The sequence below is a fragment of the Lolium perenne genome, chromosome 2 (genome assembly GCF_019359855.2).
Source record: "Lolium perenne isolate Kyuss_39 chromosome 2, Kyuss_2.0, whole genome shotgun sequence".
Classification (NCBI taxonomy): Eukaryota; Viridiplantae; Streptophyta; class Magnoliopsida; order Poales; family Poaceae; genus Lolium; species Lolium perenne.
Window position 1 is genome coordinate 1,442,329 of NC_067245.2, and position 72,089 is coordinate 1,514,417.

Genomic DNA, 72,089 nt, shown 5'->3' on the forward strand with positions numbered 1-72,089 from the left:
CTAGGACTCCCACCCAAAGGTGGGATTTCCACCTCCCATGTGGGGGGTGGCCGGCCCCCTATGGTGGAGTCCACTTGGGACTCCACCCCATCTAGGGCTGGCCGGCCATGGAGGTGGAGTCCCATGTGGACTCCACCTTCCTTGGTGGTTTCTTCCGGACTTTTCTAGAACCTTCTAGAACCTTCCATAGAACCTTCTGCGACATTTTTATTCACATAAAATGACATCCTATATATGAATCTTATTCTCCGGACCATTCCGGAACTCCTCGTGATGTCCGGGATCTCATCCGGGACTCCGAACAAATATTCGAACTCCATTCCATATTCAAGTTCTACCATTTCAACATCCAACTTTAAGTGTGTCACCCTACGGTTCGAGAACTATGCGGACATGGTTGAGTACTCACTCCGACCAATAACCAATAGCGGGATCTGGAGATCCATAATGGCTCCCACATATTCAACGATGACTTTAGTGATCGAATGAACCATTCACATACATTACCAATTCCCTTTGTCTCGCGATATTTTACTTGTCCGAGGTTTGATCTTCGGTATCACTCTATACCTTGTTCAACCTCGTCTCCTGACAAGTACTCATTACTCGTACCGTGGTATGTGGTCTCTTATGAACTCATTCATATGCTTGCAAGACATTAGACGACATTCCACCGAGAGGGCCCAGAGTATATCTATCCGTCATCGGGATGGACAAATCCCACTGTTGATCCATGTGCCTCAACTCATACTTTCCGGATACTTAATCCCACCTTTATAGCCACCCATTTACGCAGTGGTGTTTGGTGTAATCAAAGTACCTTTCCGGTACAAGTGATTTACATGATCTCATGGTCATAAGGACTAGGTAACTATGTATCGAAAGCTTATAGCAAATAACTTAATGACGAGATCTTATGCTACGCTTAATTGGGTGTGTCCATTACATCATTCATACAATGACATAACCTTGTTATTAATAACATCCAATGTTCATGATTATGAAACTAATCATCCATTAATCAACAAGCTAGTTAAGAGGCATACTAGGGACTTCTTTGTTTGTCTATATATCACACATGTACTAATGTTTCGGTTAATACAATTATAGCATGATATATAAACATTTATTATAAACATAAAGATATAAATAATAACCATTTTATTATTGCCTCTAGGGCATATCTCCTTCAGTCGTGCCTAACACCGTCGTCCAACTTTTTGGCCGGGCCTCGCTTCTTCGACTTTACAGAAGAAGTGCTCGATCCGGAGGTCTAAAAAAGAAATAATTCATAGTCAGTACAATTTAATTAGTTAATGCATCTAGTCGATCAACAGCAGCTTAATTAATTTATATACCTGGGTGATAACTACGGTTCCGGAGCCATTATGATGATCTTCTTCCTCACCGGCGCCATTAGGATCTTCTTCCTCAATATTCTCCGCTCCCTCACCGGAGTCATTCAAAAAAGTTGCGGTGACACATTCACCACCATCATCTGGAATAACATCGTCGTCGCGATCATCCAGAGTACCGTGGGCTATGAGGTCAGCCATGAAATTTTCTTGAGTTTCATCTCTCTGTCCCACCATGCTTTCTACAGCGACCTGCAAGCTATATATAGGAACCATCATATGATCAAATTAAGGATAATGCAGAAAACTGAAAATGGAGTTACATATGTAGTTCTTAACTAAGGTCGATAATATAGTGCTGAAAGCAGATAGTGCAGTTACATGCATACATAGATCGGGTTCATGTTTATTTAACCCTAATGCATCAATCAATACTACAACCTCTCAACCGCGCCGACTGGGTCCTAGAACGCGCCGACCGGGTCCTGAGCCGCGCCGGGTGAACCCCCAAAGCCACGGAACAGTCACGGGAGCATAGCTAACATGAGATCCCTGCATAACGCTCCATCCGGTCCTATACATGTTGTCTAACGCATACATGTAACGGCGAACGTGCTTGTCCTCCGCCGCAATGCGCTAAGCTACCTCCTCCGGCGGGGCCGGCTCCCTCTGAAACGACCGTGGCCCATAAGACCTCCACCAGAGAATATCCGGGTTGACGACAAGACCCGGATTCCGCACCAAGGTGCGCGACCTGGAAGCTAAGACCTCCTAGTGCCACCCCGGCGGAGCCCAGTCCCGGACCTCCCCCAGCTTCTGCATCTCCTCTAGAAGAGTCAGACCAAGGCGCGGCGGCTGTCGCGGCATCGTACCTACGAAAACAAATCATATATATATGTACCAATGTTAACATAAATTAAAAAATAACTTCACTACTTTTAAAAAATCGAGCTCATGTAAACAGTGCGTGCATGCATTGTATCCCTTGTTTGCCTGTCCTGAAATGTTACCAAGAGCAGGCCAGTCATTGATGGTTACGAAAAGCAGCGCTCTTAGGTCAAATTCCTCCTGCTTGTGCTCGTCCCACACACGTACACCTGCTAGGGACCACAGCTGTAGAAGTTCTTTGACTAATGGCTTCAGGTACACATCAATGACGTTCCCGGGTTGCTTCGGGCCTTGTATGAGCACTGGCATCATAATGAACTTCCGCTTCATGCACAACCAAGAAGGAAGGTTATATATACAAAGAGTCACAGGCCAGGTGCTATGGCTGCAGCTCTGCTCTCCAAAAGGATTCATACCATCTGTACTTAGACCAAATCTTAAGTTCCTTGCATCCTGTGCAAAGTTTGGGAACTCTCTATCGATTTTTCTCCATTGGGAGCCATCAGCAGGGTGCCTCAACATCACGTCTTTCTTACGGTCTTCTTTGTGCCATCGCAACAACCTAGCATGCTCTTTATTTCTGAACAAGCGTTTCAGCCGTGGTATTATAGAAGCATACCACATAACCTTGGCAGGAACCCTCTTCCTGGGGCGCTCGCCCTCAACATCACCAGGGTCATCTCGTCTGATCTTATACCGCAATGCAGTGCACACCGGACATGCATCCAAATTCTCGTACTCACCGCGGTAGAGGATGCAGTCATAAATGCATGCATGTATCTTTTGCACATCTAATACTAGAGGGCAGACAATCTTCTTCGCTTCGTACGTACTGGCGGGCAATTCGTTACCCCTTGGAAGCTTCCTCTTAATTATTGTCAGCAACTTTCCAAATCCTGAGTCAGTGACACCGTTCTCTGCCTTCCATTGCAACAATTCCAGTGTGCTGCCTAGCTTTTTATGGCCATCTTCGCAAGTTGGGTATAACAATTTGTTGTGATCTTCTATCATCTTGTCGAAGGCCAACCTTTCCTTTTCAGTTTCACATTCTCTCCTTGCATCAGCAATGGCCCGACCAAGATCATCATCAGCAGGCTCATCTGGTGCCTCTTGATCTTCTACTTCATTGTCTTCATTGCCTTCTGCAGTATCATCGTATTCAGGGAAATTGGGATAACCGTCATCATCCTCTTCCTCTTCTTCATTGTCTTCCATCATAACCCCTCTTTCTCCGTGCTTGGTCCAACAATAGTAACTGGGCATGAAACCGGATCGCAGAAGGTGGCTGTGAATGAGACTCGAGTGAGCGTAATTTACGGTATTCTTGCAGTCAACACATGGACAATACATGAAGCCACCATGTTTGCTTGCCTCCGCCACGGCCATAAAATTATCCAGGCCCGAAGTGAACTCGTCAAACCGTCGGTCAATGTACATCCATTACCGATTCATATGCATGATATAATTAAACTGATCAAAACCATTACAGAACATCACGATGTATATATACACATGCATTTTATCAATTGCCGATGAAAATGATAAAGTTGTTAACCTCGATGAAGAAGAAAAAAGCAAGTTAAGTGTGGCTTGATTTGTGTAAACTCAAGTGGCAAATCCTCTTAAGCATTTCATCGAACACCTCTTGTGCATGTGAAGAAAAGAGGAGAGCAATACACCCCTCTTGTGAAGAAAGTGAAAAAATGGTCAAGTGTGGCTCACACTTGGACAGGGACAAGGTTATATAGGCAGATTGGGGACTTTATCCCGGTTTGTAATACAAACCGGGTCCAGAGGGGGGGCCTTTGGACCCGGTTTGTAATACAAACCGGGACTAAAGGTTTCCCACGCCTGACACGGCCTGCCGCGCCCTATTACAAACCGGGTCCAAAGGCCACTACAGGACAGGCTCCAGCTAGTGGGGTCGCCCTGGGTAAAACGAACCGGGACCAATGCCCCCCATTGGTCCCGGTTTGGTTCTGCACTGGGACATTTGCTTGGGACCAAAGGCCTCTTCTCCACTAGTGTACTTGAAACCTGGTATGATTCTCAACACTCGTTGGCGTTGACAAGTGGCCATGTCAGAATGGCAGTGTTTCGGTTCGCTAGCCAGGTCTTCTTGATACTCTCCCCACCTAGGACAATCATGCCGAGGTTGAAAGCCGTTTTCCTAAATATCCAACTTGTGGGTAAGCTGGTTGACAAGGAGGGTGATGTTACAAACACGGTGCGAGATGTTGCTCGACAGCATCAGGCAAACGGAGAAGAAGGTTGAGGAGAGTGAGGAGGCACCTAGCTCAGATCGCCGAGCCCAAATGGACTGCCTGTTGAGCCAACCATAGAGGCTTAAACGGACACAACGAATTTAAAGGCAACGGTACCTACTAGTGTTATATCTACCATCCATTCTCTGCTTTGAGATTAGTACTGCTTTTGACATTTATATAATATATAAAAACTAATAATAGAAACGCAAGTGAAACTTTTGTGGAAATAAAGTGATACATGGATGTGAAACTTTTGCTGACATCACTAGGGTTTGTTTCACAAAAATATTCGTGTTTCAATTATGTTTCAAATATGATTCAGATTTGTTTCATAATTGGCTGTTGTCACTCTAATGTCACACATGTATGTGTAGTTGGCTTTTAAAAGAGATTTTCAGGCCTAAACCCTATTATCGTTGTGTGAAGCATGCCCGCTGGATGATGGCCTACAAATAGACGCCATATTCTCGTAACGATGGACCAACCCCTCATAATTCTCTCCCCTTTCCCTTCCTCGCTACTCGTTTATCTCTATGGTTCAAAATTGTATATGTGAATGAGAGGTATGAAGTGGACTAGAGAGAACGACGAATTGTATCGGTAACATGATTATATTAACGGATGGTCGAGCATGGAACTAAGTAGGATGGGTGTGTTTGCATCATGCGAGCTTGGTTAGGGCATCTTCAGTGGGCCGATGCAAAACAGACGCCAAAATTGACCGCGCGCGATCGTTTGTGGCCCGCAGACACCAAATCGATTGTACATGGACGTGGTGACCGTTTGCGTCAGGGGTATGCCCAGCAGGCCGACGCATTTTTTCCACTGGCGGCATCAAGCTCAGTAATGGTGGTTTAACGTCCTGTTGAGGCCCTGCCGTCGGCGATTACCGGTTCCCACACGAGGGCGGTGGTTCCCGCGCCCGGCCAATAGATTAGCGCGTTTCACAATTGTTTCACGCGCGCCGGAAGCTGCTTGCATGCGTTCAGCGTTTCCCGCCCCGTCGTGGCTATATATGGTCGAGAACGGTGGGCGAGAAGGGCACACCTCAACCTAGCCATAGAAATCATCCATGGCCAGGCACGACCGCACCTGAGCTCGCCATTTCCGGATGGCCCATGCGCCTACCTGGATGATGCGGACCTCGCCTTCCTCCACGCGACGGATGCGTCAGTGGAGGAGCAGACGACCGCCATGCCGAGCAGCTAGAGGCGGAGGTGGGAGAGGTTGCGGAGGCCAGGGTAACGGCGGAGGTGGCGAAGGCCAGGGCGGAGCCTAACATGGCCGACCTCCAGGCGGAGCTCGCGAAGGCCAGGGCGGAACTCGTGGTGGAGCGGGAAGTGATGGCAGCGGCCCCGCCCGCCGACACTGTCATCCACGCTGTCAACGATGACATCAGCTTACTCTCCGAGGACGAGGAGGCCGAGGATGCGAGCACTGAGTAGCGGGCGCTGCTCGCGTCGTCCGAGGGCCTCCCTTGGGACACCGGTCAACGTCAGGCTCTGGCGGCAAAGACGCAAGCTCGCGGCGATGCGCTCAACATGAGGCGGGTGTACGTGCGCTCCGACCTAGCGGTGATCGCATGGAGGGGACGGAACCACACACGGATCGACCGGGAGAAGCGTGGCCTGGAGGAGGCCATCGTGGCGAGGGATGAAGCGGTGGAGGCAGCGACGAAGGATAGGGCCCACTACCAAGCCGACCTGGAGGCGGTCGCTGTGGAGGAGATGGCGCACATGGAGGCGGCGGAGGAGCTAGCGCGCGTGGCAGCAGATGAGGAGCTAGCTCGCTTGGCGGCGCATGAGGCGATGACATTGGTGCAGAGAGTACACTGGGACTCTTCTCTTGCTAAGGCCACCGAGCACCATCGGCGGGAGGAGAGCCTCCAACGAGAGCCTCCTCCGATGGTGCCGCGCAAAGGCTATTGATACGTCTCCGACGTATCGATAATTTCTTATGTTCCATGCCACATTATTGATGATATCTACATGTTATATGCACATTTTATGTCATATTTATGCTTTTTCCAGAACTAACCTATTGACGAGATGCCGAAGGGCCAGTTCCTGTTTCTGCTGTTTTTGGTTTCAGAAATCCTAGTAACGAAATATTCTCGGAATTGGACGAAATCAACGCCCAGGTTCCTATTTTGCCCGGAAGCATCCAGAACACCCGAGAACCGCCAGAGAGGGGGCACAGGCCCACCAAACCCTAGGCCGGCGCGGCTAAGGGGGGGCCCACGCCCCCCTATAGTGTCGTCGCCCCGTTGACCTTCTGACGCCGCCTCTTCGCCTATAAGAAGCCCCTCGACCTAAAACCTCGATACAGAAAAGCCACGGTACGAGAAACCTTCCAGAGCCGCCGCCATCGCGAAGCCAAGATCTGGGGGACAGGAGTCTCTATTCCGGCACGCCGCCGGGACGGGGAAGTGCCCCCAGAAAGCTTCTCCATCGACACCACCGCCATCTCCATCAACGCTGCTGTCTCCCATGAGGAGGGAGTAGTTCTCCATCGAGGCTCGGGGCTGTACCGGTAGCTATGTGGTTCATCTCTCTCCTATGTACTTCAATACAATAATCTCATGAGCTGCCTTACATGATTGAGATTCATATGATGATGCTTGTAATCTAGATGTCGTTATGCTAGTCAAGTGAATTTTACTTATGTGATCTCCGGAGACTCCTTGTCCCACGTGTGTAAAGGTGACAGTGTGTGCACCGTGTGGGTCTCTTAGGCTATATTTCACAGAATACTTATTCACTGTTATGAATGGCATAGTGAAGTGCTTATTTATATCTCTTTATGATTGCAATGTGTTTTGTATCACAATTTATCTATGTGCTACTCTAGTGATGTTATTAAAGTAGTTTTATTCCTCCTGCACGGTGTAATGGTGACAGTGTGTGCATCCGTGTTAGTACTTGGCTTATGCTATGATTATGATCTCTTGTAGATTATGAAGTTAACTATTGCTATGATGGTATTGATGTGATCTATGCCTCCTTTCATAGCGTGAAGGTGACAGTGTGCATGCTATGTTAGTACTTGGTTTAGTTGTGTTGATCTATCTTACACTCTAAGGTTATTTAAATATGAACATTGAATATTGTGGAGCTTGTTAACTCCGGCATTGAGGGTTCGTGTAATCCTACGCAATTAGTGGTGTTCATCATCCAACAAGAGAGTGTAGAGTATGCATTTATCTATTCTGTTATGTGATCAAAGTTGAGAGTGTCCACTAGTGAAAGTATGATCCCTAGGCCTTGTTCCTAAATACTGCTATCGCTGCTTGTTTACTGTTTTACTGCGTTACTACTGCTGCGTTACTACTGCTTGTTTACTGTCCTGGGCAAAGCACTTTTCTGGTGCCGTTGCTACTGCTCATATATATTCATACCACCTGTATTTCACTATCTCTTAACCGAACTAGTGCACCTATTAGGTGTGTTGGGGACACAAGAGACTTCTTGCTTTGTGGTTGCAGGGTTGCATGAGAGGGATATCTTTGACCTCTTCCTCCCTGAGTTCGATAAACCTTGGGTGATCCACTTAAGGGAAACTTGCTGCTGTTCTACAAACCTCTGCTCTTGGAGGCCCAACACTGTCTACAGGAAAAGGAGGGGGCGTAGACATCAAGCTATTTTCTGGCGCCGTTGCCGGGGAGGAAAGGTAAAAGGTACTCACACTCCGGATCTCGGCTACTAAGCTATTTTCGCCATTGTAAGTACTCGAAGCTATTTCCTTTAGATCCTGCAATTGCATCATTTTGTTTCTTGTTTACACTAGTTAGGCATAATGGACAACAATGAGCTTCTTATTCTATTTCCTGATTTAAGACATGGATGGTTTGATGCGAAAATTAAAAAACCTATGGAACATATTAGTATGAACGCTTTGAACATCATTGTTGCTAATGATATGGAAAATTCTAAGCTTGGGGAAGCTGGCTTTGATGAGCATGATATTTTTAGTCCCCCAAGCATTGAGGAGAAAATTTACTTTGATGATACTTTGCCTCCTATATTTGATGATGAGAATAATAATGATAGCTACTCTGTTGAATTTGCTCCCACTACAACTAATAAAATTGACTATGCCTATGTGGAGAGTAATAATTTTATGCATGAGACTCATGATAAGAATGCTTTATGTGATAGTTATATTGTTGAGTTTGCTCATGATAGGACTGAAAGTTATTATGAGAGAGGAAAATATGGTTGTAGAAATTTTCATGTTACTAAAACACCTCTCTATGTGCTGAAATTTTTGAAGCTGCACTTGTTTTATCTTTCTATGCTTGTTGCATTATGCTTCTTGAACTTGTTTATTTACAAGATTCCTTTTCATAGGAAGCATGTTAGACTTAAAGGTGTTTTGAATTTGCCTCTTGATGCTCTCTTTTGCTTCAAATACTATTTCTTGCGAGTGCATCATTAAAACTGCTGAGCCCATCTTAATGGCTATAAAGAAAGAACTTCTTGGGAGATAACCCATGTGTTATTTTGCTACAGTACTTTGTTTTATATTTGTGTCTTGGAAGTTGTTACTACTGTAGCAACCTCTCCTTATCTTAGTTTTGTGTTTTGTTGTGCCAAGTAAAGTCGTTGATAGTAAGGTTCATACTAGATTTGGATTACTGCGCAGAAACAGATTTCTTTACTGTCACGAATCTGGGAAAAATTCTCTGTAGGTAACTCAGAAAATTATGCCAATTTACGTGAGTGATCCTCAGATATGTACGCAACTTTCATTCAATTTGAGCATTTTCATTTGAGCAATTCTGGTGCCTCAATAAAATTCGTCTTTACGGACTGTTCTGTTTTGACAGATTCTGCCTTTTATTTCGCATTGCCTCTTTTGCTATGTGGGATGGATTTCTTTGTTCCATTGACTTCCAGTAGCTTTGGGCAATGTCCAGAAGTGTTAAGAATGATTGTGTCACCTCTGAACATGTGGATTTTTGATTATGCACTAACCCTCTAATGAGTTTGTTTCGAGTTTGGTGTGGAGGAAGTTTTCAAGGGTCAAGAGAGGAGGATGATATACTATGATCAAGGAGAGTGAAAAGTCTAAGCTTGGGGATGCCCCGGTGGTTCACCCCTGCATATATCAAGAAGACTCAAGCGTCTAAGCTTGGGGATGCCCAAGGCATCCCCTTCTTCATCGACAACATTATCAGGTTCCTCCCCTGAAACTATATTTTTATTCCATCACATCTTATGTGCTTTGCTTGGAGCGTCAGTTTGTTTTTGTTTTTTGTTTTGTTTGAATAAAATGGATCCTAGCATTCTTTGTGTGGGAGAGAGACACGCTCCGCTGTTGCATATGGACAAGTATGTCCTTAGGCTCTACTCATAATATTCATGGCGAAGTTTCTTCTTCGTTAAATTGTTATATGGCTGGAATTGGAAAATGATACATGTAGTAATCTGCTATAATGTCTTGGATAATGTGATACTTGGTAATTGTTGTGCTCATGTTTAAGCTCTTGCATCATATACTTTGCACCTATTAATGAAGAAATACATAGAGCATGCTAAAATTTGGTTTGCATATTTGGTCTCTCTAAAGTCTAGATAATTTCTAGTATTGAATTTGAACAACAAGGAAGACGGTGTAGAGTCTTATAATGTTTACAATATGTCTTTTATGTGAGTTTTGCTGCACCGCTTCATCCTTGTGTTTGTTTCAAATAGCCTTGCTAGCCTAAACCTTGTATCGAGAGGGAATACTTCTCATGCATCCAAAATACTTGAGCCAACCACTATGTCATTTGTGTCCACCATACCTACCTACTACATGGTATTTCTCCGCCATTCCAAAGTAAATTGCTTGAGTGCTACCTTTAAATTTCCATTATTCACCTTTACAATATATAGCTCATGGGACAAATAGCCTAAAAACTATTGTGGAATTGAATATGTACTTATGCACTTTATCTCTTATTAAGTTGCTCGTTGTGCGATAACCATGTTCCTGGGGACGCCATCAACTACTCTTTGTTGAATATCATGTGAGTTGCTATGCATGTTCGTCTTGTCTGAAGTAAGGGCGATCTACCACCTTATGGTTAGAGCGTGCATATTGTTAGAGAAGAACATTGGGCCGCTAACTAAAGCCATGATCCATGGTGAAAGTTTCAGTTTTGGACATATATCCTCAATCTCATATGAGAAAAATTAATTATTGCTACATGCTTATGCATAAAAGAGGAGTCCATTATCTGCTGTCTATGTTGTCCCGGTATGGATGTCTAAGTTGAGAATAATCAATAGCGAGAAATCCGATGCGACCTTTCTCCTTAGACCTTTGTACAGGCGGCATAGAGGTACCCCTTTGTGACACTTGGTTAAAACATGTGCATTGCAATGATCCCGGTAGTCCAAGCTAATTAGGACAAGGTGCGGGCACTATTAGTATACTATGCATGAGGCTTGCAACTTGTAAGATATAATTTACATGATACATATGCTTTATTACTACCGTTGACAAAATTGTTTCTTGTTTTCAAAATCAAAGCTCTAGCACAAATATAGCAATCGGTGCTTTCCTCTTTGAAAGACCATTCTTTTACTTTTATTGTTGAGTCAGTTCACCTATTTCTCTCCACCTCAAGAAGCAAACACTTGTGTGAACTGTGCATTGATTCCTACATATTTGCATATTGCACTTATTATATTACTCTATGTTGACAATATCCATGAGATATACATGTTATAACTTGAAAGCAACCGCTGAAACTTAATCTTCCTTTGTGTTGCTTCAATGCCTTTACTTTGAATTATTGCTTTATGAGTTAACTCTTATGCAAGACTTATTGATGCTTGTCTTGAAGTACTATTCATGAAAAGTCTTTTGCTATATGATTCATTTGTTTACTCATGTCATTTACCATTGCTTTGATCGCTGCATTCATTACATATGTTTACAATAGTATGATCAAGGTTATGATGGCATGTCACTCCAGAAATTATCTTTGTTATCGTTTACCTGCTCGGGACGAGCAGAAACTAAGCTTGGGGATGCTGATACGTCTCCGACGTATCGATAATTTCTTATGTTCCATGCCACATTATTGATGATATCTACATGTTATATGCACATTTTATGTCATATTTATGCTTTTTCCGGAACTAACCTATTGACGAGATGCCGAAGGGCCAGTTCCTGTTTCTGCTGTTTTTGGTTTCAGAAATCCTAGTAACGAAATATTCTCGGAATTGGACGAAATCAACGCCCAGGTTCCTATTTTGCCCGGAAGCATCCAGAACACCCGAGAACCGCCAGAGAGGGGGCACAGGCCCACCAAACCCTAGGCCGGCGCGGCCAAGGGGGGCCCGCGCCCCCCTATAGTGTCGTCGCCCCGTTGACCTTCTGACGCCGCCTCTTCGCCTATAAGAAGCCCCTCGACCTAAAACCTCGATACGGAAAAGCCACGGTACGAGAAACCTTCCAGAGCCGCCGCCATCGCGAAGCCAAGATCTGGGGGACAGGAGTCTCTGTTCCGGCCGCCGCCGGGACGGGGAAGTGCCCCCGGAAGGCTTCTCCATCGACACCACCGCCATCTCCATCAACACTGCTGTCTCCCATGAGGAGGGAGTAGTTCTCCATCGAGGCTCGGGGCTGTACCGGTAGCTATGTGGTTCATCTCTCTCCTATGTACTTCAATACAATAATCTCATGAGCTGCCTTACATGATTGAGATTCATATGATGATGCTTGTAATCTAGATGTCGTTATGCTAGTCAAGTGAATTTTACTTATGTGATCTCCGGAGACTCCTTGTCCCACGTGTGTAAAGGTGACAATGTGTGCACCGTGTGGGTCTCTTAGGCTATATTTCACAGAATACTTATTCACTGTTATGAATGGCATTGTGAAGTGCTTATTTATATCTCTTTATGATTGCAATGTGTTTTGTATCATAATTTATCTATGTGCTACTCTAGTGATGTTATTAAAGTAGTTTTATTCCTCCTGCACGGTGTAATGGTGACAGTGTGTGCATCCGTGTTAGTACTTGGCTTATGCTATGATTATGATCTCTTGTAGATTATGAAGTTAACTATTGCTATGATGGTATTGATGTGATCTATGCCTCCTTTCATAGCGTGAAGGTGACCGTGTGCATGCTATGTTAGTACTTGGTTTAGTTGTGTTGATCTATCTTACACTCTAAGGTTATTTAAATATGAACATTGAATATTGTGGAGCTTGTTAACTCCGGCATTGAGGGTTCGTGTAATCCTACGCAATTAGTGGTGTTCATCATCCAACAAGAGAGTGTAGAGTATGCATTTATCTATTCTGTTATGTGATCAAAGTTGAGAGTGTCCACTAGTGAAAGTATGATCCCTAGGCCTTGTTCCTAAATACTGCTATCGCTGCTTGTTTCTTGTTTCTTTGCGTTACTCTACTTTGCGTTACTACTGCTTGTTTACTGTCCTGGGCAAAGCACTTTTCTGGTGCCGTTGCTACTGCTCATATATATTCATACCACCTATATTTCACTATCTCTTCGCCGAACTAGTGCACCTATTAGGTGTGTTGGGGACACAAGAGACTTCTTGCTTTGTGGTTGCAGGGTTGCATGAGAGGGATATCTTTGACCTCTTCCTCCCTGAGTTCGATAAACCTTGGGTGATCCACTTAAGGGAAACTTGCTGCTGTTCTACAAACCTCTGCTCTTGGAGGCCCAACACTGTCTACAGGAAAAGGAGGGGGCGTAGACATCAGCTATCGCCGTCCGTATGTGCTCCAACAACGATGTCGGCCCCTCGAGTCACGTCGGCAGCCAGTAGTAGGCCGCGCTACGGCAAGTAGGTACGCCCATCGTAGGTTTAGGTTAACTCGACTAATGGTCCTTTGGCCAATTAATAGTAATTATAATTTATTTATTTTGCTTACATGTGTCATTGCCTAGGGCCCGGTTACAACCAACGCGGACTCGCGGCGCACACGCTGACGTATCCACGGCACATATTTAAGCCGAGTTTGCGTCTCGACGGACAAACCGATCACTATGCATCGAGCAGCTAAGCTTAGGTGCAGAAATTGCAAACGGTCATTGCACATCCATTTGTGTCGGGCGATGGAGATGCCCCTAGAGCATCTCCACTCGTCCCCCCGACGAGGCCCCCGAGCGACGTTTTTTCCATCCGGACGGCGAAATTCGGCCCAGTCGCGCCCCCGGTTCCTCGTTTTCGTCCGGATTTGGCCCTTCATCCATCCGGCGAGCCCACGCCATCCCCGGCCCCCCGGGGCGCGCTCGGGGACTCCGGACGAAAGATTTTGGCGCGAAACGTCGTGTGGACCCGCGTAGTCGGCGACTGGAAAACCAAATCCTGTCGATTTTCCCTCCAATTTGCTTGCATATCCCCATTCCCTCCAATTTGCTTGCATATCCCCATTCTCTCCCGCCGAAATTCCCCAATCTCCTCGTCTTCCAGCTCCAGTTCCCGGCGGCGCCTTCTCGTCCACCACTGATACGCGTACAACACGCGTCCGTTGGGAACCCCAAGAGGAAGGTGTGATGCGTACAGCGGCAAGTTTTCCCTCAGTATGAAACCAAGGTTTATCGAACTAGTAGGAGCCAAGAAGCACGTTGAAGGTTGATGGCGGCGGGATGTAGTGCGGCGCAACACCAGAGATTCCAGCGCCAACGTGGAACCTGCACAACACAACCAAAGTACTTTGCCCCAACGAAACAGCGAGATTGTCAATCTCACCGGCTTGCTGTAACAAAGGATTAGATGTATAGTGTGGATGATGATTGTTTGCAGAGAACAGTAGAACAGTATTGCAGTAAATTGTATTTCAGTATAGAGAATTGGACCGGGGTCCACAGTTCACTAGAGGTGTCTCTCCCATAAGATAAACAGCATGTTGGGTGAACAAATTACAGTTGGGCAATTGACAAATAAAGAGGGCATGACCATGCACATACATATTATGATGAGTATAGTGAGATTTAATTGGGCATTACGACAAAGTACATAGACCGCTATCCAGCATGCATCTATGCCTAAAAAGTCCACCTTCAGGTTATCATCCGAACTCCCTCCAGTATTAAGTTGCTAACAACAGACAATTGCATTAAGTATTGCGCGTAATGTAATCAGTAACTACATCCTTGAACATAGCACCAATGTTTTATCCCTAGTGGCAACAGCACATCCATAATCTTAGAGATTTCTGTCACTTCCCCAGATTCACGGAGACATGAACCCACTATCGAGCATAAATACTCCCTCTTGGAGTTACAAGCATCTACTTGGCCAGAGCATCTACTAGTAACGGAGAGCATGCAAGATCATAAACAACACATAGACATAACTTTGATAATCAACATAACAAGTATTCTCTATTCATCGGATCCCAACAAACGCAACATATAGAATTACAGATAGATGATCTTGATCATGTTAGGCAGCTCACAAGATCCGACAATTAAGCACAATGGGGAGAAGACAACCATCTAGCTACTGCTATGGACCCATAGTCCAGGGGTAGACTACTCACACATCACTCCGGAGGCGACCATGGCGGCGTAGAGTCCTCCGGGAGATGATTCCCCTCTCCGGCAGGGTGCCGGAGGCGATCTCCTGAATCCCCCGAGATGGGATTGGCGGCGGCGGCGTCTCTGGAAGGTTTTCCGTATCGTGGCTCTCGGTTCTGGGGGTTTCGCGACGGAGGCTTTAAGTAGGCGGAAGGGCAGGTCAGGGGGCCACACGAGGGGCCCACACCATAGGGCCGCGCGGCCAAGGCAGGGGCCGCGCCGCCCTAGGGTTTGGCTGCCTCGTGGCCCCACTTCGTCTCCTCTTCGGTCTTCTGGAAGCTTCGTGGCAAAATAGGACCCTGGGCGTTGATTTCGTCCAATTCCGAGAATATTTCGTTACTAGGATTTCTGAAACCAAAAACAGCAGAAAACAAAGAATCGGCACTTCGGCATCTTGTTAATAGGTTAGTTCCAGAAAATGCACGAATATGACATAAAGTGTGCATAAAACATGTAGATAACATCAATAATGTGGCATGGAACACAAGAAATTATCGATACGTCGGAGACGTATCAACCACCACTCTCCTCCTCGTCTTCTCGTCCACCACAATGCCGCCGAAGGCGCCGGCGAGGAAGATGCGGGCGAAGAAGACGAAGCCGCCGGGCATGTCGAACGCCGAGTGGGCGGCGGACGAGAAACGGCGCGAGGTGGAAACAAGCGGCAGGGCGGAGAGGGTGAAAAGAGCCGCCGCCAAGAGGGCGGCGGCGGCCCAGGACGAACAAGCGAGGATGATCAGCATGGCCATGAGCGGCGACAGCATGTTCCCCGGCCAATGGCCGACGCAAGGTACAACCAGTTCCCCGTCGTCCTTCTCCCCTTCGCTGTACTCGCCGTCGCCGACTGCCGTGTTCCAAGAGGGCGCCTACGTCCAACCGTCTAGGTCCACGCCGTCGCCGCCCGAGCTTGATGTCGGCGGTGGCGGCCAGTTCGAGGGCACCTCGCCGGCCATGCGACGAGGGCCGCTCGCGTTCGGTGCGATGGCGGCGCCGAACGAAGAGGAGATCCACGAGATGATCACCTCCGGCTCCACCGCCGCTGCGAGCCCGGGGTTTTTCATGGCCGCCGCTGCTGCGTGCCCGGGGTTCTTCACGCAAGAGGAGGCGAGGGCGACGGCAGCTGTCGCGGCGCGCAACAAGTCTGGGGAGGATGTTGCCGACGGAAGCCAAGCCGTCGAAGAAGAAGACGAAGAAGAAGAAGAAGAAGAAGAAGAAGAAGAGCCAACTCAAGCCGCCGCCAACCTGTCGAAGGGGAAGAAGAAGAGGAAGAAGGACTCGCCGCCTGCCGAACCGCGTATCAAATGGACGCCGAAGGAAGAGGAGTGCCTCGCCGAAACTTGGATGACCGTGTCCATGAACGGCATAATCGGGGCTTACGAGGCTTCGAGTGAAGCAGGCTTACGAGGAGCGCAAACTCGTCGATCCCTACTTCAACAAGACGAACATGAACGTGTACCGGGGAGACAAGGCAATGGCCACCCATTGGGGGATCATGCAGACGGCGTGCAGCAAATGGCACGGCATACAGGAGGAGTGCGACAAACGGCCGATCAGCGGCCACGACTTGGAGCAAAAGGTATGCTCCGTCGACCCTGCATCACCGAGGTACATCGTCGTTAGCTGACCCGTATCGCCGTGCTCTTTTTTCCCCAGCTGCGCCGAGCTTTGGACATGTACACGGACGACACCGGCCTGCAGTTCAAGTTCCTCAACGTCTACGCCCGCCTCGAGAACTGCGAGAAGTGGAAGGAAGTCCGCACGACCCTCTCGAAGAGCAAGACCGAGCAGTACAACCCCGACGCTCCGGCGGCTTGCGCGGCGGAAGGGCGCCCTGAACTCGGCCAGAAGAAGCTCAAAGAGCTCAAAAAGACGGGCAATCCCGCCGACAGGATGCAGGCGTCGATCGACAAGTGCTGGGCCGACTTGAGGTCGCACGCCGACGGGAGGAACGACAAGTTCGACGGCAGGTGGCGGGAGATGCTCGCCAACCAAGGCGTCCGGATCGCCCTGCTGAAGACGACGGCGGCGGCGAAGAAGAGGAACACAGACTTGGCGTTCCTCATGGGCGGCGGCGACATGGAACTGATGGACGAGGAGACGAGGAATTGGTACCAGGGCCACCGCAGCGACATCCTCCGAGCCACTCCGGCCAGTCCTTCGTCGTCTCCGCCGGCTCCTACCTCGTCTACCTCACCATCTACCTCGTCGACTGCGGCTGCTTCGACGTCCACTGCCGCTGCTTCATCGTCGGCCGCCGCAGCCGCTTCGGCCACGGCGTGTGAGGAAACTGGTCCGTCGGACACCGCCGTGCCGGCCGGAACTGCCGACGAGCCTGTCTCCGTGTAATTTCCCTCCGATCGCCGATCTGTGGCTGATCCTTTTGCTCCTTTTGCCGATCAACTGGCCGTACTTGTAGCGCGGGACGGCGATTTGTTTGAATTTAAACTCTATCCGCCGAACTCCGGGTGGACGACTAGAAATACGGTACTCCCCACGACTTAATTTCGTCCAATCCGGCGGTTGTTTCGTCCGGATTTGGGCGTGGGGAGCGCCAACGAGTGGGGATGCTCTTATGGAGAGCCCAAGTAGGTCATCGTCGCGTGTACGTTGGTACGAGCATCCGTCGAACGTACGGCTGGATGCGGCCGTCACTGTGTGGCTGGTTACAGATGTGCGGTGCGTAGGTTCACACGTCTACGTCGTCAAATATTCCGCCCAATCACGACGCTCCCTGGTGGTGAACACGTTGTTGCTAGTACTACTGAAACATGGATCGTGACATTTGGTCCATTATTATTATTATTATTATTATTGCTTTATAATAATATAATATAACGCTATAAGAGTGCAAATTAAGCCTGATATCCTTTTAAAAGGAAGTCAACCATTGCTGAAAAATAATAAATCAGGTGGCCTTGGCGTTTACCAAACGTCTTTAAGCGTTGACGATGTCCTTGTATTGAGGCTTGGGTGATTTTTTTAGCTGTGGTCGAGTTTGCGAAATGGACACGAAGCCGCCATAAAAGGGTGGACCCATAATAAATAAAAATTAGAAGTGGAGGCATAAGGTGAGTGAGAGTTTTCCTTGTATAAATTTTGACAATTGGAAGACGTCTTATTTATATATGAACAGTCCAAATTTTTGAGTGGATCCTATGCCCACACTCAGCTACGCTTGGAACCACCCTTGCCCGTGTAATAATCTTAATTGGATTTAAGAAAAGGTGGGATGCCTAAGAACGTATGTGATTGGTATGTTTCGTGTTTGTGTCTTTCAAAGGCTCGATTTGCATTGACGTTGCTATTTGCTATACCGTGATAGATACCGCCTATGATACCGGTAAATAATTCTTTTGGTCGAGAACAAGACATCGCGTGAGCCCTGAGATGCGAAAAGAAAAAAAAAAGGAGTGTTATTGTGACTCGGCCTCTTGTTGTATACAAAATGAGCCATTTTACGGGAGCATCACTAGTCGCAAGTCATCGTTGTCACATAATTTTGAGATTATATCATGTCTAAACCCGGACAAGTAGACGAACTATTGGGTTTTTTTTCCCTAGTATTTGGAATGATCCACTCTCATCCCATATACATACATGCCCTCGCAAAGTCGTAAACCATTTCATGTGTTTTTTAGCACATGTCACAAGTCACATAATTGTTGTAAACAAATCAGCACGTTAATTAACCCTTGACTCTTTTTGTGTTGAAAAAACATCACGGGGGCTCCTCGTGCTGGGTTGGGTCAGGTGATTTCTTCTTCTCTAGTTGCGGTGTGTGAGCCAATTACATATACCTGCAGCTCCTCTAATAAGCTGGGATCTGATCTCGTGCGGATCAGCGGCTGCCGCTCAAGATCCTGATTCCCCTTTTTTTCCTTGTTGTGGAGGCGAGCAGAGGCGGTTGGTGGCTCGATGTGTGGCATCACGGCAGGGACCTCTCCCGCCTCTCGTGTTGGTCACAGTGATCTCCATCCAACGCGTGATGGTAAGGGTTTGGCTATAACTTTAAGTTCTTCTAAGGCCCTTCCGTAAATTGTATTGCCACCGCTGGCTGAATGAATTGTATTGGCACCGTTGAATGAATGGAAGTTTGCGGCCCGTCGAGACCGTTCCCTGTAGAAAAGCAAAGAAAAAAAAGTCGTAAAAGTCATGAGCCATTTCATGGTTTTTTTTTTTTTTGTTTAAGTAGCGTAAGTCATAGGTAAGTAAGTCGCATAATTGTAGTACGGAGTAGTAGTTGTAAACAAAGGGGCACGTTGATCATGAAACCCTAGACAACTCGTTTTGTGTTGAAAAACTCCACGGGGTCCTCGTGCCTGGTCCGGTCAGGCGAGCAGCCGTGTGAGGTGTGAACCCTCCTTCCTCCCACTGCCGTCCACTCTGCGGAACGAACACGAGCCAAGAAAAAGAAAATTCCAACGCGCCCCGCCCCATCTCCCTCCCTCCGTCCGTCCGCCACCGGCTCATCTCCCCGCTATATATCATCGGTGGCGCTCCGCCCGCCCCCGTGATCCGCAGCCACCAATTCCATCCCCTCCATCTCCATCCTCCCCAATTCTGCTGTTTGTTTGTGGCGGACGAGAGAAAGAAGATCCACTCGTCTCTTCTCTTGTCTTCTCGCCGGCCTTATCCCCGCGCGCCGCCCATCCACACGTTCTGCGCCTCCCTGCCCCTGCGCCACTCTCAGTTTTGGATTCATCCGCCGGCGTGGTCTGCTGTGTGCCGCCCGCTGTTTATAGGGTCGCGGCAGTCCACACCCCCCAACCCCCTGTCCACCACGCCCACGCGTGAGGGGCCGATTCCTTTCCCTCTTGTTATCTGCGTGCGCCCAATTCCTATACCCTACCCACACAACTCATCTCCGCGCCAGCCGCGGAATTCCTTCCCAGGCTTTGTTTTGGACCCAACAAACCAGACCACGGAGATGTCGGTGCTGGCCGATCTGCTCGCGGAGGTCTTCCGGGAGCCCACGCTGGCCGGGGTCTGCCGGGAGCTCGCAACCCTCGCCGCGCCGCTCTGGCTCGCCGCCCTCGTCGGATTGCTACTCGGATGGGCCTGGCGCCCGCGCTGGGCCGCCGCGGTCGTCGCCGTCCCGCACGACCAGCTCACGCCGCCAGCGCTGCCACAGCCTCCACCTGCGCTGCCCATCGCCAAGGAATTTGCCGTCATCCCCAGGTGACTACTTGGTTTCTTGTGCCTGCGCAAGTATTCTCTCCCCAACCAACTGGATTAATTGTCGGATTCCGCTGCTGTGGTTCGCGTTTACTGAATTCATTCATTTTTGGTGTGTGTGTGGTGTAGGACTAAGCAGGTGGCGGCGCCGGCGGCGGAGGAGGAGTTGCCGGTGAACGCCGACGACTTGAAGCACCTCCGCCGGGTCGTCCAGGAGAAGGACGGCGGCCCGGCGTGGATACACATGATGGACCGCACGTTGCCCACCTTTAGGTACCAGGCCTGGCGCAGAGATATGGAGGTGCGTATCCTTCTCCTACTACACTCGCCAAACCTTCTCTTCTCAAGTATAGACTTCACTTCAGATGTTATGCATAATTGGGTAAAATTTGTGTCTAGTGTTTGAAAATTTTGGTACAGACTTAGGATGTAGATGCTTTAGAATGCCTTAGGGTTCAGCAACATAGTTGCCAACCTTTTAAAGTTAATTCAGCTGGCTCTAGTGCTTTCTGATGGATGATGATGGGTTATCTAGACTTGTGAGATTATGCGTAGATGCAACACGGTTCGATTCAGTGTTGAGACATAGAGGATGCTACATCTCAGGATTTTAACTCTTTCCCCCTTTTGTTCCGTTTCAGAATGGCCCACCGCAGTATCGTAGCAGCACCATCTTTGAAGACGCGTCGCCGGACGTGGTCAGGGATTTTTTCTGGGACGACGAGTTCCGGACGAACAACACCTGGGATGACATGCTGCTTCAGCATGACATGTTGGAGGAGTGCACCGAGACGGGGACGATGGTTGTTCGCTGGGTTAGGAAGGTCAGCTGCCATTTCTGTGTGATCTCTTCGCGGAGAGTATGTCAACCTCCTCTATGTATCTTTTGCTTATACTAGATGCTTTGCCCGTTTCTGCAGTTTCCATTCTTCTGCAGCGACCGCGAGTACATTATCGGTCGCAGGATTTGGGCATCTGGAAACACCTACTACTGCGTAACCAAGGTATGTGATCAAGTAGAATTATAGCTTTATTTATCAGTCAAGAAGCTAAGATAGAGGACCCATTCTCTAGTTTCAGAAAGGCATATTGGTCATCTCTAGTTTATTATAGGAGCTGCTTATCTAGGTGAATCCGATCATTAAGCTTCTACTTTAATTTTCCAGAGCGTGCCTCGTCCCTCTGTTCCAAGGAGCAGCAAACCTCGCCGTGTGGACCTGTACTACTCTAGTTGGTGCATCCGTCCAGGTATTGTAGCAGCTCCATCTTCACAAATTCCTTGTCAATAACAGATTTTGCCAGGCCAGTGAAATTTACGCTTCTTCTCTTTTTGTATACCAGTTGAGTCCAGAAATGGTGCGATGACAGCATGTGAGGTGCTCCTGTTCCACCACGAGGACATGGGCATCCCATGGGGGATCGCAAAGCTCGGCGTGCAGCAGGGGATGTGGGGCTGCGTCAAACGGATAGAGCCTGGCCTGAGGGCATACCAGACAGCGAGGGCAGCCGGTGAGCCCATGTCCAAGTATGCCGCAATGGCGCACGTCAATACAAAGTTTGTCGCCGACGAGCTCAACGATTCTGAAGGCGACAGCGAGGCTGGTTCAAGCAGCAGCAACACCAACAACGCTATGGCCGAGAAGCCAAAGCACTGGACGGGGAACCTACCCAAAGTCTTCCTCATCGGTGGTGCGGTCGCCCTGGCTTGCTCCTTCGACCAGGGACTGCTGACCAAGGCTGTCATCTTCGGTACGGCGAGGAGGTTTGCGGGGCCAGGAAGGAGATAGGAACTGGACATCAATGATCCAGTGATTCATTCGTGCTTACCATCGTTGTGATGCTATGCACATTGTTCTGATGCACAACTGAGCAGAGTTCTTTGGTATTTCCATGTAGAAATGCCCATATTTGCAGATGAAGACGGGTTTGTTTCGTGTTGGATCGTTCAGAAGAGGAAGAACCTGTAAGCAGGCTTGTACATACTGCTGGAGCTGCAGTTTGTGTGGCTCATAGCTTAGCAGGTTAGAATAGAACCATGATAATGATTTATGAGACAGTTGGATGTTGAGGCACAATGTATGAGGCTCATGTTCTGGAGGTGCTATAAAATATAGTGCTTTTTTGTTAGCTGTATGTATTACTAACAAGAATTTCTTGCTTTCCTCGCTGATTGACACTTCATCGTTTTTACCTACGGTTGGTGGTGACATACTGCTTTCTTGTTGAATATTCTTCAGGGAGATCTGTTTCCAATTCGATTGCCCATCTTCAACTTTACTGCATCTCAGAAAAACTCTTGCATACTTAGGTGAGATGATTTTCTATAAACCTGTTAAATTTCAACTTCGTACTCAACTACTTTTGGAAGCCAAGGAAAAGCACAATCAACTAACAACAAATATTTCTATAATGCTCTAAAAATTGTGAAAAGAAGATTCATACGTGTAGAGGAAGGATTTTTTTATTGTAAGACAGTATTCTCAATTTTCACTTACTGTAACTTGAGTACCTTTGATCCATAACATTATCAACTACTTATAGCCCAGCGTGCACTAACTTAATTTGGTGTTACTCCTCAGTTTGAAAATTGTCATAATTTCTTAGCAATTTTTTATGTTTATGTGTCTGTATGATTTTTTTTTACTTCCTCCGATCCATAACAAGTACCGTGGTTTTAATTTATTTTTAATCAAATTTAATTTAAAACCACAACACTTATTATGGATTGGACAGAGTATAATTATTTCAAATTTAGATATATGATTTTTTTCCCGAGACACTACATCGGCATCTTAAGCCACCAGGATCAGAAAACTTCAGTTCCACTTTCACCTGAGTTTCGATAACATACATTACATACTACAGAATCAAGTGCCCAACATATTCAAATACTTTGAAAAATTATCGAAACATTGAAACTGTCATCTGCATAGTTATTGAGTCAAATACCAACATGGTGTCCAAAGAGACAATCCCCGATCGTCCGTCATCACATATTTATAGAACCCAACAAATTCACATACTGCGAAACCACTTTCCGCGACGAACTAATGCATGCGGGTTCATGTGGCCAGGATAACTGATAGTGCCAAGAATATGGAGTAGTACTTGGCGTGTTCTTCCTCCTCTCTTTCCTCCTTTCAACAGCTAGTTTTCCTGGTCCATCCTTTTCCCAAAGCAGGAATAAACCTTGCTTAACGTACTGTGATTCCCATCATCTTTTTTCCTTCTTTTTTCTTGGACGGGAGATAATCATTATCACTCCCAAAAATGCCAGCCAAATTTCTCCAACAAGGCAATGAGCGTTTACCGGATCGAAAAGGGGAGGTGATGCCACTTAGCCAGAAATGGCGAGTGTTAGGCAGGGTGTGATGATCAAATAATCAGTACTTGCATTGCATAGATGATTCAGTTGAGGATATATGTGCACCCTGTAGGCGTGTAGGATAGCAGGGACATCTGTTCCTTTCTAATTGAGTGTGTGTGATTTTTTGGGGGGTAAAACTATATGACCAAATAGTTTGTTTTCTTTTAAAGGAGGTTATACCCCGGCCTCTACATCAAAATGATGCATACGGCTTTTTATTATATTATTTTACAAAGTCTTACAAAATAATACACCGATCAACCCGAAGACACCTTCTTCGCGACATTTGTTGCTATACCAAAAAAATTGATGGTGGGGTGGCCATGATCAGGGCCGTATGTTGTGACCTGACACATGCGTATGTCATCTAAAACTAGAGCACCTATCCAGCAAGTCTTCGCAACAGTCTTCCGCGGACCCATCTTCATGAGGGACCAACACGTTGAACTTGCCATGTCTGCCGTCAACCCATCGATATGATCGATCAATTATGGTCCTTACTCAGTGTAACTTAAAAAATCATTTTACATTATGTTATTTGTTGTTTACCTCGCCTTGCCAACAATCATAGTTTCTTACAAAAATGTTGTATGTAGATCTGTATCTTGTACATGCATGGGTGTTATTACTATTTCTTGAACTTTTTATGTTCGGTTTTTCATTAACTATATTATGATCGTGGCCACATGATGTTAAGGATCAGAAAATTCTGGTTTGAGTTGATGTCGATTTGGAAATATTTACACAGCAGTTGCTTTGGCGACATAATTCAAATATTTTTGCTATTTTTTCAAAGTATTGACACCATCCTCCCAAACTGTCATTTCGAACACCAGCATGGCCTCAACACAACCCCCAATTTCCATCACCAATATGCATATAACCCAACATATCCACGAATAGTCGAACTACATCCCGTGGCAAATCATTGCATATTTCAAACAGTTTGTAAAAACATCACCAACAAGTTAGTAGTACTACACAGACAAGATGAATTGACTTTAAAAAAAATGGTGCCCCATTCCTTTCCTCCTTTTCCGTCTTCCTTTCAACCACTTCCTCGTCCAACCTTTTTCGATAAGGAATAAACCTTGCTTAACGTATTGTGATTCTTATCATCATTTTTCCTTTCTTTTTGGGCCAGAGGTGAAATCGTTCTTACAACCTTCACTTTTTTTTACAATTGAGAATCATGATTTTTTTCATCTTATTTTCTCACAAAATGCAAACCTAATTTCTCCAGCAAGGCAATGCGCATTTCCGAAACTGAAAATGGGATGTGATGCCACTTGGCCAAAAATGGTGAGTGTTAGGTGCCGTGTGATGGTCAACTAGTCAGTGGCTTGCTAAGTCAGTTCAAGATATTTGTGCGCTCAATAGGCGTGTAGGATAACAGGGACGTCAGTTCCTTTCCAGTTGTTCACCTAAGATTATTTTTCATCACTATCAGTTTCGAGTAAGCGATCCAACTTTATTAATTGACCTGAAAATGTAATGACAAGGACCTCAGCACGAGGAAAGGCATACGTGTCTACCGCTATGGCCCATGGCACTGAGTTTGGTACGGGTAAAACCTCCTAATCTCCTATGATAGTCTCTTTTTTTGCGAAACCTATGATAGTCTTTCGACAATCAACTCGTATGATACATCAATGGAAATCGTGATGCTGTTGTAAGATCTTGGGTTGTTCAGCGAGAAAGATAACAAAGTTCAGCATATTCATCTGACATCGCGCAATTGTTGGCCACAATGCAAAAGAGTTTCACACAGGTACATCATCAGGCACGTGAGGAGAGTGTGACCTCGTCTTCACAGCTAGGGCTGTACGAACGAAAAGAATATATTCTCCCAAGCAACATAGTACAACAGTTCCAACAAACATATGTTTTCGCATCCCTTTCAATATAAATACTGTACCAATTACTACAAACCAGGCTAGATGTAGAGTTACTGTAGAGCAACTGGACTGGGTAACATTTTTTTGGGGTAAAAACGGCTCAAAGAGTGAGCTGGCAGAGCAAGGAATTACAGCGTTACACAGCAACATACCACATCTACAAACAAAAGAAATTGACCGACGGCAGGTTTAACAAAACTAGGGGTAGTAGCTAAACAGGGCGGTACATGCGCAAGGTGAACATGTCGAACATTGCTTCCGCGGCAGCTAGACCTGAGCGGTGCCTTGGGTAAACTTGGGGTCCTCGCACCGGTACTTGCCGTCGGGGCCGATGCCAAAGCCCTTGGGATCGGCAAACACGTTCTCCAGCAGCTGGCTCCGGGGAGGGAGTGGGCTTGCGTCCGCGAACTCCACGGCCTCCTCCACCACGTCGTCGATCCTCTTCTCGATGCTCTTCAGCTCAGCCTCGGAAGCGAGGTTCTGCTCGATGATGTACTTCTTCAGCTGCGTGATGGGGTCCCTCGCCGCGTAGTGGGATTTCTCATCTGTGGACGCACGGATGATTCAGTCAGAGAGCATTAGCGGAGAAATAACTGACAACTCAGCAGATGATAACTAAGTTTGCTGTTGGAAATAACAAAATCCAGTAAAGTACAGAATACGGATGCAAATACACACTGAAATGTAGGATAGAATAATTACAAATCAAGAGTAGTAGGGAGTGATATTTTCAATAATACATACATAGACCATGGCAAATATTGTAATCTTCTGATTGAAAATCAAAATAAGTTGAGGGTCTAGGTCATGTAAGAATATTCAATTTTAGCTAACTGATTTGTTTCTGCCTTCATGACTTACAATCCATCTCATAAGGTTACTAGCTGAGGAAAAATGACTTCAGAATAACTGCATAAGGCAATAACATCATGGGATAAAAGATTATGATTGACTGTATGCCAAGTTGGTAGGGTTTATCAGCTTGATGTGGAAACACAAATGGTGGGCCATTTTCAAGTCATGACATCCTATGAGGTAACAACATCCTACAACAAGAAGATGCTCCAAAAACAAGGAAACTAAGTTGCAGTTCACCAGGTGGCACATGACCAAAAAGGCAAACTTATCATCAAGTGGCATTGTAATAAAGAAAAATAAGTCCAGGAGCAGGATGTTGTTTTCGATATGCTGCTGTTTTTGTTCAGATTTATATATGAGGTGACTACGAGCCAATTTAGTCATACCTATCAGGATGTTGACATGTCAGATAAGGTGACTGTGATGATGATAAGAACAAAAGAAGTATTTCTTTCAGTAGTTCAATTGGCACCACAAAACTGTACTCTCAAGTATCTAATTATAACTACTTTCTATCAAGTCAATTCATCATAATAACAATCCCATTAGCCGAGTGATACCTAAGTCAATTCATGTTGAGATCTTACTACCGTTAGCTGAGCCATGTAAGATAGATAATATAAACCCTGTGCAGACTGACACAACTCTCATGGGCACAACTCGGTATGTATTACTACATGCTATTTAACTTAAACTCCAGGCTAGTTTAAAGGAATGACACAAACATTATAATTAAGCTATATTTCTGGCATTTTCAATTTCTACAGCTAGCTCAGGGGAACTAGCAAGCAGTGCTACTAGCACTAATAGAAGTGCAGTAAAAATTATAACAGGAAGGCAATCTTACCAGGCCTCCTGAGTTCATCTGGATCAGCAAGAGAGTGACCTCGGAACCGGTAAGTTTCAGCTTCCACTAGAGTTGGCCCTTCACCTCTCCTTGCCCTGTCAATTGCCTCCTTTGCCACCTCCCTGACCTTGAGGACATCCATCCCATCGACATGTACCCCAGGCATTCCAAATGCCGGGCCCTTCTTCCAGATCTCAGGATCCGAAGTCGCCCTAAGGTGTGACATCCCGATGGCCCATAGGTTGTTTTCCACAACAAAGATAATAGGAAGCTTCCAGAGCTGAGCCATGTTGAGGCACTCAAAGAACTGGCCGTTGTTTGCGGTACCATCTCCAAAGAATGCAATCGTGACATCGAGACCATCAGGGCTAGACTGCTTGAGCACCTCATGGCGGTACTTAGCAGCGAAGGCGGCACCAGTGGCGACAGGGATGCCTTCTCCAATGAAAGCGAAACCCCCAAGCACGTTGTGGGGTTCAGAGAACATGTGCATGGACCCACCCTGCCCACGGCAGCAGCCGGTGGCCTTGCCGAAGAGCTCGGCCATGACAGAACGGGCCGGGACACCCTTGGACAGCGCATGGACGTGGTCACGGTACGTGCTAACGACACAGTCGGGCTGGTTGAGCAGCTTGATGAAGCCGGTGGAGACGGCTTCCTGGCCGTTGTAGAGATGCACGAAACCAAACATCTTGCCGCGGTAGTACATCTGCGCGCACATGTCCTCAAAGTTACGGCCGAGAACCATGTCCTCGTACAGCTCCAGTGCCTCTTCCCGTGTCACTGCCTGCATACAGCGAGAGACTTCGAGTTAAGAACGCATATTTAACAATTGAGAAGCTTTAGTTCTCGATTTTTTTATGTACAAGCGTAGCTGGTTAGGAACATGAAAGGGCTTCTTCCAATATTTGACAATGGAGAACCGACGGTTCTCTACTTACTTTTCATGTACAAGCATAACTGGCTCACTACAGCTACAGAATTACAAGGTAGATCTAGAGAGAAACAAAACAAGTGCTCCAATTTCGAAATTGCATCCTGCATATAAGAGGTTTTGGTAGGCTACCTAAAATAGCGCAACCAAAACGTCTGACAGAGGTAGTACATTTTGGCTGCTAACAAGGATCCCCTTTTTAAAACTAAAATAAAACAAAGTTGGCATGAGAGGATCAGTAGGCAGAGAAGCTCTGCAGCACTTGCAAATCCTAGAGAGAGCTTGGCAAGCATGGAACGTGATGAAATTAAGGAGAATTCTCAATTCAAAATTTAGGAGGCTACTGGCTAGCATATGGCTAGTTCAACTAGAGTACTATCCAATAATCTTGGAGAAGAGAATTGCGTAAGCTTCCAATCTGAACTAGAGTAAGTTATCGCAAACCTAGAACACCTCCTGAATCTACACACGATGGGCACCGAGGATCCAATCGTAAAACAGTAAAAGCGGCGCAAGATCCTATTTTTAAGAAGATGAGGGGATGGGATGTCAGACCGGCTGCGCGGCGGCGGCGGGCGCGGCCTTGTTCCCTGCAAGCACGTCGGAGGAGACGGCGAGGAGGCGCTGCGCCGGCCTGACGCGGCGGAGCGGCCTCATGGCAGAGGAGACGGAGAAGGAAGGCGCCCTGTCGGCGCCGGATCTCGCGGGCAGCGCCGGCGCGAGGAACTTGGCGGCGGTGAAGGACGCGGCCGCCATCTCCTCTGGTTCTGCTGGTCGGCTGGCAATGCGGCGGAATGGGGGAGGGGCGGAGGCGTATAAAGAGAGGAGGAGGGTGAGGAGAGGGGCGGAGTGAACGAGGAAGATGAAGACGGATGGAGAGGTTTGGGCTTGGAGGGTCCGCCTCGCCCTCGTCCCAACCCCACACGATGCAATGCTCCCTTGCTGGCGGCTGACAGATGGTTTTCTTCTTGTTTGTTCGTCCAATTGGCGATTTTTTAAAAAATAATACACTTTTTTTTGTTTATTCTAGAAATAATACTCGATTTTGATATTTTGCAGGAATAATACACCATCGGGTTCAAGTAACCCGATTTATAAAAATCGGGATAGAGTAACCCGATTATTCAAAAATCGGGGTAGTGTACCCCGAAACCAAAAAATCTGGGCAGTCGATCCCGACTTAGCGTGCAGAGAGAAAAGAAAAAGAAAAAAGATGAATTGGGGTCGAGGAACCCGAAATTTGGGAATTGGCTTTGAGGAACCCGATTCATTTCCCCAATGTACTACAGGGCTATTAATCTATTATACACAGAGGCAGCAGCAGCGGTGGCCGGTTCCACCCGTCGCCGACCTCCTCCTGAAGCCGGCGCCCCCTACAGCAGCAACGGCGTTCTGCCCCGGCGTCCTCCTCCAGTTAGCTCAAGGTGCCACCAGATCCGCGAGCGCCCATCTCGCCCATCTCCCTGCGCGGCCAACATCCACCTACGGCCGGCCAAGACGCCACAGCGGCGCCAGCTCGTGCTCACGCGCGCCAGGCCACCAAGCTGCAGCCACCAGCCGCTCGGCCCGCATCACCACTGCTCCGATCGCCCGCAATTCGATCGGATCGAAGATCTGGAGTTCCGTGGCGCGTGATGGGGCCTGCGCGTGATGGGGCGGCTCGGTCGGATCTTGCGCGTGCCGCCGGCGCATCGGCTCCTTCCTCGCCGGCGCGGCCAACCGTTGGATCCAGATTCTGCTGCCTAGCGGAGGACGAGGATTCTGACGAGAAGACGCGGGAGACGGCGGAGGAGGCGGCGTGGTCGGTGCTTGGGTTTGAACCAGCAGTGCAACAGATCGGGCGGTTGCCGGAATTGTCCCTAGAGGAGGTGAGAGAAGACTTCTGGACAAAGATCGGATTCCCGATGTCTGAGTCCAGGGAATGGTCAAGGTCTGCGTCGCCGGAGGTATGTTTTTCGTCGTGCAGGTTGTCGGAGCGGGCAAGGCCTGCGTCGCCGCCGCCGAGGGAGAAGGTCAAGAGGTCTGTGATGAGGGCGGCGTCTTCGTCGCCGGTAGGCATGCGGCTTTCCCGGATGCCGCGGATGAAGCCCTGGAGAGGCCCGCTTCCGCGTCGTCGAGTCACGCCGGCTCCTGTCTTTGGGGACTTCCTTGCTGCAGCCATGGCACGTCGGCCGGCGGCGATCGCGCCGGTGGATCCTTCGTTGGGGTCTACTACCTCCGTGGTGCTTGGGGCGTCTCCGACGCTGAGTCGTGTGGTGGTGGAGGTGACGCCGGTAGCTTCGCCTTTGGTGACGGCCGAGGAGCCGGCGGTGCGGCCGTTGATCGCGGCGGGTCTCGAGCCGCGATTCAAACCGGCGGATGCGGCACTGGAGGCCTCCTCTAGTGGGCCGCAAAGTCGATGGGCCTGGTTCGGTCGGGCCGTGATGGCTGTGCAGAAGGCGCCTCGCTGCGTCCTTATCGACAATAGCATACGATCACGGGAGATCGACCAGGTCCCGTATCGTTCCAGAGTCATCTTCACCGCCGCCGCTCGCCCTTGCGTGGTGGTGGAGGCGACGCCGGCAGCTTCGCCTTCGGTGACGGCCGAGGAGCCGGCGGTGCGGCCGTTGATCGCGGCGGGTCTCGAGCCGCGATTCAAACCGGCGGATGCGGCACTGGAGACCTCCTCTAGTGGGCCGCAAAGTCGATGGGCCTGGTTCGGTCGGGCTGTGATGGCTGTGCAGAAGGCGCCTCGCTGCGTCCCTATCGTCAACATGCAGCAGTCGGCCGCGGTGACCCCAGCGTCGCTGCAGCTGACCACGGGCCTGCTGGCATTGGGGCCGATGCACCGGCCGGCTATGCAGCAGCCGGCCATGTCGCCACCTTCGTCGCAGCAGCCGACTTCGGAGGTCGATACGCAGCTGCACGGTGCGGCGGAGGACGCTGCGCTACCGCGCCATCTGGATGCGGGGCAGCGGACCTTGAGGGTCTCGCCGTGTCCCGCGGACGGACCCGTTGAGCCTGTGATACCGCCTCCATGGGCGGAGGGGCAGGCTGATAGGACGAAGGGCGCTTCTTCTTCGACACCCTCTTCCCCCGCGAAGGGGGACTCGCCTGGGGCTGCTGTGATACAGGGGGCTACATCACCTTCTACCCCTGTATCGACGACCTCTTCTCCCTCACCGGCTTGGTCTCCACCGCCCTCGACTTCTCCATCGCCGGTATCCACCCTGCAGCAACCGCCACCCACGGTCCCTCCTCCCGTTGTTCAACCGACGGTGAGGTGGAGTGGGAGGTACGCTCTTGCGGTGGATGGGGCGGGGCCGACGGATGAGGACGCCATGCAGAGAGCCATGCGACGTAAGGCTGAGAAGAACCTCGACACGGCAGGTAATAAGCAACCATCCAAGTCGTTTAGTTCTTTTTCAGATACTCGTATTTCTTCAAATTTGAGTAGCATAGGAGTTAATATGGGTAGTAGGTCTGATGAGATTTCAGTTTCGGCCAATGTGTTGAGACAGACGGAGCTTGACCGTCTAACGGTTGTTCCGAATATTTCCACTGGGCATGAAACAACAGTAGTAGACGATGAGGAAGAGGATGACATCCTAGATGGTCAGCTTCTCTCGGCTATTATTGGTAATATTTCAGAAATTCATTTAGAACACGTGGAGCTTAGTTCTGATCTACAAGCTTCTGAACGTGGTTCTCGGTCGTCGGCTGGAAAGAAATCTCGTAGATATAGCAAGAATACTAAATCTAAAATAGTTTCTCGATGAATGGCATGTTTCGGAATAGCAGAGGTCTTGGTGACTTGGCTAAACATTCCCACATTGCCGATGGTTGTAGAGATTATGATTTAGATTTCATTGCTATATCGGAGACGGGTAGGCGAAATTTCACACAAAGTTTTCTCGACCGACTGTCAGGCGGGATTAACTTTCAGTGGTTTTCTCGCCCACCTCGTGGTAGGTCCGGTGGCATTTTACTTGGCGTCCGTATAGACACCATGACTGTCTTAGCTAGTTCTGATCGAGAGTATCACATTAAGCTCGACATTCAGAATAAAGCAGACGGTTTCACGTGGAGTTTGGTTGCTGTGTATGGTGCTACCCAGGATGCTTTTAAGGCTGACTTTTTGCGTGAGTTGGTAAATCTTACAAAAGATAATCCTTATCCGATTTTAATCGGAGGCGATTTTAATTTGTTGAGATTTCCTCACGAGAAAAGTAAAGGCCGTTTCGATGGACATTGGCCTTTCTTGTTCAATGCTGTCATTGATAGCCTTGATTTAAGAGAGGTGTTTATGTCCGGTCGACGGTTTACTTGGGCCAACAGCTTGCCTAAATCCACATACGAGAAACTAGATCGCGTGTTGATGGATACCGAATGGGAAAATAAGTACCCTATGGTGTCAGTCTGTGCACTAGAACGTATTGAAAAACTGTCTGACCATGCTCCTATCCTCCTAACTACTGGGAATCCCCGTCCTGTTTGTAAACGGCCGTTCAAATTTGAACTTGGCTGGCTACATCGAGAGGGATTTCATGATATGGTTAAGAAGGTTTGGGAGAGACCGGTCGGGGGGGCAGCACTCCAATTTTGAGATGGAATAATAAGATGCGGACAATGCGCAAACATCTCTCTGGTTGGGCTGCCCATACGGACGGTATCCTTAAAAAAGAGAAGGCTCGCTTATCAAATGTAATTGATGAGCTTGAGGCTGTTGCGGAGGTTAGACCGTTGTCTACGCAAGAGATTGAACTTAAAAATCAATCAAATGCGCAGATGGCGAGTCTTCTTCGCGAGGAGGAACTCAAATGGTATCAACGTTCCAAAGCTCAATTCATATTGGAAGGAGATTCAAATACGCGATATTTCCATGGCTTAGCCAATGGGAGACATCGGAAAAAACGTATTCATTCTCTTATTCAAGATGAAGGGTTGATTGAAGGCCATGAGCAACTCAAACATTACTAATTATTATAAAGGTCTGTTTGGTCCTCCGGAGGAAAGCACCTTCTCTCTTAATGAGGACTTAACGGACGATATACCCCAAGTTTCTATGGAAGAAAATGGTCTACTAACCGCACCTTATACTGAGGAAGAGGTTCAGAAGGCAATTTTCCAAATGGAATGCAACAAAGCACCGGGTCCTGATGGTTTTCCAGCGGAGTTTTATCAAACTTTCTAGGATACGATTAAATCGGACCTTCTAGATTTGTTCAGTGACCTACATATTGGACAACTAGAATTATTTCGTCTAAATTTTGGTGAACTAATCTCGTTACCGAAAGTTAATGAGGCAGAAAGGATTCAACAATATAGACCTATTTGCCTCTTAAATGTAAGTTTCAAGATTTTCACGAAAGTGGCCACCATTAGACTTAATACGGTTGCGGATCATGTTGTCCAGCCATCACAGATAGCCTTTATGCAAGGAAGGAACATCCTTGATGGAGTGGCGGTCTTGCATGAGACGGTACATGAGATGCATTCTAAGAAATTACATGGGGTTATTCTAAAACTAGATTTTGAAAAGGCGTATGATAAAGTTAAGTGGTCTTTCCTACAGCAGACACTCAGGATGAAAGGTTTTTGTCCAGAGTGGTGCGCTCTAATGAATGATTTTGTGTATGGAGGTAGTGTTGCAATCCGGGTTAATGATGACACCGGCCACTATTTCCAAACACGAAAAGGGTTACGCCAAGGGGATCCGTTATCACCGATGTTGTTTAACATTGTAGCGGATATGCTGGCTATACTCATAGAGCGGGCCAAGGCTGATGGCCAGATTGAAGGAGTGATTCCACATCTGGTTGATGGTGGTTTATCTATATTTCAATATGCCGACGATACAATTCTGTTTATGGATCATGATCTTGAAAAAGCTCAAAATCTGAAATTAATTTTGGCGGCTTTTGAGCAGTTGTCAGGATTGAAAATCAATTTCCATAAAAGCGAATTGTTCTGTTTCGGTGATGCCCAAAATGATACAGCTTTGTATACAGAGTTGTTTGGATGCGGGCAAGGCCAATTTCCTATTCGTTATTTGGGTATTCTGATTCATTATCGGAGACTTACAATCGCGGAATGGAAATTAGTGGAAGAAAGATTACAAAAACGCCTTAGTAGTTGGAAAGGTAAATTGTTGTCCCTGGGAGGAAGATTGGTACTCATTAATTCGGTACTCACAAATATGGTACTGTATATGTTATCATTCTTCATCCTACCGAAAGGAATTCTGCATAAACTCGATTACTATCGATCCAGATTCTTTTGGCAAGGGGACAGCGAGAAAAAGAAATATCGACTGGTTAAGTGGAGTATAGTTTGTAGTCCCAAAGATCAAGGAGGGCTTGGAGTTCATGACCTGGAGGTCAAGAATTCAGCTCTTCTGGGTAAATGGCTGTTTAAGCTACTTACTGAGGATGGGACTTGGCAAACTATTCTTCGGAGAAAGTATATCGGTTCGAAGACATTATCCCAAGTGTTTTGGAAACACAGGGATTCTCATACAGGCTGGTCTTATGGCGACAAAAAATGTATTCTTTCGCTATGGTACTTTCTCAATCAGGAATGGAGCACAGATACGGTTCTGGGAAGATGCTTGGCTAGACAATGCACCCTTAAGTGAACAGTATCCTGCTCTGTATAGGATTGCTCGTCGCCAAGGTGATACCATTGCTACTGTAATGGCTACCTCACCTCCGAATGTGACGTTCAGACGGGTTTTACTTGGACAAAGACATGTGGCATGGAATACCCTAATTCAACGGCTCGGAGATATTCATTTATCACCTGAAACAGACGAATTTAGATGGAACCTTCATGTAGATGGTACCTTTTCCGTAAAATCTTTCTACAATGCGATCCTTCTTTCTGACTTACCAGTTGACAACAATAAGAAGATTTGGAAGATGAAGATGTAGGATAACGTTGCATAGAAAACAAAAAATTTCCTACCGCAAACACGCAATCCAAGCCAAGATGCAATCTAGAAGATGGTAGCAACGAGGGGATTATCGAGTCTCACCCTTGAAGAGATTCCAAAGCCTACAAGATGAGGCTCTTGTTGCTGCGGTAGACGTTCACTTGCCGCTTGCAAAAGCGCGTAGAAGATCTTGATCACGGCGCCACGAACGGGCAGCACCTCCGTACTCAGTCACACATTCGGTTGTTGATGAAGACGACGTCCACCTCCCGTTCCAGCGGGCAGCGGAAGTAGTAGCTCCTCTTGAATCCGACATGTAACATCCCAAGTTTCAACAAAATGAACAAGAGAGATTTCAAGAATCCAAAAATTGGGGCAAACAAAAACTTTTTCTCATCATATAGGTCTATGCATATAGATCACCTTGTGAATTATTTTGAGTGTGCAATTGCCATGATGTTTGCTCATGTGTTCTCTCTCACTCTAAAACCCTAGCAATGATCACTTGATCACCCAAAGTCAAATAAAAAGAAAATAGAAAAGAAATAATAAAACCAACTTTACACACACATAAGGCCTATGCCATTTTTGCAAATACCTAACCTAGACCACTTTGGCTTGCACCATTGGTTGAAGATGGTTACTAAACACTTTTAAATACTTTTGGAAGTGAAGAAACTCAACCCAAACCAAAATCAAATTCAATTCCAACATACATGCAATATGGTCACTTGTGCCATTTTTAGTCTGATGGCCACTTTGAGCCCCTGGTTCTCTTCTTTCCACTTCTAAACTTTGTCAAACCTTTTCACCTCATCCAAGACAACATCAAGCACTACAACTTTTCCCAAAACCACCCCCTCAAATTCATCACCAATTTCAAATGGGAAGCAAGCAAAGTTGGAACTTTCTCACAAAAACAAGATCATATGCAAAATGTGATTTTGCATATCAATTCCATTTTGACCACCACCACCACCAAAATGCTCCACTTGATATTGGAATACAACCCACCAAAAAGAATTTCAAATTTCGAAAATAATTTTCTTGCGGGCATTACGTCGAACACATTGCGAGGCGGTATTAACTTAAGCCCATACCTCATTTTTCTACTTGGACTTGGTCCAATCTTGCTCTCTCTGCACCTGGAGCTTCCCTCTCACTTCACCACACCATCACCACCACTTGCACTGACCAAGGTTTGGATTAAACAACCTCAAGCATGCCATGCCGTGGCATGGCATGGCCTCATCGTGCCATCCTCTCACCTGGTCATCTCCAGCATGCCACACCGTGTCAAACGTCTCCCTCTCACCTCCTGGACGAGCTCATGCCAGCCCTTGACCAAGATCGAGTTCACACGCGTCGGCACACGCGCGCCCGGGGACGCCAGGACTCGCCCATGCCGCGCCGCAGCGCGCATGGCGCTCACCTGGACGCCCGGAGCGTGACGAAGCCCCGCGCCCTGCGTCACCTCCGCACTCCCTCTCAACGCCCGATGACGCGCGACGGCACACCGCACCGCTCGGACACGGCCACTTGCCCGCGGGAACGCCGCAGACGACGACCGCGTCCACGCCTCCCGCCATGACCTGCAAGCTTCCCGTCAAGCTCACCGCCGGCTGTAGTGCCTCGTTTTCCTCACAATCAAGCGCGTCGGCACCGCATGGACGTCGCCAACACTCCGCGCCCATCACTTGGCTCTTCGCGGCCCTGGACCGACGGCGGCCATGGCGAACCAAGCCGGGCGCCTCAGCCACCTCTCGCCGCTATAAAGGAGCACTCCTCCGTCCAAACTGAGCACGCCAATCTCTTCCCCACCTCACCAGAGTTCTCCTCGCCGCCTCAATTTCACCGAGATAGCCACCACACCGCTGCAATTGCTAGCTCGTTGCCGCCGCCCGTAGCCGAAGCTCGCCGGAGAAGGAGGCCGCCCCAGGACGCGCCGCTGCTTCCGAGCGCCTCCCCATCATCGACAACGACGCGGCGCACCCCTCCGACGACCGCCGGAGCTCCGACGACGGCTCCGACCCTGCTGCCGCCGCGCTGCGCATCGCCTCTCGCCGTCGGCGACGACAACCTCCAGCCGTTAGATCATCGCTTTGATCCAACGTCTCTCCTTCCCCGTACCGGTTCGGTAAGTTAGTTCCGCTGACGTGTGGGTCCCGCCGTCAGACGGCCTGCTCGCGCTGGACGCGAAGTGGGCCGGCCCAACTCTTTTTCCCAGCGCGAGCCCACCAATTCAAATTCGAATTTCGAGTTTATGAAATATACAATCTGATGCAAACTTTGAAATTCAATTGTGACAAATCTACTTGGCCAAATTTTACAAACTTTATATTTTTGGAAACCTTATGAAATGGTCTACACTTTGCCACTGACTAGAACCCTAGATCTTTTGTAGAAATGAAATGACAAAATAAACAAGGCAGGGACTTTTCTGCCTTATAATAATTCTTAAAAATCAACCATAAATGCTTTTCAGTAAATTCCACCTCCAATAATTCACTTTTCACTTATACTAATTGTTTCTACAAGAAAATGCTATGCTTACTTTGAATGATCAGGGTTTAGTTGTTTTAAATGCCTTTATGGCTATTTTTCTAGTCAAAGATATTGTCCAAAACTATTACTAAATCTTATGTGGGATTTTCCCTCATTTAAATCTTGTCACCACAATTTCCAAATGAAGTGGAGACTCTGGTTATTTAGGTCCCATAGGAATTGTGGTGATATTAAATCTTTGTTATGCTAGAATTAAATAGTATGAGGTGCTCACCTCATTTAAATCTTTTCTCCAAATGCTAAGTGTGAAGAGGTTGACTTGGGTCAACCTAGGTCACACATTATGCATAAGAGAAATTAAATCTTAATAAGATAAGGAGAGGAAATTATTTCTCTAATTAATTCAAAGTAACATTTAAGTTAGTATGAGAGGAAATTATTTTTCTTAAATAATAAGAAAAACACATCCACCAACTTAATAGTAAATAGTGATGCTAGTTTAAATGTGTGAACCATGCTTGTGCATTAGTTTAGTAGATTAGTTTGGTGTGATGATTGTGTACCCCGTATTCGTATTTTAGACGCTAGTACCGAGGAGTACCAGGAGGAGGAGGAGGTCTACTTCCAGGAAGAAGAAGACCACTTTGACCAGTTTTCCAACCAAGGCAAGATAATACTCTTGCAAAGTGCAAAGCTCACCTTGAGCAAGGCATTGCCCCATTTATTTCATGCTTATGATCCCATTTCAGTTTTTACTTTACAAGCTTTAATTACTTTTGTTTTATCAAAGTACTTTGTGATTTATATTCTACTAGATTAGTATGGAGTTAGTACAAGAGTATCAAACTTAGCCTAGAAGCAAATACTTAGCACCCTCACACATAGTGACTAGTGCTAATTCTAATTGACTACTCTAGATGGGAACATGTGTGATGAGTTGATGATGGTGAAAACCTTGGAATGATTAGTCATTTCCATTGAAAGTTTTTGAAGGTGAATATGACACTGAAGTTGACTTGGTGACTTGGGCTAAAAGCGATGATTGATTGGATGCGATACCATTCCAATTCTTGAGTACCCCCACAATACCTGATTATGGGTAGGGCTTAGCTGGAAATTTATGTGTCTTAGTATGGGTTCCCTCGAACACACATCATAGGGGTTATGCTTGAGGCTGCCTCCGTTGTTGAGAAATGATGTGAATTGAAGGTGAATTGTACGGCCAAGCCTGTGCGATTCCGGGTTAACGGTTGGTTTTCACCGGGAGGCCAAGCTCATGGGGAGAGGTGCCTATACTAGGGTGTGTAAGTGAAAGGTTAATGGTTGATGATCCGCGTACTGAGTTACGATTATTCAGGGTTTTACCCCTGACGGATGTAATCAAATGTTGTGGCACAAGTGTGCGACCTCTGCAGAGTGTAGAACTATTCGAATAGCCGCGTCCGCGGATATGGACAATTGGAAAGGCCATTCTGTTTCCGTCATCAGAATTTATATGTTTTTGAACTTAAATTTGAAAGGTGACTTTGACTTTGAAGCACAACAGAGTTGTGGGAATGACACTAATGTTCCCACTTGAGTTAGTTAGCACTTGAGGAGTTGTTTACAAAAGTGTTTATGAAATAAAATTTGGCTTTATGCAAATAAACTTAGAGCTTAGAACACCTTTATGACAATGCTAGTACTTACTTTAGTATTAGTTTGCGAGTACTTAAAGTACTCACGGCTTTGTCCCTGGCTATTCAAATGGCGAATATGAAGCCGAGCAGCGATCACGAGGAGGACGATCAGCAGGGCGTCTACCACAACTAGGAGCTTCTAACGTCAAGCGTTGGCCCGTGGACTAGAGAGTCCTTGTATCTTACGCTTCCGCTATGAACTTGTGTTTGTTCGTTGATCAATAGATCAACTATTTGTGTAATATGGATCATGTGATTCCAAGTTGTAAGACATTATGGTTTGTAATGAATGATGACTGTGATACCTAACTATTATGCCTCGCAACAACAATTTCCTGGGATTGCGATGTATGACATAATAGGCATCCGGACTTAAAAAACCGGGTGTTGACAAGTTGGTATCAGAGCCATTGTTTGACCTTAGGAGACCCTAGTTAGAAATGGACGTTCTGAAAAATTGAGTTTCAAAAAGAAATGAAGTATTTCTAAAAATTTTAATCTTTGTCTTCTCCTTGAGCTCTTTGGAAAAACAAGAAGTCATGCTCTTCCTTAGAAATATAACTAAAATTTTGCCACACTTGTTCACTTCTCTAACTTAATCCTTTACTTCACTTTCAGATGGAGCCCGTGAACACGAAGTTTTACCAGCTTGGGAATGGGGGAAGCTTGATCTTCGAGCACGACCTCAACGCCCTGTCCGACCACCTTGGTCGCCCGCACCCGGAGTTCCACGGATCGCAGATCGCGAACCAGCCGGAGGCGAGTTGCGGTGGATCATCACCGCTGACTTGAGGGGCAAGATGGAGCCTCCCACTTACGAGAGGATCCTCTTCTCCTTCATGGAGAGCAAGCGGCTGGACGGACTTGCTCGCGGCCTTCGGGAGGGACTCGCACGCTTGTGCGGGATGAGCGGGGAGGCACTCCGGCACCCTCGCTTTTCTCACCTTGCGAGGCGTAACTCATTTGGAGAACCCATGGACATGTCATCGCACCCGCAGCTGAAGCACCACGTGGAGCATCTCGACTTCATGCTGTACCACACTCGGCGGGATCTCGACCACTCCCGTGAGTACGCCAACCAGACTCACGCCCGCATCATCGAGCGGGCGGCGCATCAAGATGCTCGCCAAGGACCGCAGGACTCTCCACCAGCAGCGCGCAAAGAAGGATGCCACTATCGACCGCCTCCGCGCGAAGATCGCAGCACTTGAGGCCACTGTCAAGGCCCAAGAAGAGCAGATGAAGAAGATGGAGGAAGATGGAGAAGACATTCAGGGAGGAAGCAACTACCCGAGTGACGACGACGACTTCGAGGAGGATGAGAACACCGAGGGGGAAGACTACGACTTCTGGACGACGAGGATGATGACCACACCCCCATCGATGTTGATGAGGAGGAGGAGTAGTTCACTTATGCACTATCGTAGGTGTGAGTTGTATCTCGCCCCATGTATCGTAGTTTGGAGAAGAAGGGTTCTTAAAACCCTTAGTGTGTTAGCTTGTAATGTGTGTTGTTTGCTATGAATGAATGTATGTTTGTGTCATCATGAAAAGACTTCAAGTTTTAAACTTGTGAACTCAACCACAAAACAAGCCATAGAAATTTCCCTCTTTTCTCATGATCAATCTCAATACTCAGATGGCCCCTCCAACTCGCAACACGAACCAAGATGCTATGATGCAGATGTTGCAAGTTATGCTTTGGAAGATAGAGAAGCGAGAAGAGCTGAAAGGCAAGCCAACATTGCAGCACTCCAACAGCTTGTCAACAACAATCAAGGCCACCATGATCATCCAGGATCTAAGCTCAAGAACTTCGAATACCAACCCGCCGAGTTTTCAGCAAGACCGAGGAACCACTTGATGCGAGATGATTGGCTCCAAACTATGGAGAACAATCTAGAAGTAGCTGGAGTGGAAGAGAATGAGAAAGTGCTGTTTGCCACGCACTACTTAGCAGGACCAGCAAGAGCTTGGTGGACAAGCACCCGTGCCATGAACGCGGGACAGTTCATGACTTGGACTGATTTCAAGCTCAAGTTCAGCAAGTACCATGTGCCCCGGGTGCGATAAAGAAGATGAGAGATGAATTCCGTGAAGCGAAGCAAGGCCGGATGTCCGTGGTGGAATACCGCGACAAGTTTCTCACCTTGTCAAGGTACGCCGGATGAGACCGACACTCTCGAGAAGAGGAAGGAAAGGTTCTGAACGGACTGCATGATGAGATGCGGTGTGTTGATCAACATCCCCTTTGCCGACCTCGAAGCCCTTGTTGACTCCGCCATCCGGATGGAAGGCAACCGCACCAAGCCAGCGAGAACCGCAAGCGCCGCATGATGAATCGAGTGGGCCTAGCAATGCCCCAAGGTACCGCCCCAACTCGGGCGGAGGTTTCAGAACCAACAAGCCCAATGCCACGGATGTCACGTCCGGTTTATCAGAACCGGAGTGGAGGAAACCCCAGGCCAGGAGGCCATCACAACAACAGCAACTACAACACCAACAACAACTTCAACCGCGCTCCGCCAAGAGCCCCCAACAACAACAATAGCAACAACAACTCCAACACCGCACCAAGGACCGGGAGCAATGCCATCCCCGTCGCGAACAAGCAGGACAAGACCACCATCACTTGCTATGAGTGTGGTGTGGTGGGGCACTACTCCAATGAGTGTCCCAAGAGGCTCGCCAAGCTCGCAGGCAACCCCGCACCACCAGCTCAGCAGCAACGCCGTGTCTCCACCGGCAAGAAGTTCGCCCCCAACAACCCGAACAACCGCGGAGGTCGTCTCTACCACATGAATGCCGAGGAAGCCAGGAAGCACTGACGTGGTGCTGGTTATGTTCTCTGTTAACTCAATACCAGCAAGAGTGTTGTTTGATTCTGGAGCATCGCATTCGTTCGTTACAGAAGATTTTGTGTGCACTAGTAAGATTCAACCAATCAGCTTGAAACATGTCATGGTAGTTCAAATACCTGGATCAACAACTAAAGCTAGAAAATTTTGCAAAGATGTACCCATCAGAATCCATGAAATAGACTTTTATGCAAACTTGATTGTTCTGGGAACAAAAGGATTGGAAGTAGTCTGGGTATGGGTGGATGGCGAAACATCATGGATTGATAGACTGCGCCAAGAAGGCCATCACCATGACAAGTAGCACCGGAATAATAATAGAACACTTATCTGAAAAACTACCCCGGAAAATTCACACCGCAATCAAAGTGTAGCAAAGCCAACTACGGATCAAATCGGGGTCGTTTGTCGATACCACGATGTGTTTCCGGATGATCTACCCGGTATGCCCCGGACCGGGATATCGAGTTTATCATCGAGTTAATCCACAGGAACAGGACCCATAGCCCAGAGCCTACGACATGAACCCCGCAGAATGATAGAACTAAAGAAGCAACTGGATGATATGCTTTGTACAAAGGTCTGATTCGACCAAGTGCGTCGCCTTGGAGATCACCAGTTTGTTTGTGGATAAAAAGGACGGTGCCACTCGTTTGGTTACGGATTATCGTAAGCTTAACGATGTCACCATCAAGAACAAATATCCCTTGCCAAAGATAGAAGATCTGTTTGACCAGCTAACTTAGGTGCCCAAGTTTTCTCAAAGATTGATCCGAGGACAGGTTACCATCAACTAAAGATTCGAGCAACAGATATTCCAAAGACCGCCTTTACCACCGGATATGGGTGTATGAGTACAATGTCATGTCCTTTGGACTGACCAATGCCCCGCTTATTTCATGAACCTCATGAATAAGATCTTTATGGAATTCCTGGATAAGTTTGTCGTTGTCTTCATCGACGACATCCTTATCTACTCCAAATCGGAAGAAGAACATGAGCAACATTTGGAAGTGGTTCTAGAAACCCTTAGGCAACATCGGTTGTACGCCAAGTTTAGCAAATGTGAGTTTTGGTTAAGAGAAGTGGGATTCACGGGACACATCTTGTCCATGGGGAGGAATTCTTTGTAGATCCCGCAAAAATCAAAGCTGTTGAGGAATGGAAGGCCCCAACCACCCGGACGGAAGTCCGAGCATTTCTAGGATTGGCGGGATATTACCGCCGATTCGTTGAAGGATTTTCAAGCATCGCAAGGCCAATGACTCAAGCTGTTGAAGAAGGACCAGGAAATTTGGTGGAATGACAAATGTGAAGAAAGCTTTCAGCTACTCAAGCTCAGATTAACCACAGCCCCAATTTTGATCATGCCCGATGTCACCAAGCCATTTGATGTCTATTGTGATGCATCCAAGACTGGACTTGGATGTGTGTTGATGCAAGAAGGCAAAGTGATATCTTACCTATCAAGGCAACTGAAGCAACATGAACAGAACTATCCAACCCATGACTTGGAGTTAGCAGCCGTAGTGTTAGCCCTGAAGGTTTGGCGTCATTACCTTATGGGTAATCGATGCGAGATATATTCAGATCACAAGAGCCTGAAGTACATTTTCACCCAGAAAGAGCTGAACATGAGACAGCGCAGATGGATAGAACTAATCAAGGATTACGACATGGAAATTCACTACCACCCCGGCAAGGCCAATGTGGTAGCGGATGCCTTGAGCAGACTGCCGTGTCAGTTAAACTCCATGATCGCAATAGAGCAACCAAGCCTGTACCAAGAGTTTGAACAATTCCGACTAGAGCTAGTGAGCGAAGGATTCCTCGCCAGCATTGAACTCCAACCCACTTTGGTGAGCCAGATAAAGGAAGCCCAGAAGGGAAATGCCAGCATTGAAGGAATAAAGAGTCAGATAGCTGCAGGAAAGGCACCAGGATTTACCGTAGACGAAGCCGGAGTTCTTTGGTACAAAGAACGTCTCTGCGTACCATCGGACTCTGACTTGAAACAAGTCATTCTGCAAGAAGCCCATGACACCCTTTATTCAATCCACCCCGGAGGAACCAAGATGTACCAAGACCTAAAGGAACAATTCTGGTGGCACGGAATGAAGCGAGAGATAGGAAGCTACATCGCCAAGTGTGATATCTGTCAGCGAGTCAAAGCAGAACATCAACGACCCGCAGGACTGTTGCAACCCTTGCAGATTCCTGAGTGGAAATGGGATTCTGTCGGTATGGACTTTATCACCGGATTGCCCAAATCTAGCAGAGGAAATGACTCCATTTGGGTAGTCATCGATAGGTTAACCAAGGTTGCACATTTCATCCCCGTCAAGACCACATACCAAGGCCCAAAGCTAGCTGAGTTATACATATCCAGAATAGTCAGCCTGCACGGAACCCCGAAGTCAATTGTGTCAGATAGAGGATCACAATTCACCTCAAGATTCGCGAGAAAGTGCATGAAGGACTAGGAACCCGTCTGAATTTCAGCACAGCATACCACCCATGATCGACGGACAGACTGAGAGAGTCAACCAGATACTAGAAGATATGCTGAGAGCCTGTGTGCTAGAGTACGGATCCAAATGGGAAGATTGCCTACCATATGCAGAATTCTCCTACAACAATAGCTATCAAGCCAGCTTACAGATGGCCCCCTTTGAAGCCCTGTACGGAAGGAAATGCCGTACCCCTCTGAACTGGTCGGAAGTCGGAGATAGTCAAGTCTTCGGCCCCGATGTTCTCCGCGAAGCCGAAGAGAAGGTGCACAAGATCCGTGAGTACCTCAAGACCGCCCAATCCAGACAGAAGAGCTACGCCGACAAGAGACGCCGAGAGATGACATTCGAAATCGGAGATTTTGTGTATCTCAAAGTCTCACCCCTCAAAGGAATGCAGAGATTCCAACTTAAAGGAAAGCTCGCCCCCAGATATGTCGGACCATTCAAGATTCTGGATCGCCGAGGAGAAGTCTCATATCAGTTGGAACTGCCAGAAGAGATGTCCGCCGTACACAATGTGTTTCACATCTCACTGCTTCGGAAGTGTCTAGAAGTACCTGAGAAGACCGAAGTATTCAAGAACATCGACCACAGAGCCATTGATATCAACAAGGACCTAACCTATCGCGAAGTGCCTATTCGCATCCTTGAAGAAGCATTCAGGACCACCCGCACTAGAAGTATCAAGTTCCTGAAAATACAATGGAGTAATCACACCGAAGAAGAAGCAACCTGGGAACGCGAGGAAGATATGAAGAAGGAATACCCAAATCTCTTTAGTACCTAGTTTTCTCTAGATCTCGGGACGAGATCTTTTGTAAGGGGGAAGGGTTTGTAACATCCCAAGTTTCAACAAAATGAACAAGAGAGATTTCAAGAATCCAAAAATTGGGGCAAACAAAAACTTTTTCTCATCATATAGGTCTATGCATATAGATCACCTTGTGAATTATTTTGAGTGTGCAATTGCCATGATGTTTGCTCATGTGTTCTCTCTCACTCTAAAACCCTAGCAATGATCACTTGATCACCCAAAGTCAAATAAAAAGAAAATAGAAAAGAAATAATAAAACCAACTTTACACACACATAAGGCCTATGCCATTTTTGCAAATACCTAACCTAGACCACTTTGGCTTGCACCATTGGTTGAAGATGGTTACTAAACACTTTTAAATACTTTTGGAAGTGAAGAAACTCAACCCAAACCAAAATCAAATTCAATTCCAACATACATGCAATATGGTCACTTGTGCCATTTTTAGTCTGATGGCCACTTTGAGCCCCTGGTTCTCTTCTTTCCACTTCTAAACTTTGTCAAACCTTTTCACCTCATCCAAGACAACATCAAGCACTACAACTTTTCCCAAAACCACCCCCTCAAATTCATCACCAATTTCAAATGGGAAGCAAGCAAAGTTGGAACTTTCTCACAAAAACAAGATCATATGCAAAATGTGATTTTGCATATCAATTCCATTTTGACCACCACCACCACCAAAATGCTCCACTTGATATTGGAATACAACCCACCAAAAAGAATTTCAAATTTCGAAAATAATTTTCTTGCGGGCATTCTGTCGAACACATTGCAGGCAGGGTATTAACTTAAGCCCATACCTCATTTTTCTACTTGGACTTGGTCCAATCTTGCTCTCTCTGCACCACTGGAGCTTCCCTCTCACTTCACCACACCATCACCACCACTTGCACTGACCAAGGTTTGGATTAAACAACCTCAAGCATGCCATGCCGTGGCATGGCATGGCCTCATCGTGCCATCCTCTCACCTGGTCATCTCCAGCATGCCACACCGTGTCAAACGTCTCCCTCTCACCTCCCTGGACGAGCTCATGCCAGCCCTTGACCAAGATCGAGTTCACACGCGTCAGCACACGCGCGCCCGGGGACGCCAGACTCGCCCATGCCGCGCCGAGCGCGCATGGCGCTCACCCTGGACGCCCGGAGCGTGGCGAAGCCCCGCGCCCCTGCGTCACCTCCGCACTCCCTCTCAACGCCGCAGACGCGCGACGGCACACCGCACCGCACAGACACGGCCACTTGCCCGCGGGAACGCCGCAGACGACGACCGCGTCCACGCCCTCCCGCCATGACCTGCAAGCTTCCCGTCAAGCTCACCGCCGCTGTAGTGCCTCGTTTTCCTCACAATCAAGCGCGTCAGCACCGCATGGACGTCGCCAACACTCCCGCGCCCATCACTTGGCTCTTCGCGGCCCTGGACCGACGGCGGCCATGGCGAACCAAGCCGGGCGCCTCAGCCACCTCTCGCCGCTATAAAAGGAGCACTCCTCCGTCCAAAGCGAGCACGCCAATCTCTTCCCCACCTCACCAGAGTTCTCCTCGCCGCCTCAATTTCACCGAGATAGCCACCACACCGCTGCAATTGCTAGCTCGTTGCCGCCGCCCGTAGCCGAAGCTCGCCGGAGAAGGAGGCCGCCCAGGACGCGCCGCTGCTTCCGGGCGCCTCCCCATCATCGACAACGACGCGGCGCACCCTCCGACGACCGCCGGAGCTCCGGCGACGGCTCCGACCCCCTGCTGCCGCCGCGCTGCTGCCATCGCCTCTCGCCGTCGACGACGACAACCTCCAGCCGTTAGATCATCGCACGATCCAACGTCTCTCCTTCCCCGTGCCGGTTCGGTAAGTTAGTTCCGCTGACGTGTGGGTCCCGCCGTCAGACGGCCTGCTCGCGCTGGACGCGAAGTGGGCCGGCCCAACTCTTTTTCCCGCGCGAGCCCACCAATTCAAATTCGAATTTCGAGTTTATGAAATATACAATCTGATGCAAACTTTGAAATTCAATTGTGACAAATCTACTTGGCCAAATTTTACAAACTTTATATTTTTGGAAACCTTATGAAATGGTCTACACTTTGCCACTGACTAGAACCCTAGATCTTTTGTAGAAATGAAATGACAAAATAAACAAGGCAGGGACTTTTCTGCCTTATAATAATTCTTAAAAATCAACCATAAATGCTTTTCAGTAAATTCCACCTCCAATAATTCACTTTTCACTTATACTAATTGTTTCTACAAGAAAATGCTATGCTTACTTTGAATGATCAGGGTTTAGTTGTTTTAAATGCCTTTATGGCTATTTTTCTAGTCAAAGATATTGTCCAAAACTATTACTAAATCTTATGTGGGATTTTCCCTCATTTAAATCTTGTCACCACAATTTCCAAATGAAGTGGAGACTCTGGTTATTTAGGTCCCATAGGAATTGTGGTGATATTAAATCTTTGTTATGCTAGAATTAAATAGTATGAGGTGCTCACCTCATTTGCATCTTTTCTCCAAATGCTAAGTGTGAAGAGGTTGACTTGGGTCAACCTAGGTCACACATTATGCATAAGAGAAATTAAATCTTAATAAGATAAGGAGAGGAAATTATTTCTCTAATTAATTCAAAGTAACATTTAAGTTAGTATGAGAGGAAATTATTTTTCTTAAATAATAAGAAAAACACATCCACCAACTTAATAGTAAATAGTGATGCTAGTTTAAATGTGTGAACCATGCTTGTGCATTAGTTTAGTAGATTAGTTTGGTGTGATGATTGTGTACCCGTATTCGTATTTTAGACGCTAGTACCGAGGAGTACCAGAGGAGGAGGAGGTCTACTTCCAGAAGAAGAAGACCACTTTGACCAGTTTTCCAACCAAGGCAAGATAATACTCTTGCAAAGTGCAAAGCTCACCTTGAGCAAGGCATTGCCCCATTTATTTCATGCTTATGATCCCATTTCCCAGTTTTTACTTTACAAGCTTTAATTACTTTTGTTTTATCAAAGTACTTTGTGATTTATATTCTACTAGATTAGTATGGAGTTAGTACAAGAGTATCAAACTTAGCCTAGAAGCAAATACTTAGCACCCTCACACATAGTGACTAGTGCTAATTCTAATTGACTACTCTAGATGGGAACATGTGTGATGAGTTGATGATGGTGAAAACCTTGGAATGATTAGTCATTTCCATTGAAAGTTTTTGAAGGTGAATATGACACTGAAGTTGACTTGGTGACTTGGGCTAAAAACTGATGATTGATTGGATGCGATACCATTCCAATTCTTGAGTACCCCCACAATACCTGATTATGGGTAGGGCTTAGCTGGAAATTTATGTGTCTTAGTATGGGTTCCCTCTGAACACACATCATAGGGGTTATGCTTGAGGCTGCCTCCGTTGTTGAGAAATGATGTGAATTGAAGGTGAATTGTACGGCCAAGCCCTGTGCAGTTCCGGGTTAACGGTTGGTTTTCACCGGAGGCCAAGCTCATGGGGAGAGGTGCCTATACTAGGGTGTGTAAGTGAAAGGTTAATGGTTGATGATCCGCGTCTTGAGTTACGATTATTCAGGGTTTTACCACGACGGATGTAATCAAATGTTGTGGCACAAGTGTGCGACCTCTGCAGAGTGTAGAACTATTCGAATAGCCGCGTCCGCGGATATGGACAATTGGAAAGGCCATTCTGTTTCCGTCATCAGAATTTATATGTTTTTGAACTTAAATTTGAAAGGTGACTTTGACTTTGAAGCACAACAGAGTTGTGGGAATGACACTAATGTTCCCACTTGAGTTAGTTAGCACTTGAGGAGTTGTTTACAAAAGTGTTTATGAAATAAAATTTGGCTTTATGCAAATAAACTTAGAGCTTAGAACACCTTTATGACAATGCTAGTACTTACTTTAGTATTAGTTTGCGAGTACTTAAAGTACTCACGGCTTTGTCCCTGGCTATTCAAATGGCCAGAATATGAAGCCGAGCAGCGATCTGAGGAGGACGATCAGCAGGACGTCTACCACAACTAGGAGCTTCTAACGTCAAGCGTTGGCCTGTGGACTAGAGAGTCCTTGTATCTTACGCTTCCGCTATGAACTTGTGTTTGTTCGTTGATCAATAGATCAACTATTTGTGTAATATGGATCATGTGATTCCAAGTTGTAAGACATTATGGTTTGTAATGAATGATGACTGTGATACCTAACTATTATGCCTCGCAACAACAATTTCCTGGGATTGCGATGTATGACATAATAGGCATCCGGACTTAAAAAAACGGGTGTTGACACGACAGCACGACGGCGTGGTGTCGGTGGCGGTGGAGAATTCCGGCGGAGCTTCGCTAAGCGTGCGGGAGCTATGGAGGAGAGGGGGGCGGCTAGGGTTTGGGAGAGGGGGGCGCCGGCCTCAAGGGGTGCGGCCACCTTGGTGGTTCTTGGGTGACCGGCCCCCTCCCCTTGGCTCCTCATTATATAGGTGGAAGCCCCAAGTGTTGGACTACAAGTCTCCGAATAAGACCCGAACCCAAAACCTTCCATGTGATAGGGAAACCTACCCAAGGTGGGAATCCCACTTGGGGTGGGATTCCCCCCTTCCATGTGGGGGGGTGGCCGGCCCCCATAGGGGGAGTCCACTTGGGACTCCTCCCCCTCTAGGGTTGGCCGGCCATGGAGGTGGAGTCCCTCCGGGACTCCACCTTCCTTGGTGGTTTCTTCCGGACTTTTCTAGAACCTTCTAGAACCTTCCATAGAACCTTCCGGATCATTTTAAATCACATAAAATGACATCCTATATATGAATCTTATTCTCCGGACCATTCCGGAACTCCTCGTGATGTCCGGGATCTCATCCGGGACTCCGAACAAATATTCGAACTCCATTCCATATTCAAGTTCTACCATTTCAACATCCAACTTTAAGTGTGTCACCCTACGGTTCACGAACTATGCGGACATGGTTGAGTACTCACTCCGACCAATAACCAATAGCGGGATCTGGAGATCCATAATGGCTCCCACATATTCAACGATGACTTTAGTGATCGAATGAACCATTCACATACGATAACAATTCCCTTTGTCACGCGATATTTTACTTGTCCGAGGTTTGATCATCGGTATCACTCTATACCTTGTTCAACCTCGTCTCCTGACAAGTACTCTTTACTCGTACCGTGATATGTGGTCTCTTATGAACTTATTCATATGCTTGCAAGACATTAGACGACATTCCACCGAGAGGGCCCAGAGTATATCTATCCGTCATCGGGATGGACAAATCCCACTGTTGATCCATATGCCTCAACTCATACTTTCCGGATACTTAATCCCACCTTTATAACCACCCATTTACGCAGTGGTGTTTGGTGTAATCAAAGTACCTTTCCGGTATAAGTGATTTACATGATCTCATGGTCATAAGGACTAGGTAATTATGTATCGAAAGCTTATAGCAAATAACTTAATGACGTGATCTTATGCTACGCTTAATTGGGTGTGTCCATTACATCATTCATATAATGACATAACCTTGTTATTAATAACATCCAATGTTCATGATTATGAAACTAATCATCCATTAATCAACAAGCTAGTTAAGAAGCATACTAGGGACTCTTTGTTGTTTACATATCACACATGTACTAATGTTTCGGTTAATACAATTATAGCATGACATATAAACATTTATCATAAACATAAAGATATATAATAACTACTTTATTATTGCCTCTAGGGCATATCTCCTTTAGTCTCCCACTTGCACTAGAGTCAATAATCTAGATTACATTGTAATATACCTAACACCCATGGCATTCTGGTGTTGGTCATGCTTTGCCCTAGGGAGAGCTTTAGTCAACGGATCTGCTACATTCAGATCAGTGTGTACTTTGCAAATCTTTACTTCTCCATCTTCGATGTACTCGCGAATCGAGTGGTAACGCAGCTTGATATGCTTCAGCCTCTTGTGTGACCTTGGTTCTTGTGCGTTGGCGATGGCACCCATGTTATCACAGTAAATGATTAATGGGTCCAATGCACTAGGAACCACACCGAGCTCTACAATAAACCTCTTCATCCATACCGCTTCTGATGAAGCCTCTGAAGCCGCTATGTACTCTGATTCTGTTGAAGACTTCACCACCGTGCACTGCTTCAAGCTTGCCCAGCTTACTGCAGCACCATTCAATATAAACACGTACCCAGACTGTGACTTAGAGTCATCAGGATCAGTGTTCCAACTTGCATCGGTGTAACCGCTTACAACGAGCTCTTGGTCACCTCCATAACAAAGAAACATATCCTTAGTTCTTTTCAAGTACTTCAGGATATTCTTGACCGCTATCCAGTGTTCCATTCCTGGATCACTTTGATATCTGCTAGTCAAACTAACAGCATGCGCTATATCCGGTCTAGTACATAGCATGGCATACATGATAGATCCTACTGCCGAGGCATAGGGGATATTACTCATCCTTTCTCTTTCTTCTGCCGTAGCCGGTCCTTGAGTCTTACTCAAGACCTTGCCTGGTAACATAGGTAAGAACCCTTTCTTACTTTCGTCCATTCTAAACTTCTTTAGAATCTTGTCCAGGTATATACTCTGTGATAGCCCTATTAGGCGTCTTGATCTATCTCTATAAATCTTGATGCCTAATATATACGATGCTTCACCAAGGTCTTTCATTGAAAAACTATTATTCAAATAACCTTTTACACTGCTTAATAGTTCTATATCATTTCCGATCAATAATATGTCATCTACATATAATATCAGAAATGCTACAGAGCTCCCACTCACTTTCTTGTAAATACAGGCCTCTCCATGACACTGTATAAACCCGAAGTCTTTGATCACCTTATCAAAGCGTCGGTTCCAACTTCTTGATGCTTGCTTCAGTCCATAGATTGAACGCTGAAGTTTGCATACTTTGTCAGCATTTTTACGATCGACAAAACCTTTGGGTTGTACCATACACAACTCTTCCTCAATGTCTCCATTAAGGAACGCCATTTTGACATCCATCTGCCAAATCTCATAATCGAAAAATGCAGCTATTGCTAACAAAATCCTCACAGATTTTAGCTTCGCTACAGGTGAGAAAGTCTCATCGTAGTCAACTCCTTGAATTTGTCGGAAACCCTTTGCGACAAGTTGAGCTTTATAGACAGTAATATTACCATCAGCATCTGTTTTTCTCTTGAAGATCCATTTATTCTCGACAGCCTTTCGGCTATCAGGTAAGTCTACCAAAGTCCATACTTTGTTATCATACATGGATCCCATTTCGGATTTCATGGCTTCTTGCCATTTGTGTGACTATTGTCTCATCATCGCTTCTTCATACGTCGCAGGGTCCTCATCATTGTTATCCACAATCATGACATTTAGACAAGGATCATACCAATCAGGAGTGGCACGTTCCCTTGTCGATCTGCGAGGTTCAGTAGTTTCCTCGTTCGAAGTTTCATGATCATTATCATTAGCTTCCTCTGTTGCCGGTGTAGGCGGTACAGGTACAACTTCCGGTACTGCGCTACTTTGATCAACGAGTATAGATTCATCAATCTCATCGAGTTCTACTTTTCTTCCAGTCACTTCTTTAGTGAGAAATTCTTTCTCAAGAAAGGTTCCGTTCTTAGCAACAAAGATTTTGCCTTCGGATTTGTGATAGAAAGTGTACCCTATAGTTTCCTTAGGGTATCCTATGAAGACGCATTTATCCGCTTTGGGTTCTAGCTTGTCCGGTTGTAACTTCTTTACATAGGCTTCGCAACCCCAAACTTTCAGGAACGACAGCTTAGGTTTCTTATTAAACCATAATTCATACGGTGTCGTTTCTACGGATTTTGATGGTGCTCTATTTAAAGTGAATGCGGCTGTCTCTAATGCATAACTCCAAAATGATAACGGCAAATCAGTAAGAGACATCATAGAACAAACCATATCTAAGAGAGTTCGATTACGACGTTCGGACACACCGTTTCGTTGAGGTGTTCCCGGCGGTGTCAATTGTGAAAGTATTCTGCATTTCTTTAAATGCATGCCAAACTCATAACTCAGATATTCACCTCCACGATCAGATCGTAGAAATTTAATCTTCTTGTTACGTTGATTTTCTACTTCACTTTGGAATTTCTTAAACTTCTCGAAAGTTTCGGATTTATGTTTCATGAAATAGATATACCCATATCTACTCAGATCATCTGTGAAGGTTAGAACATAACGATAACCACCGCGCGATGCTACGCTCATTGGTCCGCACACATCGGTATGTATGATTTCCAATAAGTCAGTAGCTCGCTCCATCATACCAGAAAATGGAGTCTTAGTCATTTTTCTCATTAGACATGCTTCGCATCTATCAAGTGACTCAAAGTCAAGTGATTCAAGTAATCCATCGGTATGGAGTTTCTTCATGCGTTTCACTCCAATATGACCAAGACGACAGTGCCACATATAAGTAGAATTATCATTCAATTTAATTCGCTTAGCATCAATGTTATGTATATGCGTATCACTACTATCGAGATCTAACAGAAATAAGCCATTCTTTTCTGGTGCTCGACCATAAAAGATATTATTCATAAAAATAGAACAACCATGACATAGGCATCCCAAATGGGCCTGCCGAATATAGTACCCGGGGTTTATTGAAGGCCCACTACCCGAAGAATAAGAAGATTCGGGAGCCCAAGATGCGTTTAAGGAAGAAATAGAGTTGTAATAGGAAGTGTTGTTTGTAATCTGGCGGGACGAGTTAGAAACCGTCCCGGACTCTGTAAACTTGTATAGCACGAATCCCTCGGCTTCACCTCATATATAAGGGGGAGTCGAGGGACAAAAGAAAAGACCGAATCATTGTCTGCAAACCCTAGTTTTCACAATCGTCGAGTACTTTTCGGCTGAAACCTTCGAGATCTACTTACCCTCTACTTCTAACTAAACCCTAGCCTACAATCCATAGGCATTGACAAGTTAATCCCTTGTCAATTGGCGCCGTCTGTGGGAATTAGAGGCGTAAGGAGCTGATCTCGATGGCACGCTCAAGATCTTCGACATCGTCAACCGCAAGCAACACAATGGATCGAGGTAAACAGATCGCTACTGGTCTTGTCGATTTTGTTCCTCACCCACCCTCCCGTTTGGATGCATATGCATATCTGGCGGAGCCCATGGAGATGACGTTCGGAAGGTTCCACTTTCGCGTCAAGAAGGAAGGATCGTATCGTGTCGAGATTCCGATTTCGTCGGGATCATCAGTGGCCGATTCCGATTTTTCAAGCTATGCATCGTCAAACGAGTCAGGAGAAGAAGAAACCTCGGCGACACGCTACGTCGATCGAGCAAGAGAGAAACTCGCCAAGATCTTCAACGACATATCGTTTGAGTCATCAACGGACTCGTATATAAGCGATGGCTCAAGCGATGTCGACAGTCATGACTTCATCGACAAATCTCTCACAGTGGGCAAGGTCTTCATCAATCTCAACGATGATGTCACCAAACCCAACATAGATCTGAGTACAAGGTATCATCAGATTTACGCCATTGAAGGTCAAGAGGAGACATCCGAGGCTTTCGACGGTTTGGGAAATCCATACGTCGATCCCTCCAATCTGCGACAAGGCTTGGGCAACAAATACGTCGGGCCGGAGCCGCGAGATAGAGTTCAACTTTCACAAGCAGCGTGGGATAGAGCTGGGAGAGCTATGATCGGAAATGAACCAATGGCTACCACAGCCACACCGGAAGAATTGCAAGCATATCAATATAGGCTCGCACGAGCTGCAGAGAATTGGAAAAACAGACAGCTGAGTTGAACAGGAGAAAGGAGGCAGCTTACGCATCCGGCAGAGAAGGGCAGATCTAAGTCGACAATCTAGAACTACGGGTGATAGCCATCGGGAGGCGCGGAACGAGCAAGGTCAAGGCGCAACACATACCCGAAGCGGAAAGAGAGCACTTGGTTCAAAACCTCGACATGTCCTTTATGTCGATAGATACAAGAGGAAACATCATCCCTAAGACACCGGAGAGGCTGGGTATATGGCGACACATGCTTTTATCCTTGCATCTAAACCACCTCCGGGTGACCCAAGGGAAACAACGTACAATATGGCGGTAGCAGGAGTTGGAGCTATGGGGACGGCGTTTATATCAACGCCTCCGAAGGAGTGGCAAGGCAAAATAGTCCGCGACCCGCAAAGAAGACAGCGGCAAAGACCTGAAGGGCCAAGTGGAGCAAGAGACACAAGCACAAGCAAGAGTCGACAGAGCGCGGCAAAGCGAAGGGATCATCGGCAATCCCCGAACTTAACGACGAAGATATGTGCGGCTTACCATGCTTCACGAGGAGAGTCCGAAAACGCGAGTCCCTCGGGATTCAAGTTACCCGATAATTTCAAGAAATTCGACGGCCTTCAAGATCCGGAGGATTGGCTAGTCGACTATCCTGGAAACGGTGAAGTGACAGGAGGAACTAGGGCAACAGCCATGCAAAGCATCCAGGTGCACCCGAGTGGTGCCGCACGATCATGGATAAAGAAACTCGCTCCAGGATCCATCGACACTGGGAAAGTTTCGAGGACGTGTTCGTCAAGAACTTCAGATCCACGTGCAAAAAACCCGCATCGTTAGAGGAGTTGAGAGCGTGTCGACAAAAGCCGAGATGAGCCAATGAGAAAGTACATCCAGAGGTGGAATATCATCAAAAACTCGGCAGAAAACATATCGACGAGAGAGCAATAGATGCGTTTGTCGCAGGAGTCGAGCGTGGAGACTTTGTCGAGGATTTGGGAAGGACCAATCCAAGGACGGTATCCGCGTTGATGGAGATAGCAAATAAATGGGCAGATGGAGAAGACGCTTTCCACAACAAACGACACAGGTCGCCAGAGGAGGACCGTGGTCGAAACTATAAACCGAGGCGAAGATTTCCTCGGACGTACCAGACCTACGACGCCCCAGGACAAATTTCGGCAGGTTTTCGGACAAATACAGAGGCAACGAGAGATGATTACCGAGAAGCGGTGAACAGCGAGGTGATAATAGGGATGATTCACGCAACAGGCAAAATAGTGGGCCGAGGTTTCCAAGACCTTTCGTGTCTCCCGAGGAAATGCTGAACGGACCGTGCCGGATGCACTTCTTCCTCGACACAGAACGGGAAAGACGGTCGGGGCACTGCAGAAGACTGTCGAAATTTTCGTGCAATGTTCGGATACGCAGAAAATGCTCACGCTCGAGCAGCACGAGAAACCCTCGGGAGCCTAGGAGCGAGGTTCATCTACCGCCACCTCCCGCGATTACGAGAGGACAATCGACACCAGCTAAGAATAGCGGCAGCACTTTGCACCACCACCCTATGTTGATCCTAACTCCAACGGAGCAGTGTTGATGATTCAGAAGGGAAGGCCGTCCAATAGAGCTCAAAAAGTAATCTCACGACAGGTGTTTATGGCAGAGAAAATGCCTCCACCAACAGTTGAGTACCTTAATTGGTCGGACAAGATATCGGCTTCACAATAGCAGATCATCCGCGACAAGTTCCTCGACCAGGGCAGTCAAGACTTATTCTGCCAAAGCAGCTATCGCAGGATTTGATGTCTCTCGAGTGTTCATAGACGGCGGCAGCAGCTTGAACCTCATGTATGATTATACAATGATGAAGATGATCATATGCTTAGGAAAATTGAAACAAACAGACACAAGATTCCACGGCATCACACCGAGAGAAACCAAGTTATCCATTGGGAAAAATCAATCTCGATGTTCAATTTGGGACCCGAGAAAATTATAGAATCGAGAAGCTCGAATTTGAAGTCGTGGATTTTCCATCACAATACCACGCTCTGTTGGGACGACCAGCATATGCTAGATTTAAGGCCGTACCACACTATACATACCTGTTGTGGAGGTTGCCGGACCAAGAGGACCAATCACGGTCAAGGAAGCTTTGCCTTAGCCGATAAGTGCGACAAGGATTTTCACAAAGTTGGCGAAACTTTCGGGATGCAAGCCGAGTACTTGGCGTCAAAAAGCATGACTGATTACGACATACGCGTACGCTGGAAGGCCAAATAAAGAATCAACTTTCAACACAGAGAAAAATTCTAAGGAGGTGCAGATTCACCCGACAGATCCAAAAAGACGACATCTATCGCAAACGATATGGATATCGCATAGGAAAGCGCGCTCGTCAAGTTCCTCCGTGAACTGGAAAATCTTTGCATGGTGTCCGGTGACATGCCAGGAGTACCAGGGAACTTGCCGAGCACCACCTAAATTTGGATCCAACGGCAAAACCAATCGAGACAACCTTTGCGGCGTTTTTAGGAACCAAAACCCAAATCCAAGCTTTCAGAAAAAAAAACACACGAACAAGCTGGTTTTATAAGAGAAATATCTACGAAGCCACATGGGTAGCTAACCCGGTGATGGTGCCGAAGAAAAACACGACAGTCCTTCGCATGTGCGTCGACTTTACGTGTCTCAATAAACATTGTCCTAAGGATCACTTTCCCCTCCCAAGGATCGATCAAATTATCGACTCCACGGCAGGTTGCGAACGTCTTTCCTTCTTGGATGCATACTCTGGTTATAACCAGATCAGATTAAAAGAAGATGATGAAGCCAAGACAGCGTTTATTACACCTTACGGCGTGTTTTGCTACAAAACAATGCCCTTTGGTCTAAAAAATGCGGGAGCAACATATCAGAGGATGATGCAGAAGTGTTTAGCAACACAGATCGGGAAAAACGTGCAAGTATACATCGATGATGTCGTCATAACATCAAAAAAGGGGACAACGTTGATCGAGGATCTCAAAGAAACTTTTGACAACCTCGACAAATTCTGCCTCAAACCGAACCCGACGAAGTGTTCTTTTGGCGTCCCAAATAGGAGAACTTCGGGGTTTCTAGTTTCGGCAAGAGGGATTGAAGCAAATCCCGACAAAATACAAGCCATAGTAACAATGAGAAAGCCAACAAAGTTGAAAGAAATACGACTAGCTAATGGGCGAGTCGCAGCTTTGAGCAGGTTCGTCGCCAGTTAGGAGAAAAGCGTTACCATTTTATGCGCCGATAAAACAGGAGATAAATTCCGGTGGAACGAAGAGGCCGACATGAGCTTTCGAAGATCTGAAGCGAAAAATCTCGACACCACCAATCCTGGTGGCTCCAAAGGAAAAGGAACCTCTCCTCGTATATTGCAGCCACGCCCCAAGTGGTTAGCACAAGATTAGTTGTCGAAAGAGAGGAAGAAGGGAAAATCCATGGAGTGCAGCGGCAAGTATACTTCGTGAGCGAAGTCTTGTCACCTTCAAAACAAAGGTACCCTCGGTACCAAAAGCTAGCATATGGAGTGTTCACGACAAAGACGAAAATTGCGCCACTATTTTTCGGCACACCCGATCATAGTGGTCAATGAAGCTCCCTTATCAAATATACCGAATAACCCGGAAGCTACGGGTCGTGTCTCCCTTTGGGGAATAGAACTTTCCTCGGGACATCACGTATGAAAAAAGAAAAGCAATAAAGTCGCAAATCTTTGCGGACTTCATCGCAGAATGGATGGAGTTGCAAAATACAGGACCTCCAGATTTATCGAGAACTTGGACCATGAACTTTGATGGGTCCAAGAGACTAGAAGGAGTCGGCGCAGAGTAGTACTCATATCACCCGAAGGCGACAAATTGAAGTACATCCTCCGGATGACGTTCCTTAACGCATCTAACAATGAAGCAGAATATGAAGCCCTCATACACGGGATGAAGATGGCAAAAGCACATGAGCAACTCGATTAAAAATCTTTGGCGACTCACGGTTGGTGGCTCAGCAAGTTATGAACCAATGTGATGCAATCAATGATAGCATGATGGCATACAAGGAGGTGTACAACGAGCTTGAAAAGTTATTCGATGGATGCGAAGTAAATCATATTAGCAGGTTGAGCAACGACGAAGCCGACGTTCTTGCAAACATCGGGTCACAGTGCCTTCCAATCCCGCCAGGTGTATTCTGGGAAGAGATAACAGAGAGATCCACTAAGCCAACAAAGTCAAAAAGAAGGAGAAGAAACCCTCGGGGGCTGCCAAGGAAAAGCAAGAGGACGAAGAAGAAGATCAGGACTTGGTCATGGTGATACAGATACCGTGGATGCAGCCGTACATATCATACATCATGAGGAAAGAAATACCCGATGATCCGGTTGAAGCAAGGCGAGTAATTCGACGCTCCAAAGCTTTTACGGTGGTCAAGGGAGAATTGTATAAGCGAAGTATTTCAGGCGTTTTGCAAAGGTGCGTTACACCCGAAGAAGGAAGAATAATCCCGAAGGATGTACACGAAGGAATATGTGGCCACCACGCAAGTAGTCGAGCTATCGCAGCCAAGGTTTTTCGGGCAGGATTCTACCGGTTGACGGCAATCGAGGACGCCAAGGACATAGTAAGAACTTGCGACGCATGTCAAAGGTTCGCCGCAAAACCTCACTCTCAAAGAAGAGCTAGCACCAATACCATTGTCTTGGCCCTTTGCTCAATGGGGACTTGATATGGTGGGTAAGTTACACAAATCCTGGCCAGGAGGAAAGGAGTACATGCTAGTAGCTGTCGATAAGTTTACCAAGTGGATAGAAGCGAAGCCGATAAATTCACCAGGATGGAGCATCCGCAGTAAAATTCGTAAAAGGCCTCGTCTTGATTTGAGTGCCCCACAGCATTGTCACGGACAACGGCAGCAACTTCACATCCCATGAATTCAAAGATTATTGCGAAGAGGTGGGTATTAAGCTGAACTTTGCGTCGCCGCACATCCTCAAACCAATGGGCAAGTCGAGAAAGCCAATGGCATCATCTGCAATGGTATCAAGAAGCGCTTGTTAGGACCACTGGAAAAAGCTCGACATACCTGGCCGTAAGAACTACCAAGCGTGTTGTGGAGCATCCGAACAACACCAAACACAACAACGCAGAAACTCCGTTTTTCCTGGTTCATGGAGCAGAGGCAGTACTACCAATCGAGATAGAGCACAACTCTCCACGTGTCGCTGAATATGATGAAGAAACGTCGAGAAGAGTGCTAGAAGACGACGTCGACGCACTTGATGAAGCTCGAGATGAAGTATTATCTCGGGTAACCAAATATCAACAGGACTTGAAGAATTACCACAGTCGACGTTTGCGGCCAAGATCTTTTCAGGTGGGAGACCTAGTTCTTCGGCTCTCGGAATTTTGTCATGAAAAACTCGTGTCACCTTGGGTTGGCCCTTACATTGTCACGGAAGTAATTGGAGGAGGAGCATACTGAGAATAAAGGACAAGAAGACAGGGGTGGAGGAGCCAAACCCCCGGAACGTGGCGCAACTTAGGCGTTTTTACGCCTAGAGTCAAAATATAGTCTTTGTAAAGCTTCAATGTACCGAAACGCCCGCGAGTTTTCAGACGCACTCTTTTCCTTTTTCGGGGCACCGAGTGGGACCGCGAAATGTTATTAATGAGGCGGGCTCGCGGTGCTGCAATATAATAAAGATAGTGACAATATAACTTTTCTTCCTTATCGACATGACCAAAGTCTTCGCTCCGACGAATTTCAATATAGTTCATCGACAAAAGGAAAAACTTGCCTTGGTATTCAAATACCTCGTGAGTCAACAAAAATACAAAATAGTGCTCAATAAAAAGCTTGGGGGCTCATATTCGCCTTAAATATATAAATGCCTTGGTTCAAAACCTCGCAAGTATACAAATATAGTAAAGAGTCACCGAAACACTCGGGGGCTAAACAAACAGAGAAATATAATGATTACTTTACAATATAGTCATGGATTACAAAGAAGAAGTATCTACAAGAAGAAACTAACTAGTCTTGATTCAATATGTCATCAAGAGTAACCCTGTTTTCCTCAGGAGCAGCACCAAGAAAATCGGCATAATGGCCATCGGCAAAAAAGTCGGCATCCATCCGAAGTAGGTCCTCAATCATTTCTTCGGCTATAGGCGTAACCTTCGTGTTAATCCCGTCAACACCAACTCTCCGCCGTTTTACTTTTTGATGAACCTTCGACAACCGGGGTACGGTCAAGCTTCGAGTGGCAGATTTGGAGCATGATAAGAGCAAATCTGGCGCCAGCTACTAGTTGAGCTTTGACAAAATCATGGATACTGCGAGCATCCTTGAACCTTTCCATCAATTCAGGAAGAGTTTTTGGTTGGACGTTCCGAGGAAACATGGAGTTGTAAACCATGGACAAGGTCTTGGTACAGAAGTCGAGGAAATCGCGAGTTTGAGAGGCACGATCTTGAAATCTGACAATTTGGCGGGTCCTTTCCGGGGTAGCCCAGAACAAAGAACCATGGTCCAAGGAGAGATTAACAAGGAGGGTTGTCCTAGCATTCACCCTCTCTTCCTCGGCAGCAGCATCAGTAAAGGCACCTATCAAAACAAAAAAGCGGAAACCTTCAAAGAAACAATAGTATGCAGATAAAGGATATCAGCGGATGAAACAGGCATACCCGACATATCTGCACTGGCTTCATTCATTAATTCGAGCATGAAATTTTCTCGAATAGTCGCCTTTTCAGCCTCGGAAGCAGCAATTTCCTTAGCAGCTACGGCCTCGCGAGCTTGTTGAAGAGCAATTTTTTCGGCTTCCGATGACTTACGAGATTGCTCCATCATCACAAGTGTTTGCTTCTTCGCATACCGAAGTTGTTGCCGAAGTTCATCCAGTTCTTGCGACAAGGTATCGTCGACAGGAGCGGTATCACCAAAAGCTTTCCTCGCGCGGGAAGAAGAAGGCGAAACATTGGAAGGAGCAGAAGATGGAGTATAGTTATCAAATATCAACTGAAAAATAAACAAGACAACATCAAATAACAAGCAAAGATAGAAGTCTTCATTAATCTCTTGGAATAATTACAAGGGCATTACAGTGGAGTTAAGAAAGTACGTGTCGCCAAATGACTACTTTGGCGACAGAAGCAAAAGAAACAGAAGAAAAACAGAGGCATGCAACTAGACCTCCGGCCTCGAGGAGCTAGGAGTTGAAGCCGGCTTGATCCCCAGATACGCCAAGATCTTCTTCGTGTTGGGCTTGGCCGCCTTGATCAGCGACCTCCATCTTGATCGCTCTATCTCGATCGGTGTCGCCAACCTTCATCCAATCAAGCGTTTGTTGGCTGTCGCAACCAGGGCAACAAGATTTCGACAAAGAACCTTCATATTCTCCTGACGCATCTTCAATCCCAGGTCTTCCGAAGCATTAAACATCTTGGCGAGGTTAAGGAAAGTTGCGGGTTCTTCTTTCTTCGGGAAGAAATAAGGGAACAACGCTGACAACCCTGCATTAGCATTTGCCACGCCTTCACGAATCTCGCGCCCGTGAAACTCCAGAAGAGAAAGTGCGTCAAGGAGAGGATCGTTGACAGGATTATCCAGATCAAAATCCTGGTTTGTTTGGGCTGCCACACGAGACAAGACATCAGTCAAACAATCAAGAAACAGGAAGTGCAGTAAAATAAAAGGGATTGATAATATTACTCAGAGTACGTCGACTTTGCGACTTCAAACGCTTGAGGATTCCTTCGTCACGAGAAGCTTGTGCAGCTTTGAGCTCATCCAAGGCAGCTTGTCGCATCCTCAAGTTTTCTCAGCTTCCTCGACACCTGCAGCTTTCGCCTTAGCTTCATCAGCTTCGACCTTGGCTTTGCTAGCAGCGAGTTCGGCTTTCTTGCGAGCCGCCTCACTTTGCTCAAGTTTTTGAGCCAGTGCGTCGGCGCGTTCGTTAGCCTCTGCAAATTTCTCTGTCGAGATATGGAAAAAAGAGAGAAGAAAGATCAAAAAATCGCGGCAAGCAACAGGAGTGACAAATTAAGGAAAAACGACAAGTATGACAGTCGTTACCTTCGGCTCTATTAGCATATTCACGGTACCCAATAAATTGGGAACCGATGCGGAGAAGATCCTTGATCATAGGCTGTTCAACGTGAACACAGTAAGAGAAACATCGGCATAAAAAAAAAAAAAAAAAAAAAAAAAAAAAAGGAAAAAAGAGATGTGAAGAAATAAAATAAAGAAAATATATATGTCGACAAACTTACATCATCTAGGAGCGGGGGCGACGAACTGCCCAACTGAGGGGCAGAATCAACAATATTTTAAACCCGTGCCCTGTTTGGTGAAGGGGCCCGGGGCTCGAAGGAGTAGATGTATCAACATTTTGTTGAGGAGGCGACGATTCCTCCCCTTCAACTGGTTTTTCTGAAATTACTAAAGTATGTGACGTGCTCGTTCGAGCAGCCACATCTAAAGTTGGAGTTTCTTCATCATCACTGTGACAAAATAGTGGCAGCATAAAAAGCAAGGCAAAATAAAATTCTTCAAATAAAAAAGGAAAAGAGCAAGGAACCTACGAGCTGATGATACTCTCGATGTATGGATCATAAGCTGCTTTTCGAGGTGCAGGAGCAGTTTCTTCGGGTTTCGAGGTCCCGGAATCTTCGGCATTGCTCCTTTTCCTTTTGCTCTTCGGAGAAACAGCAGGAGGAGGAGATTGTGCTGATGTTGTATCTTCAGAGGCAGCATCCTTCTCAGTAGATCCCGCAGATTTTCGAGAATCTGCGGGTTCATTCACAAAAGAGGGGGTCTCCTGGTTGACATCATCGACAACGGCTCTTTCTTCGACCTCTCCATCCTCAGGAAGAGGAGGAAGGGAAGCCATAGTAGGATGATTCTACAAAGAAATAGTGACAAAAGAGAATAAGTGAGATACCACTGCAAATAAGATACGAGGAACAGTTCAAAACAAGATAAAACTTCGAGAAGACAAAATACCTCGGGAAGAGGATTGGAAGCACTGTATGGTTCCACTCGACAGGAGGAGGGAATAGGATCCTTCTTGCCTAATCGAGAAATTCTTCGAACCAATTTTTCCAAGTCCTTTACGTAAAGATCACCGGAGATTCTGTTGGCGTCATTTTCACCGAGAATACGTCCAAAGGGGATTTTTGCGAGCACGAAGAGGCTGCACTCTAATCCTAAGGAAGTAGGCGATAATTTGAACACCAGATAGCTCTTTGCCTCGAGTGTTTTGAAGATGACGGATACGAGCCATGAGCGCCTCGTCGCTTTTTCTCTTCTTCGGAAGCTTCGGCATCCCAGAACGGCGACGCTGAATCCCGGCACTTCCGTCGAAAGGAACTATGTTGTGCTCCACGAATTGGCGCTTTCTTCGTGGATGTAGAGCCATCTCTTGCGCCATCCTTGGACAGAGTCGGGAAACTTGACGTCGAAGTAATCGACATCAGTGCGGACACAGATAACAACGCCACCTATGTTATAGGTGACGTTGTGAGAGCCATTGCGGCGGAGGCAGAAAATACGCTTCCACAGAGCCCAATTAGGAGGGACTCCGAGGAAGCATTCGCAAAGGGTGATAAAAATAGAAATGTGGAGAATGGAATTGGGAGTCAGTTGGTGCAGCTGAATCCCATAAACAAAGAGAAGACCGCGGAGAAAATCATGAATTGGGGTAGAGAGGCCACGGATGAGATGATCAACAAAACTAACCCGATACTCCATTGGAGGCTTGGGGTAGCTTTCTTCGCTAGGAAAGCGGATGGCGTCCTCCTTCGTCATGAGGCCGAGCCTCTTCAGCGTGTTGATGTCTTGATTGGAGATTTTGGATCTCTCCCACTCAAAATCCTCGGCGGCCATCTTGGATTCCGGCGTCTTTGTGGCGAGTCGACGCGTGCGCGGTGGCATCAACGACAGTGGGCGAGCAATGTATGTGCGTACGGAAGATTGGAGAGAGTTGGGCGCGAGGGAAGTTTTGCGAAAAGGAACAGTGAGTGAGCGGCGCAAGCGAGGGATGAACGAAGGTTGAAGAAGGGTTTATATAAGATTCGGGTGAAGCAGTGTGCCGTTGGATGAAGAAATCGTGTGGTGAGGATGGATCTTCTAGACACAAGGGCAAAAGAGTATTTTTACTGAAATAGGCGTTACCGTACGTGCGCCAGAAAAAGCGGAGGACGTGTGTCCCCCACTTGCACGACGTGTCAACGTGGTGAAAGCAATGGACCCACAGGACAGAAAATTCACGACTACTTGTCAAGGATGAAGTAAATTTGATTAAGTGAAGAATGTCGACAAGGAAGTATTCAGAGATTGGCGACAGGATGAAATATTCAATACTTCGGGAGCCTTTGATCAAATACAAGTTTTTGCCCAAATGCTCGGGGCTACTCCGACAAAAAGTAAAATTTCGAGTATGACAATATAGAAAATGTTGAGCCTACAACCAAGCACAAGTTCTTGGCTGTAGCCTCAACTACTCCCATCGGGAGCGCTGTTCGCGCACCCGAGAAATATAAAAATAAAGAGAGAGAAGAAGAAAAAGAGGAAAGAGTTCATATTGTGAAATAATGACAAAATAGCGACAAGGTGGAATAAAATGTTGAGCCTACAACCAAGCACAAGTTCTTGGCTGTAGCCTCGGGGGCTACTCCCATCGGGAACGCTGTTCGCGTGCCCGATGAAATTAACAAAGGAAAAATAGAAGAGCAAGAGAGTATATTTCGAGTTATAATTAACTCTACATATACTCCCATCGGGAGAACAATATAAGTCATATTTGACTCAATAAAATGTGCCATTCCAACAGCCGGAAAAGCACTCGACAATATATTCTCAGGACGCCAAAGTTGCGATCAATTTCTGAATGCCGCAAATTTGCGAAGGTAAGACCCCAGAATCCATTCTGCTGGGCGTGGCATCGCCAAAGACTGCGCTCTGCTACTTTTATCCGTATCAACAGATACGAAGAAAAATCCTAACGGACGCGTTAGGTACCCGATAAATTTGACTGGGACTCGACAGAATGGTAAGACCTTAAGCGGCACCTGTCGAAGTTTACACCAGTATCCCGAGATCATGTCCAGGGACGTGATTTTGAAGTAGGTTTTTGCGGATTGCCACTAGAGCAGTTAACTAGTACCTGATCCGTCAGATGAACTAGCCCCAATTACCAATATCCCTGTACAATATAGAATTTTATGAGAAGAAATATAGAAAGTTAAGGCTTTCGGGTAAAAATAAACAAAGGAGATTTTCCACGACTTTACAATTCAAGCAAAATCTCGGGAGACTGCGACATAGGCATCCCAAATGGGCCTGCCGAATATAGTACCCGGGGTTTATTGAAGGCCCACTACCCGAAGAATAAGAAGATTCGGGAGCCCAAGATGCGTTTAAGGAAGAAATAGAGTTGTAATAGGAAGTGTTGTTTGTAATCTGGCGGGACGAGTTAGAAACCGTCCCGGACTCTGTAAACTTGTATAGCACGAATCCCTCGGCTTCACCTCATATATAAGGGGGAGTCGAGGGACAAAAGAAAAGACCGAATCATTGTCTGCAAACCCTAGTTTTCACAATCGTCGAGTACTTTTCGGCTGAAACCTTCGAGATCTACTTACCCTCTACTTCTAACTAAACCCTAGCCTACAATCCATAGGCATTGACAAGTTAATCCCTTGTCAAACCATTATTCTCAGACTTGAATGAATAACCGTCTTGCATTAAACAAGATCCAGATATAATGTTCATGCTCAACGCGGGTACAAAATAACCATTATTTAGGCTTAAAACTAATCCCGAAGGTAGATGTAGAGGAAGTGTGCCGACAGCGATCACATCGACTTTGGATCCGTTTCCAACGCGCATTGTCACTTCATCTTTCAGTAGTCTTCGTTTATTCTTTAGTTCTGTTTGAGTTCTGAGATATGAGCAACCGAACCAGTATCAAATACCCAGGTACTAGAACGAGAACCAGTGAGATAAACATCTATAACATGTATATCAGATATACCTTCTTTCTTCTTCTTGACAAGGCCGCTCTTCAGATCAGCCAGATACTTGGAGCAATTACGCTTCCAGTGTCCCTTCTCCTTGCAGTAGTAGCACTCAGCATCAGGCTTAGGGCCGTTCTTAGGTTTCATAGGAGGCGTGGCAGCTTTCTTGCCACCCTTCTTGAATTTTCCCTTAGACTTGCCCTGTTTCTTGAAACTGGTGGTCTTGTTGACCATCAACACTTGGTGCTCTTTCTTGATCTCAATCTCATTAGCTTTTAGCATGCCAAAGAGTTCAGGTAACTCCTTGTTCATGTTCTGCATATTGTAGTTCATCACAAAGTTCTTGTAACTTGGTGGTAGTGATTGAAGGACACGATTAATCCCCAGTTTGTTAGGAATCACTATTCCCAAGTCACTGAGTTTCTTCGCATGCCCGGTCATGGCGAGCATGTGCTCACTAACGGAGCTGCCTTCTTCCATCATACAGCTGAAGAAATGTTTCGATGCTTCATAGCATTCCACGGCCGCATGAGTCTCAAAAATAGCTTTCAGCTCTTTCATCAACTCATGAGGATCGTGGTGCTCAAAACATTTTTGAAGATCGGATTCCAGACTGCACAGGATGTGTAAGGGTATTTTACCCTTATCCATTATTTTGGTATCTATGACACCGTGCTAGAGTATTTGGACTAATACATGCCTACAAGATGACTTTCAGGTATTAGCCAAAGAGGTATGATGGTGTTGCAATGGAACAAGAGGCAACGGAGACCCCCAATTCGACGAAAAATCAGCTAGTTTTTCTCGAGCCAGGCCGGTCACGTATCCGGTTGGACCGCCCCGGCACCGGGCAGCCCGGCCGCCAACCGGACCCTGAACCGGTGCCATCCGGCGACATCCAAGAAAGAAACGAAGCCATCCGGCGCGCGTCCGGTCACCAGCCCGGTTTCGGACCGCTGCTCGGTCCACGGCCCGGCTCGACAGGCGCTGACCAGCGGCCGGTCAGCAACCGGGTTCTGCGCCTGTGACATCCGGGCCACATCCAGTAAGCACAGAAGTCTGCCCGGTCAAGTCCCGGTCCCAGCTCCGGTTGGAAACCGGCCGGCCCGGTCTGTGGCCCGGTCTGACCGGGCTGTGGACCGGCCTGTCCGGCGCAAAATCCGGTTGACCGGGTTTCTCGAAGAATCTGCTGATGTGGCAAGTGACCAACGGCCGTATTTAGAAGAACACTATAAATAGGTCTTCTCCTACCTCTGAACAGTTAGGCACTACACTACAAGCTGTTCTTAAGCTCTCTCTCTCATACTCCATTGCTAGAAACACCAAAAGCCTCAGATCTCCCTCCTCCTCCACCCAAACTCAAATCCCTCCGGGGAATCATTAGAGGAGGACCCGATCTACCGTTCTACCAAGCCAAATCTCATTCCCCCTTGTATTCATTGAGAAGCTTGCTTCCTAGGGTTCCTAGGAAACCCTAGGTAGGCAAGAGGAGTCCGGAAGCATCCGGGCCGTGGATTTGCTCCGGCAAGATTGTGAAGGTTTGGAGGCTACCTCAAAGTCTACCACAAGTGAGTGAGCTATTCCTTCGTGGGATAGGCTCCGGAGAATAGGGTGAGCCTTCGTGGCGCGGGAATCCTTCGTGGGACCTCCACTCCTCCAAACGTGACGTACCTTGTTGCAAAGCAAGGGAACACGGGAATACATCCTCGTCTCCGCGTGCTATCGGTTATCTCTAACCGAACTCCTTTCTTGTGATTTAACGGCCTGTGAGAGCCTTCGTGCTCGAGTTGGTTGTATTCTCATATAGGTTGCTTCACCTAGTTTGCATTAGGCTCATCTTTATATTCCGCAAAGCCTAATATTGCAAAGAAAGAATTAAAATTTGTAGAAACCTATTCACCCCCCCCCTCTAGGTTTACCATCTCTATACTTTCAATTGGTATCAGAGCCTGGACTCTTATTAAGGGCTTCACCGCCTTAAGAGTAAGATGGATAAACTCTTCGAGGGTCTAGATGAAGACTCTAACCTTTCGGTTAAAGAGATGAAATCTAGATTTTTGGCATATGAGGCCGAGAAGAAGAAAAAGGAGGATGAGCTACAAAACCAAATGGCAGAAATGACTGCCATGCTTAAGAACCTAACTCAAGGGTGGAACTTCTAGTGGGGCTTCGGTCTCTAAGGAGTCCTACCATGATGTTAACTATAACTATCCTAGAAACACTTCACCCATGCCTCATATAAACCATAGTGGGACCGTTCCCCATTACGATGGAACTCACTTTCCACATTGGAAATCTGCTATGGAATCTCATATTCGCAGCAGGTGTGGAGCTATGGGAGCTCATTGTTCATGGATATCCTGGAGCCACAAGATCCCACTCGGTTGACATCCACCGAGTTCTACAACCGTCAACTCAATGCATCCGCACGTGACAAGATTAGAAGTGGCATCAACCGCAAGCTTCTTGATCAAGTCGATGACATTGTCTCCGCTAAAGAGTTGTGGGATCGGATCGTAGTACTACAAGAGGGAACCGATTTGATCCAATCAGCTCTCTATGAGACCGCAAAGCAAGAGGCCTACCAATTCATGATTCGGGATGGAGAATCCATATTTGATGCCTATGCTAGGCTTGGTGCTCTGAAAGTAAGGGTCAAGGGACTTGGTGTTGAGAAGTACAATGACGGTTTTGAGATGAACGAAGCCTTCATAAAATCCAAGGTCATTGCTATGATTGCCGTCAAACAAGAAGACACCAACCTTGGACTCAACTTGCAAATCATGACCAAGAGTGCCGATCTCAACTCCGATGATCTAGTCTCCTATGTGGCCGCCAATGAAAGCATGGCCAAAGCCGGGAAGAGGCTCAAGGCAATGAACCGTGTTGATGAAGCCTCACACAACCTTGCTCTCAAAGCTAGAGCCGACCATGAAAGCAACGAAGACTATGAGATTGAAGAAGATGAAGAGATGACTTCAACTAGTGACATTGCTACCGACTTTGCTTTCTTTGCCAAGAAGTACAAGGCAAAGTTCCCAATGCTCCTCAATGACAAGAAGAAGAAGAGAACTTGCTACAATTGTGATGAAGATAACCACTTTGCAAATGAGTGCCCTTATGAGAAAAGGGTAGACAAGCCAAAGTTCATCAAAGGGGTCAAACCAAGATTGAAGCCGAACCCAATCAACGATCGGTACAAGAAGAGCAAGGGAAGAGCTTTTGTTGGGGCCGAGTACTTGTCCGATGAAGAAGAGGAAGATGAGGAGAAGGAGGCCGGAGTGGCCGGTTTAGCATACTCTAAGCCCGGGTCACTCTTCACATATGACTACTCCAAAGATTACTCCACGGAGAATGATGTTGGCTCTTCCTTCATGGCAAGAACAACTCAAGATGATGACTCCGATGACTCTCCCTCCTCTTCAATCATTGGCTCTTGTCTTATGGCAAGGGAAACCAAGGTAATGGAACCTCCACCTTCCCTATCTAGTGTTCTTGATGATGAAAACGAAGATCAAGAAGAATTAACTATGCTTAAGGAACTCTATGATGTTAGATGCACCCTTCGTGGTGAAGCTCTTGTCAAGTTTGATTTCTTGATGGACTCACTCAAAGAGAAGGATGAGTCCATTGAGGAATTAGAATATCAATTGAATGAGAAGGAACGGAGATTCAATCTCCTAAGACAAGAGCTAAAAACCGAAAGGTGCATATCTCAAGGCCTTAAGCAACAAATTGAAACTTATGAACTTGATAAAGTTAAGGACCTAGAAACTATTGATAGGGCTCAATTATTGACCCAAGAGCTCAATGCTTCAAAGGAGGAACTTGAAGTTGCTCATGCTTCTCTCACTAGGGATCTTGACCACCTTGAAAGAGCTAACAAGCTTGTCAAGGATGAGCTCAAGAAACTTGGAGAGAATCATGATCTACTTCAAGAATCCTACAAAAAGGCTCTTGGATCAATGAAGGATCCCTTTGATGTTGAAAAGCTTGCTTGTTCCTCCATTTCCTTTACTAGTGAGCATGCTAAACTTGTTGAGGAACATGTTCGTTTACAAGAGGAACTTTCTTTGCATGTTGAGACCAATGCATATCTTGAGTCCTTGGTGACCAAATATGGTCTTGACTATCATCCTAATGAATCTTCTTGTGAGCAAGCATCTATTCTTGAGGAAAATGTTAGGCTAACAAAGGAACTTGCAAAGTTCACCACCGCCAAGAACAAGATGGGATTGGATGACCTCTTGAGTAAGCAAAGGTCAAACAATCAAAAGTATGGACTTGGATATACTCCCAAGTCTCACAAGAAGAACAACTACAAGAAGGAGAAACCCGCTCAAGATAAGAACAAGAAGGTCACTAACAATGGCAAAGCCTCAAAGGGCAAAGCCACTAGTGGTGCCCACACGGGGCCAAACGATCACTATGCATTATTTGTTGATTATTATGGTGATGTCTATGCTAACTATGTTGGCCCTCCTAATGGCTATGCTTATAGAGAGTACTCAATTTGGGTACCAAAAGATATTGTTGCCATTGCAAAGGAACCCATTAATCGATGGGTTCCTAAATCCTCTACTTGATCTTGTAGGGGTATTCCTCAGGTGGTCCAATATTGGTGTTTGATAGTGGATGCACCAATCATATGACCGGAGGAAAAGGTGTGCTTGATCAATTCATTGAAGATATCCACAAGAAGTCAAGCATTACCTTTGGTGACAACTCAAAGGGAAAGGTACTTGGGTATGGCAAGGTAGCAATCTCTAAGGACTTGTGCCTTGAGACGGTTATGCTTGTTGAACACCTT

General features: G+C 46.6%; 2 protein-coding genes across 2 annotated transcripts; one reads left to right on the plus strand and one right to left on the minus strand.

The window, feature by feature from the left end:
• The first annotated feature begins 19,484 nt into the window (after nucleotides 1-19,484).
• Nucleotides 19,485-22,370, plus strand: LOC127330897 (uncharacterized). The gene is made up of 6 exons (XM_051356968.2): nucleotides 19,485-20,246; nucleotides 20,373-20,544; nucleotides 20,885-21,067; nucleotides 21,164-21,247; nucleotides 21,410-21,491; nucleotides 21,585-22,370. Exons 1-6 carry the CDS (start codon nucleotides 19,996-19,998, stop codon nucleotides 22,028-22,030), a joined length of 1,218 nt encoding a protein of 405 aa, XP_051212928.1. The 5' UTR covers nucleotides 19,485-19,995; the 3' UTR covers nucleotides 22,031-22,370.
• Nucleotides 22,371-25,433: 3,063 nt separating this feature from the next.
• Nucleotides 25,434-29,050, minus strand: LOC127330898 (pyruvate dehydrogenase E1 component subunit alpha-3, chloroplastic). The gene is made up of 3 exons (XM_051356969.2): nucleotides 28,703-29,050; nucleotides 27,214-28,000; nucleotides 25,434-26,053 (listed from the first exon to the last, which is right to left on the minus strand). Exons 1-3 carry the CDS (start codon nucleotides 28,901-28,903, stop codon nucleotides 25,776-25,778), a joined length of 1,266 nt encoding a protein of 421 aa, XP_051212929.1. The 5' UTR covers nucleotides 28,904-29,050; the 3' UTR covers nucleotides 25,434-25,775.
• Nucleotides 29,051-72,089: the final 43,039 nt, after the last annotated feature.

Bases quoted from the DNA above. Each gene is read 5' to 3' on its own strand.
- LOC127330898 (XM_051356969.2), bottom strand. From the start codon at position 28,903: ATGGCGGCCGCGTCCTTCACCGCCGCCAAGTTCCTCGCGCCGGCGCTG. The intron at 28,001-28,702 runs GTCTGACATCCC...CGCTGTATGCAG, and splicing joins CCGCCGCCGCCGCGCAGCCG to GCAGTGACACGGGAAGAGGC. The intron at 26,054-27,213 runs GTAAGATTGCCT...GTGCGTCCACAG, and splicing joins AGATGAACTCAGGAGGCCTG to ATGAGAAATCCCACTACGCG.
- LOC127330897 (XM_051356968.2), top strand. From the start codon at position 19,996: ATGTCGGTGCTGGCCGATCTGCTCGCGGAGGTCTTCCGGGAGCCCACG. The intron at 20,545-20,884 runs GTGCGTATCCTT...GTTCCGTTTCAG, and splicing joins CCTGGCGCAGAGATATGGAG to AATGGCCCACCGCAGTATCG. The intron at 21,248-21,409 runs GTATGTGATCAA...TTAATTTTCCAG, and splicing joins CCTACTACTGCGTAACCAAG to AGCGTGCCTCGTCCCTCTGT.